Genomic DNA, 52,354 nt, shown 5'->3' on the forward strand with positions numbered 1-52,354 from the left:
AGACTGCCCTTAACGGAAATCTGAATGCCCAACCCTCAGCCGTGGTGTGTAGCTGATATCGGTTCGGGGATCTGACATGACACCCAGTCTCTGACAGGTGTGATGCCATTTAGAATAAATATTTAAAGTCTTATTTTCTGGCTAAAGGGAGGTGTTCCCGTATATTCTGATCGGGTTCCTTCTAGCAGGGCAAATGCGTTCTGAGAAGCCACTGTTTTATTTCGATTTCAGCTGTGTGCAAATGGTTGTCAGGTGAGGAGAGTAAGAGAAGGAAGATGTAAGCTCTTTGTGAGGGGAGAAGGTGATTACCAACTCGGTTGTGCTGTGCTCTCCCAAGTGCTTAGTGTAGGGCAGTGGGTGAGACGCAGCATGGCTAGAGCCTGGGCCTGGGAGTCAGAAGGACCTGGGTTCTAATGCCCCCTCCGCCACTTGTCCGCTGGGTGACCTTGGGCAAGGTGCTTCACTTCTCTGGGCCTCAGTTCCCTCATCTGTAACACGGGGATTAAGACCGCAAACCCTACGTGGGACGGAGACCGTGTCCAACGCGATTATCTTGCATCTACCCCAGTGTCTAGAACAGTACCTGGCACATGGGAAGCGCTAACAGATACCGCAGTTTAGTGCTCCGCACACAGTCAGCACTCGATAAATAATCACTGATTGGTTGCTACCCTCCTGGAGGGGAAGGATTGTGTCTTTTTGCTTTTACTGTATGCTCTCAAGCACTTAGTCCTGCTCAGCTCACAGAAGGTGAACCGTAAATTCCGATGTGGATGATCATGTTGATGATCTGGAAACTTTCTTAGCATCCTGAAGCGGATGTTTGTTAAAGGCAAACAAGGTTTGCTTACCTTTAGCGGACCAAAGGTGTTCCTAACCCATGTAACTAATGAACGTGTAAATAGTTCTAAGCCCTATCTAAATAAGAATAATACTCAAAACGATGGTATCTGTGAAGTGCTTACTATGAGCCAGGCACGGTACTAAGCGCTGGGGTGGATACAAGCAAATCGAGTTGGACACAGTCCCTGTCCCATGTGGGGCTCACGGACTCAATCCCTATCGTACAGATGAGGTAAGTGAGGCACAGAGAAGTGAAGTGATTTACCCAAGGTCACAGCAGACAAGCGGCAGAGATGGGGTTAGAACCCGTGACCTTCTGACTTCCAGGCCCCGTGCTCTCTCCACTACACCATGCTCCTTCTCTGGTGTAACTTTTGACGCCTAGCTAGCTTTCTATCTTGCTTTTGACAGCTCTTCCCCCAAATTCCCATGGGACTGAATTTACCCATTCTTCAAAGAAGGAAAATTGCGTTCACACGGAATAAAGAGTCGCTGAGTTTAGCAGAAAGAGGATGGGACCGAGCGTCAAGGGACCTGGGTTGTGATGCGACCTCTTCCATTGGCTTGCTGTGACCTTGGGCAATTCCCTTTGGGCCTCAGTTTCCTCCTCTGTAAAATCAGAATAAGAGAGTGAGCACCCTGTGGGACAGGAATTGTGCCCAATCTCATAATCTCATTATCTACTTTAACGCTTAGCACAACTTAAGCACTTTATACATGCCACTATTCCCATTTTTTGTTGGCCGGTGGTCCAACGATGGTTTCGTTTCCAGGTAAGCAAACTCTGGTTCTGAGCATCAGAAACCATCAGGAGAATGTTCTGGATTGCAAGGGAGGTGGCGATGGAATTATTCTTACACAAGCAACAGCTCGTGTCTGATGGAGATGCTGAACTTCTGTGCAGCAAATAGTCCAACTGGTTGGGGGAGGAGTTATTTGAGCATCTTCAACTCCAGCCGGGAGCTGGGGAAAGAGCTGGGGAAGAAGGGAAAGGAGAGGGGAGGGGGACATGGGTGTGTGGAAGAAGCATAAAAATGCTGCTCGTGGCAAAACAATAGCCAATCACTGAATCGAAAGGCTTTACTGATCACCTTCCGCACGCAAAGCACTCGACTAAGTGTTTGGAGAAAGTACAGCGGAGGAAAAGACAGATGCCCCGCTCAAATGCAGACACGGCCAGGGAGAGAAAGCTCCCTTCCTCAGGAGAAGCGGCATGGTGTAGTGGATAGAGCACGGGCCTGGGAGACAGAAAGTCACGGGTTCTAACCCCGTCTCTGCCGCTTGTCTGCTGTGTGACCTGGGGCAAGTCACTTCCCTTCTCTGGGCCTCAGTTCCCTCATCTGTAAAACGGGGATTGAGACTGTGTGCCCCTCATGGGCCAGGGATTGGGTCCAACTCCATTTGCTTCTATCCACTGCACTGCTTGAGTACAGTGCCTGGCACAACCTAAGCGCTTAACAAATACTATTATTATTATTACAAATATTCCTGGCAGCCAGCAAACCCTAACATAGTCACGGGAGACTAGCAGTAGGGAATCGAATTCTGCACTCTCACCAAATTTTCCTGAAGGCTAAACGCTAACAGGCAGAATTTACCCTTTGGATAGATAATTGACGTCATACCACCGTCAAAATTTTACCCCCCAAAATGTGGGACAAACAGCATCAATCGTGTTGTGAATAGTAATGGGCGTGAACCCATATATTCATGTACTTTTTTTTCCCCATACATCTGGGTAGTGAACTGCTGGGAGGAAGATCTCTCTCACAGACACGCTTAGTATAGTGCTCTGCACAAGGTAAGCTCTCGATAAATACGATCGAATGAATAAGTGCATCTCTCCCGGAACACCTCACCTCCATCCTCGATCATTTTGGTAGTGTATCCACAGAGTCTCCACCCTCGGCTCCCTCCCGTGCCGCCACTGCCCAGCACGGGTGAGTTTTGACTTGTGGCCGATGGCCTTCCGCTCGCTAGCCACTGGCCAAGCTAGGGATGGAGTGGTTATGCCTCTGCTTGACTCTCCCTCCCGCAGTCGAGACCGGTAGAGGACTGGAAATTCTCCAAGTGCCACCCTGAGAGGGGGTTCTTTGGCGTAGGCTGGTAAATAACTCCGATTTTCTCCAACCATGTTGTTGGGTAGGATTGCGGTGTCACAATCTGCTAAGTGATTACCGATTATCCGCAAAGTCAATCAAAATCATTGCGTGCCTTTTTGTGAACAACCGCATCAGCAGCAGCGGGAGGCAGCTCCTGTGGAGCTGGGAAAATTCCTGGTGGATCATTCGGGATTCATATCTGATTGCATCGTCACGCAAGATCCATCCCTTCTCTAGTAGGGATGCATCCTCTTTCTCTTCTACCTCCTCTTCTCTCACTCAGCCTCCCCAAAACCTAACTCCAGTCCCCCCAGATTATTCCCCGATAGTCTCTCTCAGCAGGGAAAAGCGGTTTTTCTGGAGGTTGGGATATCAGTCATGCAATTCTTCCCTCAACTGCCTCTGTTGAATCGCCATTCATCAAAATGGTTCAGTGCTTGGGGGTAACTGCGGGAATTGGAAACGGCACCCACTACAACCGCTTCGAATCTCAGAACATCGCCTTCTATCTCCTTGCAATTCACACAAACGTAGATCATTCGAAACACTGATCATTACTGAGCCTAAATCCCCGGGTGACTATCGTGTAGCCCAGAAAGTTGAATCTAATTTTCCTCTCCATAGTTGTAATGACACTTTTCCTGGGGATATTATTCATCGCCTAAATAGCTTCGCAGTTAACGACTTTATCAATCTCCAGCCTGAATGCACTGTAATCTTCCCCTTCTCTCTCTCACTCTCATCCCTTTTTTTTTAATGGTATCTCTTAAGCGCTGACTACGCGTCAGGCACTGTACTAAGGGTCGGGGTAAATACAAGAACATCAGGTTGGGGCTCACAGTTTTAATCCCCATTTTATAGACCCTAGGAAGCTATGTGACTTGGCTAAGGTCACGCAGCGGACGAGATTATTTGGGCTGCCGGGATTGTTCATGGTTTCCCCCATCTCCAATCCCCAGCAGCGACTTGAGTTGTTTGGCTGTTTTGCCTTTAGGGTGTGGAGTGGTTATTCTCACCCGAAGAGTATGTCACACCAGAGAGTTCCTTTTGCTTTCCTCCAGAGAAACCCCAGACTCTAAATCAATCTATCAATCAATGGATGGTATTTATCGAGTGCTTACTACACGCAGAACTCGGTACTAAATGCTTGGGAGAGTACAAAACAACTGTACTCGGTCCTGAAGTCATTCTGCATCTGCTGTCTTCCATCAGATGTTGAGGAGGTCTAGCTTGGCCCTTGACTGGATCCCTTTCCGGCTTCAGAGGCTTACTGAAGGTCCATCTCCTCCAAGAGGTCTTCCCAGACTAAGCCCCCATTTTCTTCATCTCCCACTTCCTTCTGCGCCACCCTGACTTGCTCCCTTTCTTCATCGCCCCCCTCTCAGCACCACAGCCCTTATGTACCTCTCTGTCACTTATTTATATGTATCGATGTCTGTCTCCCCCTCTAGACTGTTAGCTCCTGTTGTAGGCAGGGAATGTGCTTGTTTACTATCTTCTACTCTTTCAGGGCTTAATTTGGTGCTTTGCACAGAGTAGGGGCTCAATATATACAACTGGGTGAATGAATGAGTCTAGCTCCTCCTGAGACCCAGGAGGAGTCCTGTTTGGAGGGGGGAGGGCTGTGTCCAACATGTTCTATCTACCCCAAAGCTCAACCCAAAACTGACACCCTCAATCAGGGACCTCAATTACCACCCCGGCCCCACAATTCACATGCAAATCATCTTCTACTCAACTATTCCCCCTACCCGAATCTATTTTAATGCCTCCCCCCCCCCCGTAGACTGTAAGCTCATCGACCGAGCCCGTTGTACTGTACTTTCCCAAGTGCTCAGTACAATGCTTTACACACACTATGAGCTCAATAAATACCACTGCTTGATGGACTGATCATTATTTTTCATGATTACTGCATGAAAAATCCCACAAGAGGACACCGGTCTTGAAAGAAGGAGCTGAATGACCTCACCCAGGGTACTGGATAGGGGTTTGCCGTGCCACGTCCAGAACCCCCCCCAACCTTTACCACAGAGCTCTGGGGAAGAGATCACTATTCCAGAAGCGTTGGAAGAAATCAGAGAAGGGAATCTATCCATGAGACACACATATGTTGTGCTCAAAGAATTTCCTTTGCTTTATTTGTGGCCAATCTTGAGATCACGTGGGGAGACCACAAGCATCAGAAGATTATTTCCTTATGAAAATACTGAGCCTTAGCTGGGCAGTGACATATTCCCTGTTTTTCCCATCCTTGGTTTCTTCTAAATACATGAAATAAACTGGTTTATCAGAAGGTGCGCTCCCGCTGTCGGTTCAATTGAATGAACCTGCGATAACAACAAATTACTTGCTATAGTGATATATGTTAAATTGGTACATGGGGGAGAAAACGTCGCCGACAAGTTTTTTGAACATTTTCACGTAAATCCTGCCCGTTATAAAAATGAAAAATTGGGAGTAAATTTTTATTTCCTGCGCATCTACCAAGATGCAGTCGGCTTTGTCAGGTTTGTAATAGCACATCAATTTTGAACCTACTGAAATACTCTTCGACTTCAACGAAAAGTCCTATCGGTTACTGAGAAATGCTAATCGTACTTGGTACCCGTAAGAGCTGTCATAAAAGTCAGAGCAATCAGTGCTCTAAAATATCAGCTGTGTCCCTTCCAGAGTTTATCCGCCACACTAAGGATCAATCCTTAAATCTCGAAGCCTTGCTTGACTTATCTTCATTATTTTTATGGGAGTGAGGTTTTAGCTAGCCCTTGAAAAGGGGAATGATAAAAGAGGAGGAAATAGCAAAGATAGCTTCAACCTTCATGGCTATTTCCTGCAAATTTAATGACAGTCATCTCATCTAGTTTCCGGATTACAGATCTTTTGCGCCTGATGGACAAAATTATTTTGTTTTTTATAGGCAATCAGGTGCTCATGCCTCTGCAATATGTTCAGGAATACTTTCAGAGGGAGAAAATATTCAGGTCTGAAATCCTTCATGTTTCTCTCTCTGAAGCTCATTTAATTTGAGACATTTTGGAAAACAGTGAGAAGTGAACAGCTAAGCGTTTGGTTACAATTTTTAGTGTGGGTTTTTTTTTGTTTTTTCCCCCATAGACAGCATGGTCAGTGGCCCAGTAGGGTCCTGAGAATGCATTTCAGCGAAGGGAAACTTACATCCAATCCAGCCCTTGAAATCATAACAAAGAAGTTTGGTGCTGCATTCATTCAATTGTACTTATTGGGTGCTTATTCATTCAATAGTATTTATTGAGCGCTTACTATGTGCAGAGCACTGTTCTAAGTGCTTGGAATGTACAAATCGGCAACAGATAGAGACAGTCCCTGCCCTTTGATGGGCTTACAGTCTAATCGGGGGAGACAGACAAGAACAATGGCAATAGAGTCAAGGGGAAGTGTGCAGAGCACTGTACTAAGGGCTTGGAGTATAGAGTCAAATGACCATCAGTCCCCTTTGCATGAAGGAGGGTGCAGGGGGAGGGTTCAACTTCCAGCCTCAAAGGCCTACAGTGGGGGTCCATTAAAGGCCCCACTTTTGGCCAGGGAAGGAGGATGGAAAGAGAAGGAGGAAGAGGAGAGAGACGAGGAGGAGGAATGGTAAGAGGTGGAGGAGAATGAGAAGATAGAGGAGAAAAGAGAGAAAAAGGAAGGAGTGGAGAGCTAAGAGGAGGTGGAGGAGAGGGAAAGAAGGGGAGGGGAGGAACTCCAAGGTCTGTGTCTCCCAGGAATCGTTGTCCCGCTTTAACTCTCACCGACTGAGAAAATCTTAGGGATGAGTTATTAATTTAATCCGTGGGCAGTTCGGAAAAGGCAGAGGCCTTTATTTATATTGATGTCTGTCTCCCCCCTAGTTTGTAAGCTCGCTGTGGGCAGGGAACGTGTCTACCACCTGTTAAATTGTATTAATTCTCCCAAATGCTTAGTACAGTGCTCTGCTCATGGTAAGAACTCAATAAATATGATTTTTTGATGGATTGATTTATCCTCCACTCTGGTTTGGAAATCCTCACGGATCACGTGGGTAAGTGGGGACCAAGGGTGGGGAGGGATTGATGAGAATGCAGGTTAAATCAAGGAACTCTCTCAATAAAGGAAATCTCTCAATAAAGGAAATTTCTAAATATCTAGGCCACAGGTGGGAGTTTTCTCTAAAATATTTTCAGAGAACAAAAACCGCTTTTTTATTAGTTCATTTCAATCAATCTCACTCTCCCAAAAATCTAGTACGATTCATGACACACAATAACTGCTCAGTAAATACCACTGATTGATGGATTGATTTCAAAGGTTTTTCAATCCTTTAACAATTTTAACAGCACCGTCTTTGGATAGATCTGTCCCTTGAAATCATTAGACTAAATGCGCTCACCCTCTCCCGCATTCTTTGATGGAGCACTCGTCAAGGGTAGAGATGAATGACTCCTAAATTGTGGATTGTCAGGGGCAGGAAAACCCTGAGGAAAATTAACCTTTGATCAGTGTAGTGATATCAGACCTAGCCCTATGGTGGCTAAGTGTTTATCTGAATGAAGAGCAGAAAAAAGGCTACACCAAGTCACAGGCCCTAAACATCTTCAAGATTACTGCCTTCTGATCTCTCCTTCATGTCCCAATGCTGGGGATGGGTGGAGGGTAGAGAGGGAGGGCAGGCTCCAGACCTTCAGCTGCCCCAAGAAGGGGAAAAATCTGCACCCACCCCTCTCCATCTGATGTCACACAGAAGTCCGTTAATAATAATGATAGCGATAATAACAACAATAATAATAGGTATGTTTTTAAGCACTTAATAAGCGTCAAACACTATACTAAGCACTGGGGTAGATATGATTCGATCAGTTCAGACATGGTCCCTGACCCACAAGGGGCTCACAGGCATAGCGGGAGAGAGAACAGGTATTGACTCCCCATTTTACAGATGAGGAAACTGAGGCGCAGAGAAGTTAAATGACTTGTTCCAGGTCACAGAGCAGACACAGGGCAGCGGTATTCATTGAGGATACCAAATAAGCCAGGCCTCGGAATTCTAATAACAGTGCAAATAAAGGTACAACGAGTGAATATTTCCCCAGGAACAAATTTCAGTTTGGGGCAATTCTCCCCAAGGCCTTAGCAGAGCGGGGAGGCTTTTGAAGGTGAAAATGTTTAGTGATTGGCCTTTAAATCAATTTGAAAATGTTCTATTAAAAACCCTAAGGACAGACATTATGCCCCTGGTTAATATTGGAATGGGATTTTAAACCTCTTTGGGAGAAAGTTCCTACACAGAGTCCTTGGGGGGTCAATTGAGTTTACGGCATGATGCCAAAGCCCAGAAGCTACCATTTCCAACATATTTTCTTCCCAGATGATCCTTTCTTAGGAGAGTTTTTTTTCTCCTAAACAGAGGTTCCGGCAAACTTAATGTTGATTACTTTTCAATCGATCACTCGTAGTTATTGAGCGCTTCCTGTATGCCGAACACTGTGCTAAGTACTAAGTGGACACGATCTCTTTCCCACCTGGGGCTCACTGTCTACTGAGAAGAAATTTGTATCTTGATCCTGCGAAGCTGCGTCAAAGGATGGCCCAGCCCACCCGAATCTCGGCTTCAGACCATCCATCTTCACTTGCAACAATCAAATCAATTGCCCGGTGAGGGCAGGGATTGTCTCTCTTTATTACTGAATTGTAATTTCCAAGTACTTAGTACAGCACTCTGCACACAGTAAGCGCTCAATAAATACGAGCGAATGAATGAATGCCTCCCACTTTGGCTGTGTGAGTGAGTTTCCTAGGGCGCCCAGCTATTGCTCCCTATTCCAACCACTGAAAAGTGACCCACACAACCTCTTTCCCGTCAAAGTACATCAAGCTCCCAAACCTCATTAACGAGCAGTTTGTGTTATACGCTGTATTATCGATTATTTATTCACATAAACATCAGAGGGTAAACTCGTAGACGAGGAACGTGCCTAATTCCATTGTAGTGCGCTCTCCCAAGTCTTTAGTACAGTGCTCTGAACATAGTGAGCGCTCAATAAATACGATAAATACTTCTCTGCTGAACCATCTGCCATTCTCACAGGCTTTCAACTATTGTTTCCCCAATCTGTCTCCCCTATTTAGTCCCTCTGGAAGGCAGGGATTAGATCTTCTACTTCCGTCGGCCCCACGGGCATCTAGCGGAGAGTGCCTCATTCAGCCAGAGGCCCCGTAGGTCCTGATGGTCATGATGCTACAAAACATCCAGTTTTTGGTCCCGTTCCAGTCTTTTCACTGGAGCTGCCATGTCTGGCTCTGCTCTTCCCGAATCTGACCTCAACTCTGCCCACATGCAAAGGGGATGGGGAAGGGAGGAAGGGAGATGAAGGGAGGATGGAAAAAAAGATGATCCGGGAAGATGGTCCCTTTTTACCTGTCGTTTCCTCTGCCCCCAGCCGCTTTCGTTGAGCCCTCGGGGCCCAACTCCTCCAAGAGGCCTTCCCAGATTAAGTCCTACTTTTCTTCATCTCCAGCTCCCTTCTGCCTCACCCTGTCTTGCTCCCTTTGCTCTTCCCCTCCCTCCCAGCCCCACAGCACTTTTATGTCCTTATCTGTCATTTTATCTATATTGATGTCTGTCTCCCCGCAACTAGACTGTAAGCTCATTATGGGCCGGGAATGTCCCCTTTCCTGGTTGTATTGCACTGTCCCAAGTGCTTAGAACAGTGCTCTGCACACAGTAAAAGCTCAGTACATATGATTGAATCAAAGAATGAATAGGGAGGCTAAACACTTGTGCACACATACACACACACAACCGTACCCCCTTCCTCCAACGTGGCAGCTTGTCCACTTTATTTTTAAAGTCTCTATTCTAACTTTCGATAGTGGGATAAGGAGGAGGGGGACTGGGATGGAGACACCCATTTTCTGGGGATCCAGAGCTTGGCACAAAGTGATTATTATTATTATTATCATGATTATTAGTAGTAGAAGCAATATTGTTGGCATCGATTCTGTTTTCGTGGGGCAGGAGGACCCGATGAGCCTGTCAGGGCAGGAGAGGATGGTGTGGCGGGCCCATGGGGGTCTCTCTTGGGGGTGGCGTCTCCCTCAGGGCCCCCCACCGGAGTAATACGGGGAGACCCGTCCTGTTTATCGTTTGCTGTGGCTTTCTTCTCCCCTCTGGGGAACGGCCCCAAACCGGGCCCGTTCAAAGGGGAACATAATAATAATTAAGCACTTACTATGTGCAGAGCACTGTTCTAAGCGCTGGGGTAGATACAGGGTAATCAGGTTGTCCCACGTGGGGCTCCCAGTCTTCATCAGCTGTGGGACTGTGGGCAAATCACTTAGCTTCTCTGTGCCTCAGTTACCTCATCTGTAAAATGGGGATTAACTGTGAGCCTCACGTGGGACAACCTGATTACCCTCTATCTACCCCAGCGCTTAAAACAGTGTTCTGCATATAGTAAGCGCTTAACAAATAATAATAATGTTGGTATTTGTTAAGCGCTTACTCTGTGCAGAGCACTGTCATTATTATTAATCCCCATTTTACAGGTGAAGATTGGGAGCCCCACATGGAACAACCTGATGACCTTGTATCTACCCCAGTGCTCAGAACAGTGCTTGGCACATACTAAGTGCTTAAATACCAGCATTCTTCTTACCCCAGCGCTTAAAACAGTGCTTGGCACAGAGGAAGGGCTTAACAAATACTAGCATTATTCTTATCCCAGCGCTTAACCAATACCAATATTATTCTGACCCCAGCGCTTAGCACAGAGGAAGCGCTTAACAAATACCAATATCATCCCCACCCCAGCGCTTAGCACAGAGGAAGCGCTTAACGAATACCAGCATCATTCTTACCCCAGCGCTTGGCACAGAGTAAGTGCTTAACGAATACCAGCATTATTCTTACCCCGGCGCTTAGAACAGTAGTCGGCACAGAGGAAGCGCTTAACAGATACCATCATCGTGATAGCGTCCCCTCCCCAGCGTTCAGTACAGTGCCTGAATCCAGTAGGCGTTCACTAAATACCGTGGATATTTATGGGAGTGGGGGGCGGGCACAGCGCCCCCAGGCGGCCGCAGCGTCCCGCGCCTCCCAGCGCAGGCGGGGGGGAGGGGGGAGGAGGAGGAGGGAGGACGACGGCGCCGCCGCCTAACGACCCTCCCTGGCAACAGGCCGAGGCGTTCCCTTCGCGGGGACGACGACGACGGCCCTTAACGACCCTCCCTGGCAACAGCACCGGTTGCTACGCGGGGAGAGAGACGACAACAGCCCTTAACGATCCTCCCTGGGAACAGGACCGGTTGCTACGTAGGGAGCGAGTCGACGACAGTCCTTAACGACCCTCCCTGGCAACAGCACCGGTTGCTACGCGGGGAGAGAGACGACGACAGTCCTTAACGACCCTCCCTGGCAACAAGACCGGTTGCTACGTAGGGAGCGAGACGACGACAGTCCTTAACGACCCTCCCTGGCAACAGCACCGGTTGCTACGCGGGGAGAGAGACGACAGCCCTTAACGACCCTCCCTGGCAACAAGACCGGTTGCTACGTAGGGAGCGAGACGACGGCAGTCCTTAACGACCCTCCCTGGCAACAGCACGGGTGGCTACGCGGGGAGAGAGACGACGACGGTCCTTAACGACCCTCCCTGGCAACAGCACCGGTGGCTACGGGGGGGGGGGGAGAGGGACGGCGCCGCCAGCCCTTAACGACCCTCCCTGGCAACAGGGCCGGTTGCTACGGACGACGACGGTCCTTGAGGCCCTGTGGCGACGGAGGGGGGAGAGGAGGCCGGCCCTTGGGGAGGTCGGGGTGGGGGCGGCTCCCGGCGCCGGATTATGACGCTTTAGCGGGGGCGCCGGCGGGGGTGGGGGGGCGGAGGCGATGGGAGGCGGCGGCGGCGGCGGGGGCTGAAGCGGTGGCGGGTGTCGGGTGTCGGTGCGGTCCCTTGGGGGCGGCGCGGATGGCGGCGGTGCGGGCGGCCCCGCGGCGGGGGCGGGCGGCGGAGGTGGCGCTGCGGGTGCCCTGCCTCTTCATCATCGACGCCATCTTCAACTCCCAGCACGACCCCCTGCAGGGCCGCCTGGACGTCGGCCTCCACGTCCTCCTCCGCCTCCTCGGTAAGATCCCGGGCCCGGACGCACGACATACGACGCGCCCCCGTCCCCCTCAGGGGCCTGCGTGCGGCGCTTCCTAAGTGCACCGCGCCGAGCGCTGGGGGAAGACACAAGGTCATCGGGTGGCCCCCCTCTCCCTCCTCCTCCTCCCCATCATCAGGGTCGTAGGTGTGGAGCGCTTCCGAGGTGCAGAGCACTGTTGTAAGCGCTGGGGGAAGACACAAGGTCATCACGTTGCCCCCCTCTCTCCCCTCGTCCTCCCAATCATCAGGGTCGTAGGTGTGGAGCGCTTCCGAGGTGCAGAGCACTGTTGTAAGCGCTGGGGGAAATCGCAAGGTCATCAGGTTGCCCCCCTCCTCCTCCTCCCGTCATCATTGGGGTCGTAGGTGTGGAGCGCTTCCGAGGCGCAGAGCACTGTGCCGAGCGCTGGGGGAAGACACCAGGTCATCGGGTTGCTCCCCTCTCCCTCCTCCCAATCATAATGGTCGTATCTGTGGAGCGCTTCCGAGGTGCAGAACATTGTTCTAAGCGCTGGGGGGGAAGACACAAGGTCATCACGTGGTCCCACGTGTGGGGCTCCCCGCCTTCATCCCCATTTGACGGATGAGGGAACTGAGGCCCAGGGAAGGGGCTGGCCCGAGGTCACACAGCGCTCGGGTGGCGGGGCCGGGATTGGAACCCACCACCTCTGACCCCCCTCCCCCGAGCCCGGCCTCTTTCCACTGAGCCACGCTGCTCCGACAGCCGCCCTAACCGCCTGCCTGCGGGGTGACCTTGGGCACCTCACTTCACTCCTCTGGACCTCGATTTCCCCCTCTTAAAATGGGGTTGAAATCTCCCCTCCCCTCGAACTGTCAGTCCCAGGTGGGACGGGGACTGGATCCACCCCAGCGCTTAGTACAGGGCTTGGCGCTTAGTGCGAGCCTTAACGAAACCCCTTAGTATTATGCTTCGTCTTGGAAAAGAGACCTGGGGAGAAACTGCGAATCGCAGCTGAGAAGTTTCACCCTTTGGAAGGGGAAAAAAGAGACAGAGAGATTGTGTATCCTGGGACGGACAGTGGCCTGGTCAAGTTCTAATAATGACGTTGGGATTTGTTAAGCGCTTAATATGGGCCAAGCACTGTTCTAAGCGCTGGGGTAGATATCAGGTGATCAGGATGTCCCGTGTAGGGCTGACAGTCACAATCCCCATTTGACAGAGGTTCAAATGACCTTCTCTCTCCCCCCGCCCCAGCTGACCCGCTCCAGTCTACAATCACCCTCTAATAATAACAGTAGTATCTGCTAAGTGCTTACTATGTGCCAGACACTGTTCCAAGCGCCGGGGTAGAAGGAAGATAATCAGGTTGGACGCAGTCCCTGTCCCACGTAGGGCTCTCAGTCTTCACCCCCATTTTAGAGATGAGGGAACTGAGGCCCAGATAAGTGACTTGCCCAACGTCAGGCAGGTGGCGGGGCCAGAATTAGAACCCATGACCTCCTGACTCCCAGGCCCGGGCGCTATCCACTAGGCCGTGCTGCTTCTCTACACCGTGAAGAAGAATAACGCTGGTATTTGTTAAGCGCTTACTATGTGCCGAGCACTGTTCTAAGCGCTGGGGTAGATAGAGGGTAAGCAGGTTGTCCCACGTGAGACTCACAGTCTTAATCCCCATTTTACAGTTGAGGTAGATAAGGCACTGAGAAGTTAAGTGACTTGCCCAAAGTCACACAGCTGACCTCGTGGTGGGCAGGGTTTGTCTCTATTGCTGTAGCGCACTTTCCCCAGCGCTTAGTTACAGTGCTCTGCACACCGTAAGCGCTCCGTAAATACGCAGAGCGGATAAAGTCCGTCTAGGAGCGGACATCCGCTTCCTCCCGGACCAGGCGTGGTGGGTGTTGAGACCGGGGCTCCGTGGGGTCATCGACCATGGCTCTCGGGCAGGATGGATGCCTTCCCGAGTGAAAGCGGCCGAAACGATCGATGGCAGCCCCGTAGCTAGCTGGAAATGCTTCAGAGAACGACTCCCGGCACCTTTAAAGAGGGAGGATGTTTCGTTGAATTTGGAAAGGCTAGGAACCCATCAGAGTATTCCTGGGATGGTTTACTGAAACTCACTGTTCCAAAGAAAGTGTAAAGTAGTAAGGAGAAGGCTTTAAAAACACTTGGTGGTACAAAGTGCTTCGGATGCCAGGGTTCGGCCATTTTAAACAAATCTGAAATGAGGAACTCACCGCTCTAATAATAACGGCATTTGTTCAGCGCTTACTATGTGCAAAGCACTGTTCTAAGTGTCGGGGGCGGGTGGGGGAGTCGATACAAGGTGATCAGGTTGTCCCATGTGGGGCTCACAGTCTTATGCCCCTTTTACTGACGAGGTAACGGACGCCCAGAGAAGTGAAGTGACTTGCCCGGAGTCACACAGCTGACAAGCGGCGGAGCCGGGATTTGAGCCCATGACCTGACTCCCCAGCCTGGGCTCTTTCCACTGACTAAGGAGTGAAGGTTGATAGATGGGGGTTCAGGAATGATCCCTGTTATCAGTTTAATGGGGAACTTGAGCATTTCTCCTTAGAATCGCGTGTCTGGTACTACTTGGAGAAGACTTAAGTTTGAGGGCAGGGTGCCATCGGTGCCTCAACCTCTCCTTTTTTGGAAAGACGGCGTGTTCTTAAACTGTCGGGCAGTTGCCGCATTAAACACCCCACCACAATTGGGCTTTAGGTAGTCCTCAATTCAGACGTTTTCAGCTCTTTAAAACGTACGCCGCTTCACAATCCCTCCGTCAGTGTGGTATTTACCAAGCCCTGACCGTGTCGAGAAACGCTGTCCGAAGCGCTCGGAAGTTGGCAGGCGTGATCCTTGCCCTCAAGAGCTTAGTTTCTGATTTACCATTCGTCTCCTTTATTATGGTACTGGCTGCAGAGGGAAGTGGGGTGGAGTCACGTGGGAGCCCCGGAGAAAACGGGAAACCATTGCAGAAGCCGTGATACAGAGAATTGAGGAAGTTGACAAAAAGGGGGAGGGCGGGCCGGCCCTAGAACCCGAAAGGTTGGCTGTCGGAGCGTGGAACCTTTCTGACGCAACATAAATCCATTCTCGTAGCAGTCTTACTCATCTTCCACTGTACAGCCTGGGTAGTCTTGATTTAAAAAATAGGCTATCTGACCCCCGTTCATAGCAACGCTCCCAGGAGGAAATTGGCTCTGGCGTGCTTACATTTCACCTCGAGACCGTTTTCAGGAACCAACCGTGCCCGTAGGGTGGGAAGACTGCCTATATGACACGTGCCGGGCTTAGGGAAGTACTCTAGTTTTTGACTTCAGAACTGAATTACTGTCGGAAAGCACCTAACAAAGCGGAATCAAGCACCTGCGTTGTGTTCTTCGCAAATGAATTTATTTTTTTTTTTAAAAAAAAGGAAAGGCAGCTGTTGGGGGTCGCCGTGGTGGCCTCCGTCACCCCGGAGGCAAACTGAGCAGAAACCCAGTCGGCCTGGCTGCAGGCTGGCCGGCCCGGTATCGTGAGCGTGGAGCCCACCCACCCACTAAACCCAACTGAGAGGGCCCCATCGTGCTGCCCGCCGGGGCAGTCCAGTTGAGGAAGAAAGCTCTTCCATCTTCCTGATAAAAGCCGCCACTTGGCCCGGGATATCTTGGGCCAGGAAAAGGCCGTCTCTCTATTGAGGCAGGGTTTCGAGGCTGGGCCTCTCTCCCTCATGGTTTCTAGAGGTCAGGAAAGGGGCTGGAGAGAAAATTCCAATTAGAGAATGAGACTCTGAGCCCCTCTAGACTGTAAGCTTGATGTGGGCAGGCGGTGTGTCTGTTATATTGTCGTGTTGTATTCTCCCAAGTGTTTATTATACCGCTCTACACACCGTAAGTGTCCAGTAAATACAACTGATTGATTGAGGGGGCCGAAATGGCCCAGGAGTCTCGGGGAGAGGAACAGCTAGAGGGGCTGGTCAAGGATCCGGAGGGGCACTAAAGAACAGAAGAGGTAGGAGGTTTTTAAAAAAGGTAGGGGGAGAAGAGGGAGACTGGAGCAACAATAGGGGAAAAGGCTGCGGGGTAATGAGGGTCAGAAGATCCAGATTACGGGGAGGATCAGAGTACTACCAAAAAGAGGGAGAGAGTGGCAAAAGAAAGAGTAATGGAGAAATAGAGAAAGGGACAGGAAGGAAGGAAGAAAAAATACGCGGCATTGATTTGACTCAATCCTAGACTGGAGGTTTTCTTTAGTCCTTCAGAGCATCATATCGAAAATGACTGCAGCGAGTGCAGATGCAGGACTGTGACTCCGGTGTGGCCCCCCCCAAACCCCCCAAATCTGAATGAATTCAATTAGAAGGTGAGCTGGGGAGGGGTGAAGAGGGCAGATGTAAAAAGGAGTTTGGTGAGTTCTGGCTTGAGGAAGCGGGAGATGGGGAGCCTTTAGAGGTTTCTGAGGAGCGAAGAGGTGTGTGCCGAGCATCATCACGAGAAGGGAAGGAGGTCCGGCTCCTCCCAAGCTGGCGTTCCACTGGTGGGCAGACTAGGTGCTGCACAGACTAGAGCTGGCCCGCGGGTAGTTGCAAGTCATTTTTGGTGTGTGTCTCCGGTGCCAGGAGCCCCACTGCAAGACGACACTTCTCCCTGTGTCCAGGAGCCAGCTGGCCCCTCCGATCCCCTCCCCCGGCCTCCAGCTCTTTGGAGCCGAGGCCGCACCGGGCAACTTGGTCCCCAATCGCACTCAGGTTCAACTCCGACTTTCTCAGTGAGCCAAGGCGGGCCGGCCCCAGATTGACCCCCGGCAGGCAGCAGGGTCTCCAGCACCCGACTCCCCGGCCTTTTGGGCGCTTCTCGCTCGGTTCTCGGGTTTTGAGCGTGATCTGATTTATGGGTTTCCTGGGCTTCGGGCCAACTGCCACCGCCAGCTGTCTCTTGCAATGTCTTCGCACAAATGACGGGTCCTCGGGCCACGTGACAGGCTCTGAAGCCCTCATCCTCCTTAGTTCGGCCGTCACTGCCCACAACGTGCAGGTTCCTTGTAATTATCTGCTGCGAAAGAGGCAACAGCGAGGCAACAGATCTGAACTAGTCAGGTCAGTTTTAACTCCACCCCCAGGACCGAAAATTCTGCCGGTTACTGCGGTCTGTGCCAAAAGGCCACTTTGCCGATGAGTCGTCCGTGGAGGGGGGATTTGGGATAACGGCGTCAAGTTAACAGAAGGGAAATGAGCGAACAGATTGATGGCCCGAGTTGATCTTCTAAAATCTGGGTACCTCATTTAAGGGGGAGGGGTAACGTTTAGCTGAGGGGGGTTTTTTTTGTGGTCGTGGTGGTTTTTTTAACTCTCCTACGTGCTTAGTACAGTGCTCTGCACAAAGTAAGCGCTCAGTAAATACCATCGATTCGATTGTTGAGGATTCGGCAGCGAATGGGGCCAATGGCTGCCATTCCCCAGCCGTGCAGGAGGCCTGGGTTTGTTCACCTGCGGCTGCCTTCTGGGTAAATTCCTCTGGAAGATGGGAATCCAGAACGACGGTGCTCCAGGGACAGCCCTGTGGATGGAATTCCTCCATTTTCTGCTGACGCTTGAGGCCGCCGGGGAACTTATGGGATGAAATATTTAGAGCCCCTCGTCTCCAGTGGGTGTTCCGGTCATGGGCGCAAAGGCAGGTATTCATAGAAAACGTTCAAAGCTCCAGGTGTATCGGTCTTGAGCTGGTTGGTTTTGAAGCAGGGGGGCGCCTGGGCGTAGGAGTTCATTAAAAATCCCCATCGATTAGGGAAATGACAACACACCGTAAAGAAAGATTTCATTGGGATTTAGTTTGCACGCCGTAGACGGAGCCCCGGACTGGGGGGCCTGCTTTTACGTAAGACAGCCCGTCATATTTCAATCTCTTTCCACCTCGTGTCTTCCAGGCGTATTTGGGTCCAGCGTGGTCCTGACCTTATCGCGGCGATCGCTTTTCAAGTTCTACATGTCCACCTCGGCCTTTCTCCTAGCTGCATCTTCCGTGTTAGTGAATTACTACGCCTCTTTGCACATCGACTTCCACGGTGCCTACAACACTTCGGCGTTTGGGATCGAGCTCCTTCCTCGCAGAGGGCCCTCCCTATGGATGGCCCTGGTGGCTCTCCAGCTGACCTTTGGGATCGGCTACGTCACGCTGCTTCAGATTCAGTCGTTGTACTCGCAGCTGATCATCTTCGACCTCTTGGTGCCCGTGATCGGGCTGGTCACGGAGTTACCGGTCCAGGTCAGGGAAGTCTTGGTTTTCCTGTCAGCCCTCGTGCTGACGCTGTACACCGCCGTCCTGCTGGCTCTGAAGGTCAAGTGGCTGTATTATTCCACCCGCTACGTCTACCTTTTGGTAAGGCACATGTACCGCATTTACGGATTACAACTCTTGATCGAGGACACGTGGAAGAGGATCCGCTTCCCGGACGTGCTCCGCGTCTTCTGGCTAACCAGAGTGGCGGCCCAGGCCGTGGTGCTGATCTACCTGGTCAGGGTGGCGGAGAGCGAGGCCGAAGGCAGGGCCTCCTTCATTTCCTGGGATCACTTCTGGGAGCTGGCCTGCAGCCTGGTCATCAGCGGCTGCGACTCGACGTTGACCGTGCTGGGCATGAGCGCCGTCATCTCCTCCGTCGCCCACTACCTGGGGCTGGGCATCCTGGCCTTCATCGGGTCGACGGAGGAAGACGACCGGCGGCTGGGCTTCGTCGCGCCCGTTCTCTTCTTCATCCTGGCCTTGCAGACCGGACTGAGCGGGCTAAAGCCCGAGGAGAGACTGGTCCGCCTGAGCCGGAACATGTGCCTTCTCTTGACCGCCGTCCTGCATTTCATCCACGGGATGACCGACCCCGTCCTGATGTCCCTCAGTGCCTCGCACGTGTCGTCCTACCGGAGGCACTTCCCCGTGCTCTTTGTCTCCTCCTGCCTCTTCGTCCTCCCGGTCCTGCTCAGCTGCGTCCTCTGGCACCACTACGCCCTCAACACCTGGCTCTTCGCGGTGACGGCGTTCTGCGTGGAGCTCTGCCTGAAGGTCATCATCTCCCTCACGGTCTACACCCTCTTCATGATCGACGGCTACTACAGCGTCCTCTGGGAGAAGCTGGACGACTACGTCTACTACGTCCGCTCGACGGGCAACATCATCGAATTCATATTCGGAGTGGTGATGTTCGGGAACGGGGCTTACACCATGGCGTTCGAGTCCGGGAGTAAAATCCGGGCGTTCATGATGTGCCTCCACGCCTATTTCAACATCTACTTACAGGCCAGGAACGGCTGGAAGACTTTCATAAACCGCAGGACCGCGGTGAAGAAGATAAATTCCCTGCCCGAAATCACAGGGGACCGCCTCGACGACATAGATGACGTCTGCGCCATCTGCTACCACGAGTTCACGGTCTCCGCCCGGATCACGCCCTGCAATCATTACTTCCACGCGCTCTGCCTCCGCAAATGGCTGTACATCCAGGACACTTGCCCCATGTGCCACCAGAAAGTGTACATCGACGACGCCAAGGAGCAGGCCGGCTTCTCCAACAACAACGGGTTCGTCGCACCCGACGAGAACCTCGGCCAGGCGGCCAGGGAGGCGGCCGCCGGCTCCGACAGCGAACTCAACGAAGACGACAGCACCGACGGCGACGACCCCGGAGTCTTCCGGCCCCCGGGCCCGCCGACCCCGGGAGAGTTCTTTAACGATAACGACTGATTAAAAACGGCATTCGGTAATCACTGAGGTATTGGGTCCCCGATTCCCTTCCTCAGAATGGGACTCGTTCGCTTTCGCTTCGGCGCGTGACCGGGCACGAGACGGAATCTCAGAAATGTGGGATCTGGGAATGGGTTCTTTCCCTTGACTGTGATGTGCTACTGTAAATATACCTCTTTGATCACTGCTGGTCTCTTTGGTGACCTATTTAAATTTGTGTACATTATTGTACATAGAATAAAACGTTTTCACATGTTTTTAAGACACATTTGGACAGACAGCTTTTTAATAGTTTGAACAGCGCATCAGGTGTGCCATAGACACTCACACTTCAATAAGCTAAATGCCCCATCCCAGCTTTTCTTCTGCGTGGGGGGGAGCGGGGAGAGGTAAGAAATAACACCGGTAGGAATGAAGTATTTTTCCCTGCTTGCTCCCAAAGGGAAGATGAGGATCAACCAGCACCTACTGGGTAAAGAAAACTCGCTTGGAAAAAGGTACAAACCCGGTACGTTAGATCACGCTTTATAAAATATATATGTACGCGCATCCAGGTCTGCAGAAACCCATGGCTCAACGGGTTGTAGTTATCACTCGGTTCTTTAGAAACAGCTCCTTTAATCAGTGGTATGTAGTGAGCACTTACTGGGTGCAGAGTCCTGTACCAGGCGGCGCTTAGGAGAGTACAAGAGTGGGTAGAGGTGGTTCTTGCCCCCAGGGAGCATCCGGTGTAGCAGGAGGGGGGCTTCCCCCCCAGGGGCGGGTCGTCAGCGCTCCAGGTTTCTGGTGGAAGAACCTCTTAGTGTAGTAGGGTGTCTGGTGAAGTGGACGAGCCCAGCGGGCATCGTGAAAATCAGGGGCTACCGAGGTGATTGAAATATCCCTAAGTGCTGGAGGGCCGGGGTGACCATCAGCTGTTCAAGAGGTAAACTAAACGTGGACGGGCCGGAGCCTCGGCGGTCTTCGGGCGGGAGACTCCGTTAGCGTCCGGGGGTGGGGCGCCGTACCACGAGTTTGAGTATCCGTCAGATTCGTTATTGTTTTAATGGAAATGAAACGCGGTGATCCCATGCACTAAAAATCAACTCCCCAATTGCCGCTTTGGATCTCGGATCAGAGCTCTGCTTGTCCTAGCCATGAATGCCCCAGAGAGACACCAGGGCAGATTGTTACCGTGGGCTCTCAGTTTTGATTTTTTTTGGAACTTTAGCCATGACAGATTTGCTTTTTCTTAGAACCCTACTTCCATCTATTTTATCCTAACGGGCAGGTCCTGCCTTTTACGCACTTATTCGATAGGTTGAAAAGGTGGGCGTCGGTCACGATGAGTGTTGAAGATCTCGAGTGGCCAATACTTGAGAGGAAAGTTCTTAGTTGCTTTTGAAAAGTTCAGGGTGAAAGTCAGCTACTTTACATGTCTGGAAAGAAGAGCTTAATGGTGTTGTTGTACATAGTGTTGGCCAATTCAAGTGGATCCTCTTCTCTTACGGCTGACATGATCTCCAGGACCTGACTAAAAAACAGAATGAAAACTGGCATATCGGTGAAAGATTAAAATTCCTAGCGATGAAATGTAAAACCCACTCTCCTGACGGACAGGGTGGCGGATGTAGAACGCGAGTTTGTTGCCTGAGGAGAAAAGGTCATGCTTCCAATCCCGAAGAACAGCTTTGCAATTTTTTTAATCGGTAACGGCCATGGCTGAGGGGAATGTTCTGCCCTTCTGGTCCTTCACAGCAAAGGTCAATCTTTCATTGAGTTTTATTAGCGATCAGAGTTAATGTACACCTATCAAGTACTACTGAGAAACAACTTGGCGATGAGACAATTTTCCAAATGTTTCTACAGATAAGCTGCAGTTGATGAAAATGTGCAGAGAAGACTTTAGTAAGCTTAAACCCTAAAGCTCTGTAAATCACTCTTAAAGCGTTTGGTGGGTCTAGAGGAGTTAAACGGATGGGTAACTATTTCAAGAATACAAAAGAAACACACATTCTGCCTAGTGGGTTGCACTAGACGTACACTGCCTTATCATTCACAGCAAATATCTCCATTGATCGGTTTACTGGGCACTCTCTGTGAGTATCAAACGTTAACTTCCAGAATTGAACTAACAGGATATTCAAGAGCACACCCAACAGATGCTATCTACCTACTTCAAAATGAGAGCTACTGAGGGTCCAGGTGCAGACTTCAACTGCCCTGTTCCAACAGAAAGCAAGTTGAACACGGCAGAGACTGAATTTTCAAGAAGCAGCATGGCCTAGTGAAAGAGCATGGGCCTGGGAGTCAGAGGACTGGGCTGGTCTCCTCTGTGACTTCTTTGTGCCTCAGTTTCCTCACTTGTAAAATGGGAGGTTCGACATCTGTTCTCCCTCCTACCTTGTGTCTGGCCTGGTTATCTTGTATCCATCCCAGGGCTTAGTATTCTGCTTGGCAATTAGTAAGCACATACCTCAATTATCAATATTTTCATTATTAGAAGGCAAGTCTTTGTTTTTCATAAACTAGGTCTTTGCTATTTGATCTAGAGTGCAAAAAAGAAGGCCAACGTTTAGTTTACTATATACACCCATCTTTTTTGAAAATGGTAAAGCTGGATGGAAATCAAAGAGTAACCTGTTTGTAAAAGTTTTTTCGTGCGCTACGTATTACAGGTGACAAAAGTTCTATGAAATGAATTTTAAATGCCATTCTGAAGCTGAATTCTTAATAATAATAATGCTGTTATTCACATTGCAGAAATGTTAAATATAGATAGTATTTCAGACTGGGTACACTCTCTGTGGGGCCCTAACGCACTGAGATTTTAAAGAGAAAATTATTTCAGAAGTAACAAATTTATACTAATCTGGACGTAGTAATACCAAGTACGTAGATATTAGCTTCAGAGGATTAAACAAAAAGATCAGCCCATTGAAAACTATTAGAAGAAGCCAATCAGTTGGAAATAAAAGTTTTCCCACAATGGCTCTTGCCATTTATTTATATGGAAAACTTTCCCTTTTTGTGTGTGTGTTGGGGGGTGGTAGTTAAGTGCTTATTCTGTGCCAAACACTGTGTACTAAGTGCTGGGATAGATACAAGTTAATCGGGTTAGGCACGGTACCTTTCCCACATGGTGCTCACAGTCTAAAATCCCCATTTTACAGATGAGGAAACTGAGGCACAGAAAAATTAACGACTTAGCGGTCACATACCAGGAAATCAGGAATTAGAAGGCAGGGCCCCTCCCTCCCAGGCCTGTATTCTTTCCACTAGGCCACGCTGCTCTTACAGGTCAGAACTTCAGCCCTATTAAACCACATTAAGATTTGGATTTGCCACATCAACTGTAAAATTAGGGAAACCCCTTAATTGCTTTGAAGGAGGGTGGGCTTTCCTAACCACATGTACATACTAAGGAAATGTGTTTCAGCATCTAAAGAAGTAACTGTTCTATACAAGCTTTCAAACTAGGTCCGTTCATCCAAAAGATAAGCCACATAAATTGCTGAATTGCCACTCTACCAGCTAATTTAGTAATGCTTCGATGTGGAAATAGCTATTTTTAAACAAATCACTCGATAGAATTATTTCCCATTTCAAGGTATAGCAAGTCTCAGAAGACGACTTCTATTAGAAGTTTCCATTTTCCCCTTGCCCTGCAATGTCCTCTGAATCCATTTTTAGCAAATTCAGTTAATACCAGTGACTCATTCTCCGCTATCTTTTCCTGCAGGCTTCCATCCTTTACTGGTAGCCTGGGATCTCTCCAGTCGGATTAGAGCTAGATGAAAGATTCCTTGCACTGGAGTCAGTCTCTCTCTCACTCTCACTAGAGATACATACATATATTTCTCTTCCCCCGCAAACGCTAAACAACTCAGGATCAGAAATGAAGAAGACGGGAAGAGAAAATCCAAGGTGGTGTAATTTTTGGACTCTGGGTTTTAGATGGAAAGCTACTATATTTTTCAGGCTTGATTTTTTTAAGTATAATCAACTGAGGCTAATGTCAATCTCAAATTGGATTTGGTGGTTGGATTCATTCTTAGAGAGTACACAGTATTAATTCAATCAACCCATCACTGGAATAGCATCGATACTGAAATGATATACTCACATTATATTGCAGGATTCATTTCTATCCTTCACGCAATGCCCCTTTTCCCATTTTTTCCCGGTAGGAAAAGTGGTCTTGACAAACTTGAATCCAGCATGGGTGTATTTCACTCTACACCAAGGCCCATCTAGTAAAAATAAAGGAAAAGACTAAATGTTATGTAAAAATAATTGATCCTTCCATGGTTCTATTTTATTACCAATTCTGGCTTTACAGTTAAGAAGAAAACTCGAACTATTTCATTTATTTCAAATGTACTGTTCAATTTGCTAAAATGTAACAGTAATGCAACAGTAAAGACAAATAAACTTATATTCTTCTATTGCATTTGATAACTATGTACTTTTAAGTAAATGGAATAAAGAATCAAAAGGAAGCTCTAGACTGTTGGATGCAGTGAGAAACAGCCTGAGCCTAGACTTTTAACGTATCATTAAAGGGTAGCGATTGAAATCCGAAGATTTAAAGGACAACACACCGTGGGCCAGGAGCTTTGATCAAATACACACATTTCTTCTTGATCCCTTAGTTAAAATTCTTCCTTTTTGCTCTGAGGGCCCACAACCGTACCTAAAGAGAATTTCAGTACAAAAGTAGGGGCTGGTGATTCCTCATCTGGTGACTTGCGGATGAAAAGAGTGACTGTGGATTTGACTCTGCGTGAGGAGGTGTCTGTCTGCCGGCTTGTCTGCCCACCGACCCGACTGGGAAGGGAAAGGGCAATCACTTCTGCCGAATGGCCAGGGCTAACTCTAATAATAATAATAATGTTTGTATTTGTTAAGCACTTACTATGTACAGAGCAAAGAGGCCTTCGTGGGGCTAGACTGAACTGGGCCAGCTGAAATCAGAACATTCCCGCTCAGCCTCAATGTTTGACCTGCCTTTGCTGGCCAGAAGGGATCACCTTCAAGCAAATGACTTGAAGGGGGCCCGGAGTTGAGTCGTGGAACACACCTGGTTTTAGCATTTTTGCGCTAGGGGACCATTCCAATAGTTCTAATTATTGGCTCTTCCACATAAATGTGGATACCCCAAATCAGGAGTGCAACCTTAAACTCGTAAAGGTATTTAGAGCACTCATTCCTCCTGGCCATTTAAAAAAAACCCAAAGTTTTGAGTAGTACAAGATTTCGGGTCAGTCAATCAATCGTTGCTATTTGTTGAGCGGTTACTGTGTGCACAGCACTGTACTAAGGGTTTGGGAAAGTTAAATTCAAAGAGTTGGTAGACCGGTGCCCTACTCGCAAGGAGCTAAGAGTCTAGAGGAGGATTGCATTGAAGTATCAGGTTGAGAGCACCCTTACATGACTCCAGAGAGGTATGTAGCTGTCGATATTAGAAAATCCTGAAACGGTGCTGAAGACAATTTCATGCAAACTAAATGCCACAGGAATCAAAACTCCACACGTAACGAGACTTACCGGTCTCTATCATTAATCTTTCACTAGGGATCGACTTTAACACGTCTAAGTTGGCTTCAGTTTTCAGTGAACTGAAAGGGGTACAAAAAAAAAAACCCCAAAACAAAGGTCAGTTGTGTCTAACACTAGTGAATTGCGGCTGCTGCTCCTGCTTTTCCCTCCCCAACTTGGTGATGGTCACATCTTCTTAACATTGGGGTTCATGCGGAGAAGTCCCCAGAGACCCGGACTGGAATTGGGCCTCAGGTTTACTAAGAGACACGTCGTTCTTCGAACGTCCGACTGGGAATATGGCCAACTCCTGGCACGGGCATGAACTAGGGTTTCAAAGGTTTCCTTTTCACAAGTGAATGAAGGTTTTTTTGGTGAAAGTAAAAATACCAACCCCTTGAAGTACTCCATTTCCCACTGACTTGGACCAAGGGGCCGGCCAGGGGAACCACAGATAGGAATGAATCCAGGAACGGACCCGGTGGCCCTGGTCACTTGGAAGAACAAAATGGTAAACAGTAAGCCTACTTAGAGTTCAAGTAGGTCAGCTCCCGTTTTCCCATTCGTCGAACTGTTTGCTGGCCAGAGTCCACGACTCCACCTCCGGCTGGAAAAATGGGATCGTTATTCCCTTTCCCTCCGGGCTGGCGCCGGGCTGGCAACAGCCTCCCCGGTCTCAGAATGGGGGATCCTCTGGGTCCTGGGGCAGGCTCGGGAGAACCACTCCTGTGTTCCACCTAAGATCCGAAAACTTCTTTCGTTCTTTAGCCTAAACCTCGGCCTTGCTGGACCATGGTGGAGGGTCGGGCCCCTTTACATTGTGTAAGAATTCAGAATCGCATATCTCCTATCCCACAGCAACCTGGAAATTACATTTCAAGTTCTGACTTCTGGCAGAAAGTGATTAGGAGATGCCAAAAGCATCGGCTTCTTCATTCGGTAAAGAGTGTGAATGATCTTTGAAAACAGAACTTCAAGGCAGTGAGACTATTTCCCTTTCATGTGATCAAATCCGATTAGCATACCCATGGACTTATTTAAAATCTGAGAACTTACCACCCGTTAATTCCGATGTAAAGATTCATGTCAATTATTGCAGCTGCTTCTTCCTTTGTACCGTCGAATGAATGCACCTAGAATCGAGATGTATATACCTCAGCATGTTATCGTAGGTTTGCAGTGAGAATGTGTTTATGCTTTTCGGGTTCGAAAGGTCAGGGGGCCATCTGTTTTCCGGCAATGGGGGAATATTGCTCCTGCAGACTGCTGCCACGGACTGATTACCTTTCCTGCCTGGAGCTTCTAGACTGACTAGAAAAGAAAAACTCGAAGATGTCTAAATCTCACTGGGTCAACATCCACAAAAGGTCCCAGCTCTCCTCCTTCCTTTCCACCCTTATAGCCCCCAACGCCTGAGGGCAGGGAAGGCAAGGTTTCTCTTGCTCATCTATAGTCTCTCAAGCCCTTAGTACAGCGTTCGGCACAAAGCAGGTGGCTCAAGAAATACTACTGATTGATGGCAGATCTCTCAGGGGAACTATGCATCAGCCCCTTTATTGCTTGTCCAGCCTCCAGTCTCTCTCCTCTTCGGTCTCTCCAACGCTCTGCTCTCAGGCTCATAAATAATAATAAGGGTGACAATCATGGTATTCGTTAAGAGCTTACTCTCTGCCAAGCACTGGGGCAGAGAGAAGATAATCAGGCGGGGACAGTCCCTGGTCCTGCATGGGGCTCACAGTCTTGGAGGGAATAGGATTTAATCCTCATCTTACAGATGAGGAATTGGGGCACGGAGAAGTGAAGTAACTCACCTAAGGTCACCCAGCAGACAAGTGGTGGAGCCGGCTTAGAAACCAGGCCCTCCAATTCCCAGCCCCGTGCTCTGCCGACTGGGCCACGGCTCTTCTACCTAAAATATCGTTCTGGATGCCTCACTTCCCTCCTCAAAAACCTCCCATGGCTACTCATTTTTCGGCACCCAACAGACTCCTGCTTCTGGTCCTACCAGCCATCTCCTCCTTCCCTTTTGGTTCCCTTTCCCCACTGCACACCAGCTGAAAACTTTCTGCTCCTCCCAAGCTAACCTTCTAACTCTTCCAACTCTCCCAACCCCGAATCATCGCCTGAGCCCTTCCCCCGGTGTGGCCCCCTCCCTCCCTGACCCAGTCAGCTAAACCACCCTTCCTGCTCAATCCTCTCCCGATTAGCCATCCTTGGTATTCACAAGCATACTGGTTTCTGATTCCCTTCTTTCGCTGTGTGCGGATTTTTGTTACCTCTTTTATCAAGGTTTTCCCTTTCATTCCTATTTTAGGTTTACTATTTGTGTCTGCCTGTCGGCCCCTTTGAAGTTCCTCAAGCACAGGAACCACCGACTTCTACCTCTTACGGTATGTTTCCTGAGGCCTAATCCAGTGCTCTGCATAAAACAAGCCGACAATAAATACCTGATGAGGATGAAGGAGGGAGACAAGCGGTCCTCAAATTTTTTAGCTTCAGCTGGGCACGAGACCCCCCACCACACACTACCTTGAGGGGCATCGGTGGTGTTCCAGAGTCTTGCCAGTTTTCAACTCGCAATGACTTTCTAAAGGCATCAGCTTTAGCCCAGGAGCACACTGCAGGGGTCTGGTTTTAAAACTAGCACCTGAAATGCCCAAGAAAGGGACTGAGAATCAATTAATCAACAACACTTGGCAAACCCCTACTGGGTGCAGAGCCCTGTGCTATGTGGGGAAGCAGTGTGGCCTAGTGGAAAGAGCAGAGGCCTTGGAGACAGAGCACGGACCTGAGGGTCAGAGGGTCTGGGTTCTAATCCCGGCCTGGGAATGAAAGAGAATACTCTTCTCCCTGTGGTGACAGCATTTTGGAGTGCAGACCTCACTTGGTGAACACACAGAACTAAAGTCAACAATAATAATAATAATAATATCTAGGCCATTTATCCCATCCACCCCAGGGGTTTGAAAACTTTCTACAGCACATATATATAATAATAATAATAATGTTGGTATTTTTTAAGCGCTATGTGCCAAGCACTGTTCTAAGCACTGGGGTAGATACAAGGAAATCAGGTTGTCCCATGTAGAGCTCAGTCTTCATCCCCATTTGACAGATGAGGTAACTGAAGCACAGAGATGTTAAGTGACTTGCCCAGGGTGACACAGCTGACAAAAAGCCCTCATAGGTCTACTATCTACTCACTCCGTTATCTAACAAATACTTACCTTACGCTGTCAGTTAGTATAAAAACAATGAAAGAAGTAGCAGTCTGCTGAGATGCCACAAAGAATCTGGACAAAAAAAGGAACCTAGGAGTCACACATCGAGCAAACTGGAAATCTGGCCACCGGTCCCAGAGGAACTGGGGTTTAATTATTTACTAAACCTACAAGAAAGGGAGGGAAATCGCCAAATAGGTTTTCTCCTCTGTTTCAGGCCCAAGGTCTTCTCTCATGCAGACAAAGACCAGCAGGGTTTATTTACCCTTCCTAATCTTCGGCAGAGGAGGGTAAAAGTCATATTAGCCCATCTTTCTGATTCAAAATGACTCAGGGGAAGAATTTAGGTTGAAACAGTGCCTTCACTTTAACCACTATTCCAGGTGATCTTGGGATAAGAGTCAATTTTCACTTTTTTATGGCATGCCATTGTAATATGTAAAAGTGCCTATTTGGATTATAATAACTAGTTGACTCTCACGATGAATCCTAGTTTGGATGAACACCACAATCTATGAAAAAATTGTTCAAGCAGAATGAACGGCATAGAGCAGGACTAGAAAAGAAAGGGTGAAAGCCAACACAGTGGAAGAGAAAATTCCCTGGGTTTTCAAAAGAGTTTGATTCCCTGTATTTTGAAGGGGTAAATTCTGCTCTGTAGAATTCACCGAAAGGGATGCCCACAGTTTACTTTCTACGTCACCTTTTCCCCCACGTAACACCGTGAGCCTGAATTTAAGCATCTTTTAAAATGTAAAAAAGGCAAACAAAATTATCAAATGAATTAAGGATTAATTTGACTTTATTTTACACTTACCACTCCTCCAACGCACCTATCTCTATTTCTCTTCATTATGTCTGTGAATAAAAAAGCAAAACCATTTTTAAAAAGGAACTTGGATATCTACCCTATTCTTTTATCTTAAATGAGTCTCCGCAATCAAACACAAACTCACCCAAAAAGTCAGCATGTGAGTTTCGACAGTGAAGAAACATTGGTAATTTGGTCTGCTCTGATAGATCGAATTGCTTTTCAAAATACCTGTAGAATGCAAAAACAAAACGCCACATTCAACTTCTGAATTAGCACAATGACACCTGTTAGGGCATGAAATAATGGCACAACTACTGCTCTAACCCTAGCTTAGTGGTCCTCACACTTTGAGCACCCCCGGCCCCCGAAAAGAGCTCACGTCTCCTTCTTTGCTTCTTAGCAAATCTTAAGTGTTGAGGATTGCAGAGGGTTGGCATGGAATGGATTTGGCGTTCATTCAAACAAGCAATAGTATGGCCTGATCATTTAGCGTGTGCAGAGCACTGAACTAAATGCTTATGAAAATATAATACAACAGCATTGGTAGGAATGATCTCCGCCCACAAGGACTTTACGGTCTGATGGGGAAACAGATGTTGCATTTTTTGGGCACCTACTAGGTACAAAACACCATACACTCCGTTCTGCCTTATATTTCTAGCTAAGAATTTCAGCGGGGACGTGACTGCAGAATTAAGAGAAGCTTCTTCCAATAATGAGGGCCTGGCTAGATACTGGCTAGGAGTGGGGTTCGGGAAGAACGGTTATGCACCCGTCTGACAAGCCTGAGTTTTCCTCAATGTGGGTCGGGCGGGAACACCACACCTACTTTAAGAAACCTGGGCGTTCAAGGTGCTTGGGATCCTATAATAAACACAACCGACATAGTCCCTGGCCTCAAGGACCTCACAATCTATGGATGGGGTGAAGATGGTTAGCTCTGCCGGCTCAAAAAGCGACTGCTTGTCTCCATCACAGTCCTCTGATGTTCTGGGGTGGAATCTCTGGTTCCCAATCCCCTTCCTCTCCAACTGGGACTCCAACCCTCAGTTTGAAACTATTACTTTTTGCCCCACCACTGAACGCTGAATTGAAGAATCACAGTATCTCCCTTTAATGCAGTTGTTTGGGTTCTTTTAATGGTCTCGTTAAGTCCTTACTATGTGCCCGGCACTGTACTAAAGGCTGGGGTAGAAACAAATTAATCAGGTTGGACACGATCTCTGTCCCAGATGGAGACTGCAGTCTTACTCCCCATTTTACAGATGAGGTAACTGAGGCCCAGAGAAGTGAAGTGACTTGCCCAAAGTCACAGAGCAGACAAGTGGGGGAGCCGGGATTAGAACCCAGGTCCTTCTGGCTCCCAGGTCCATGTTCTATCCACTGGGCCGCGCTGCTTCTCCCAACTCTATTTCCACACCATTTCCCTCTCACGTCTCCACCTTTCTGCCCACACATCTGACCAAGCTACATATTTAAACTGAATGTTCTCCTGAAATAAAGAAGAACAAATGAAAAGTCACGACCGACTGAGGCAACGACCCATTTAACTCAGAATTTCGTCTCCCGACAGTGTCGACGTGATGAAGAGGCCACCCTCCGAAGGTGGAAGGCGGTAGGTTCCAAACCAACCTAAGGAGCTAACTTTTCGTGTGCAGAGTGGTGACGGTAACAGTATCCACTGTTTTCTTTGCCCTCTTTGATGAGGCCCACCATTTGGTGCCACAATTTGGGGTGATCGAAAAGATCAGCCAACATCGGCTCCAAGATCTCTTTCCCACCTTGGGTCTGACGGCTCCTCTCCCCTCACAGCTCCATCGCAGGGATTAATTCTCCCTGAATACATTATTTAGGCCTTGCTCACACTGAAATTTGCTGACCATCTTTCAGTCCCCCCCTCTCAGCTCTCTGAGGACTGCCTGGAGCTTAGTCCCACCTACCTGGCTTTTCACCACCCGGAGTGCTGATTTTCTGCCCCACGTTAGTTTTAAGAAGGGGAGCTGACAACGCTACGCTTCCCTGGTTGCGGTTTGGTCATAATGAGCCACGTTTGGACGTACTCCCATCCTAGGACCTGTGCTAACACTGCTTGGAGACTAAACAAAGCATTAAAATCTGCCGTGTTCCTGAAGCCTCTAAACTGAACATTTAGGAATCTCCACTCCCCCTGGCCTAGTCAGTTTAGCACTGGGAAGGCTCTGAAGCACCCAGTCCAGGAACAGACACTTAGATTCTTAGGACAAATGAATCTCACTTAGTGCTCTGAGCAAAGAACTGCCTTCAAAATGAGGGGGCTGTGAGTGACCCCAGGATCCATCTGGAAGAGGGGGAAGTTCTGATTCCATGATGGTTCTGTGGACTGCTCTTGCCCGCCCTATGGGGAATTTGGTTGTTACCCCTTCGGTACGTTGCCAACCCTCACTAGAATGATTCTCTCTTTCTAATTTAAAGGAGACATGCTACGATGCAAAGAGACGAGCATTGGGCTCGGAGTGAACTTAGCAACATTTATTGCAAAACAGAAGCTTTTCTCCACTCACTTATCAACGCAACAGATAAAAGTTACCTACTCGATAGAATTGCACTGTGTCATGCTTTAATGAATCTTGGCATTAAGGTTTTCTAACGGGGAATGATAATCTGCACGGTTAACAAATTTTCCTTACTTGAGTTGCGTTTCTTTGGGACACAGTTGTAATCTATCGAAATCTGCAGAAAAAAGGGAGCAACATTAGTGCCAGGCTTATAGACAAAATAGACTCTCCATGGTTTTTCTCTCTCTGGCTGAGTCGTAGGGAAGCGGTCCACACCCACCCAGCCTGGGGTGAGGTGAACAGCCTCCCTTGGCTTCCACCCCGACTCGTGGAGGCATCCAAGCTCTAACCCATCCGCCCGGGGAGAATTAGTCCTCTGAATGATCACCAAGGGTGTTTACTGAGCGCTTACTGTGTGCATAACGCTGCTTCTCAGTCCCTGCGAGACAACCAAGCTGATAGACCCATTCCTTGCCCACAGTGAGCTTCCGGCCATGGTCCTGACTTGCCCGGTATGAAAATCGGGGTAGAAAAGCCAGGTCCTGGTGGCGGGGTTGGGACAGGGCACTTATTGATCCGGGGAGAGCTGTGGTAGAATGATCCTGGCTCTACTCTTCCTGGCTCTACTCTTCCTGGCTCTTCCATTTCCTTCCCCAGTGGGACAAGTTGGACTTAGAAAGGGAGGCGGCAGGGAGCGGGAAGAGAGAACAGGTTGGGGAACGGCAGAGAGAGCGCTTTCCTCCCCAGCTTTCCTCTCCTCACCACGGGGCTTGGAACCGTGTCCCCTGATTCAAAAATGAATCAACAGTCGGGGGCAAAATTCTGCCCTGTTCAAATGGTACTTACCCAGGCCACACTCTCCCACAGCCACAACTTTCCCTTTATTTCCTTCAGCAAGATCTTGCAATTCAGTTAAATAAAGGTCAGGGTCATTCTCCTCTTCAAATTCTACACAGCGTGTGGGATGGCAACCGACTGTGCTGTAAAACATTTCTAATGAGAGACAATACCTTGGAGTTATTTTTTGGAATGCTGCAGTATTTTTTCCCCATTCGTATCCGATATTGTTCCGGTCTTTACTTGGGTAAAATCCACCAAATCAATTTCTTAAACTAGGTCCATTTTCAGTTACTCAAATTATTCAAACTGCATATATCGGGGCAAAATGTATTTATTTAGCTCTCACATATCTTGAGAAATTGAACTTACTCTACACTGGATATCAATCGATCATATTTATTGAGTGCTGTGTGTAGAGCACAGTACTGAGCACTTGGGAGAGTACAGTATGACTGAGTGGGTAGACACGTTCCTTGCCCACAACGAGCTCACAGTCTAGAAGGGAAGACAGGCATTAATATAAATTACAGATATGTACATAAGTGCGGTGGGGCTGAGGGAGGGGCAAATAAAGGGAGCAAATCCAAGCAAAGGGTGACGCAGAAGGGAGTGGGAGAAGAGGAAATAAGGGCAATGACTAGGAGCTTGAGAGAACATCATAAATCAGAGTTAGTAAGACATATTCCCTGCCCACAAGGAGCTTACAGTCTAGAGGGGAATATGGCTTGTGAACACTGTGCAGATTTACATTTTTCAATAAAACCAGTACAGACAGCATTGAAACATTTCTGAAGTGTTTCACTGTCAAAATGCAGCTCTGAAAAATAGTTGATCCATCCTGAAAAACTAGTTATCTCTTTTATTTTCTTTATACCTTGAAGCATTTCCATAATAGTTAAACTGCTGCTATTCCAAGTACTTATGTGGAAGCCTGCCCAAGGACTGTGATTAATATAGGACCTAAGTGAAATGACTGTTTTGAGCATAAAAAAAGTACAAAGAGATGGGGCAGAAGACGCATTGGGGTTATTTACGCTTCTTTGTGGATAGAGCCAAACTTTGAACAAAAATGAATTAACTCCAATCTTGAAGATTTAGAACTTGGACAATACTTTGTTAGTGCACTGATCCAGTGTGTGAGATCACAAGAGGAAGCAGTCACATTTGCTTTGGCTACTCTGAGCAGCAGATGAGGGAAAAAAGATGGAAAGAGATAGGTGATTTTGTCATATTAGCAGCAACATTAAAAACCCACTAGGATATGAACCTTGCACATTTTCTTCTGCGCCTTCTGAGTTTTTGGAACCTCAGAGGGGAATTTCACTCCATCCTTGCCGTGACCTAATAAAATGCAGCCCATTTTCTGCCTCAAGTGTATTTTCACAATGGCAATCCTTTCTAGGGTAGTTGTGTCAAATCTCTGAGAGTGTCTCCCTGTGAACCTGTTCCATTTGCTGGCTATGTTTAAAAGTAAAATGCCAAGATACCATTTGTCTGGGCCAATTGTAATGCATTTTTACTGTCTTGCAGGCTCCCGCCGGTAATCATGAACTGAAAAAAAAGGAAAAAAAAAACCTGTTAGTCCAGCTATTTAAAAAAATCCCTTGTAGTTCAGGGAGATGCTGGAGGAGACCTCCGAGAAGTGTCGAGTGGGTTGGTTGATGTCTTAACCGGGGTCTTAGGTTCTTAAAGAACTGTGCACCTGAAGAACACATATGGTGCAGAACACCCGCCTGTGCACATAACATAATGGGGAACATAACGGGGAAGCAGCGTGGCTCAGTGGAAAGAGCCCGGACTTGGGAGTCAGAGGTTGTGGGTTCTAATTCCGACTCGGCCACTTGTCAGCTGTGTGACCGTGGGCAAGTCACTTTACTTCTCTGTGCCTCAGTTACCTCATCTGTAAAATGGGGATTAACTGTGAGCCTCACGTGGGATATCCTGATGACCCTATATCTCCTCCAGCGCTTAGAACAGTGCTCTGCATATAGTAAGCACTTAACAAATACCAAAACTATTATAACATTTTTTATGATATCCGTTGAGCCTTTACTATCTAACAAGCACTGCCTGATTATTTTAGTGCCTGACATAATAGTAGGCCCTTAACAAATGCCATAATTATTACCCTAGCACTTAGTACAGAGCTAAGCATAGAGTAGGCATTTAACAAATACCACAATTATTACTAGTCTAAGCGCTGGGGAAGATACAAATTAATTAGGTCAGACACAGTCCCCATCCCACAGGGGCTCAGATTTCTAAATAGGAGGGAGAGCAAATAGTGAACTCCCATTTTACAGCAGGGAAGTGGCAGAGCCAGGATTAGAGCCCAGGTCCTCTGATTCTCAAATCCATGCTCTTCCCACCAGGCCATATTGCTTCCCAACTGGTTTTCCCACCGCGGTATTGCACGAGCCAAGTGCCCTGTCCGGAGAGCGTCCCCTAATTCTCCCACTGAGTTCTGTCCACCACACCTAGTGAAATCACGTTCTCGTGGGGAGCTGGCGGGACTTCGATATGTTCCATTTATCTTATCGCTGTCAATGCCTCAGCAAAAAGCCAGACTCATGATGGATTTCCCATGGGCCAGCTTGCCTGTTCCCACAAGAACATCTGGTGTTGTTCAGTTTAAAAGCGCAAGGCTGAGTGGAATGCCATTTTAGTTTGGTGAGGTCAGCTTCTCTCGGCCCATGGTGAACATCTGCCTGAAGTGCTCTTTCTAATCTCTACGGCATCAAACTTTGAAAAATGCTAGTTTGGAGGAGAGTAGTTTTGTTTTGAATCCCTACCGCAGGAGTGTCGTTAGGTACAATGCAGAGCTTGTTTTACATCAGAGGAGGAAATGTCACATAATAAAATTGAGACCAGGAAATAAGAAAAGGAAGAGATTATTTTCAAGAGATATCAACTTTTAACAAATGAGCCTTAGGACTAATTTTCGGTAGAAATAATAGAAGACATGCCAGGAAAGTTAAAGTACTCATCCAAATAAATGGAAATATTTTCCAAAGGTCAATCTAAAACTCTTTGAGGAGTAGAAGTATAACACCTTTCAAGACATGCAAAACAAAAACAAGGCAAAGAAAAACAAAAAGAAACGCACACAAAACATTTCTAATGGTTTCTATGAGACACATGTCCAGGCTAAATGTAATCACTCCCTTGGGCTTGAATAAAGAAATCAAATTATATGCTCTCCTATTTGCATTCTGCAAATAACGGCTAAAAGTTTTTTTTATTTACTCAGTCTCCTCTTTAGTAATGTACAGAAAAATGCTCATTTGTATTTATATTGAAACAGAAATAGTATTTATAACATAGTTCCTGAACGTTCTGAAGGAAAGGGGTTAAAATGCAGTGGGAAAGGACCGAGTATATCGACCATTTCCTTCTTGAATTTCTGAGTCCACATTAGTTTTTCTCACAACCAGTCGCTCTTCCACTTGACCTTATGGATTACAATTACGTCTACTGAAGAGAGCAGAATGCTCCTATTAATTACTTCACTGCAGGTGTACCCCAAGAAAGGGGAAGCGCTATGAATCATATTTACTGAGGACTTACAATATGTGGAACACTGTCGGGAGAGTACCACATATTAAAAGCTAATTGACTCACTAACTGTAACACTGTTGGGACAGGTTCAAGTCCACGATCAAACGGCAAGGGGAATCGAGCTGAATCTCACCACTCCAAAGTAATGATTTACAAGCAACAGGAGCCACACTGTGGCGACTGTGAAGATTGTGACCTTTTCCCCAAAGGAACTGTTTCTAACTACAATACTATTTAAAACAAACAAAACAAAAAAACCAAAACAAAAACAAACCCGCACGCATTAGCAGAATACACTAATATTTCAGGGAATTTTAGTACATTTCAAACAAGAGAAAAAAAAACAAGCAAAGTTACCTTTCTAACGCCAATTTGGACTGCTCTCTCTACCACATCCAACAAGTCATCTGTAAAAATTTACCCCCCAAATAGAAACAAATAAATAAAAATCCAGTTTAACAGATTTTATGACCGTTTTTACCAATCACAAATAGTCCTCCCTCCTTGAACCTAAAAATGACTTTGTCCTCACTGGAAGGGCATCACTAAATGAATCGATCGCATGGGCTAAATAAGCTTCGGCTAGAGATAAGTATACAATAGACTACTTATTATCCTTTATGTTATGTTTTGTTTAATGAAATGTTGACAGTTGGCAGAAATCAATGCGGTATGAGTTCGTAACACTAAAGAACCCCAGAGACGTTGACCTTATCTAATTAGTACACCTTGAACATGACACTGGCTACGGTAAACTCAGTTAACCGGTCACAAGTCAAGGAGAGTGTATTTTTTACCTTCCTGAAAGCCTATCGGTAGCTTATGGTGACATCTCTTGGAAGAATCTCAATGAATGTTAAATTCTTATTTAATTAATCCTGAAGACGGAGAAATCATTTTCCTCTGTCTGGAATCTGCCGAGTAGCCAGTCATATCAGCGAATCCTTCCCTGTCAAAAGTCTGACGGTTAACTACGTGAAATATTAGGGGAAGGAGAACAGGTAATCTCCAATTTACAGATAACTTCTCTTTGGCTCAGTGACTTGCCCAGGGTCACACAGCAGCAAAGCGGGGGAGCTGGGATTAGAACTCACATCCCGACTCCCTGGTCCCTGCTCTTTCTGTAAGGTAGTTGGTTCCTACTCCAGGCTCGGTTGGGCAGCTGCCTCCATCCCCTGCCCCGAATCCAGCCCCGACTACAATCCCTGTGCCCTGAGCGGGGGACTGAGCTTCGAGCGATCCTGGGGCTCGGGAGTTTAATATGCCTTGGTCGAGGAAATGGAAAAGGCTCACGGCACCGGAGGAATTTACCTTCATGCTTCCGGATCCCTCTGTAAACTCCTCTGAACATCGAGTCGGTCAAATTGATGCCAATATCTGGAGGGAGCAAACGCACATGTGGAAGTTACAGGTTCGCTTCAGAGCACCTGCTGTATTTCAGAGCTTCAACAAAATACACTCTTGGTTTCTAGAGTATAATAATAATTTTGGTATTTGTTAAGCGCTTACTATGGGCCGAGCAGTATTCTAAGCGCTAGGGTAGATACAGGGTAATCCGGTTGTCCTACTTGAGGCTCGCAGTCTTAATCCCCATTTTACAGATGAGGTAACTGAGGCACCGAGAAGTCAAGTGACTTGTCCCAATTCACACAGCTGACAGGTGGTGGGGCCGGGATTAAAACCCACAACCTCTGACTCCCAAGCCCAGGCTCTTTCCACTGAGCCACGCTGCTTCCCAGCTTGCAAATGACTTCTACAATTGAAAGGATCCTGCTCTGCCTCAAGGGGAGGGATGTGCCCACTCCCTTCTAGACTGCAAGCTCCTTGTGGACAGGGAACATGTCTACTAACTCTGTGGTACTCTCCAAAGACTGTGAGCCCCATGTGGGACAAACCGATCACCTTATATCCTCCCCAGCACTTAGAACAGTGCTTTGCACATAGTAAGCGCTTGACAACTGCCATCATTATCATTATTTCCCCCACGCTCTGCTCCTCCCCCTTCCCCTCCCCTCAGCACTGTGCTCATTTGTATATATTATTGATTATCCTATTTATTAGGTTAATAATGTGAGAAGCAGCATGGCTCAGTGGAAAGAGTCCGGGCCTGGGAGTCAGAGGTCATGGGTTCGAATTCTGGATCCACCACTTGTCAGCTGTGTGACGGTGGGCAAGTCACTTCATTTCTCTGGGCCTCAGTGACCTCACCTGGAAAATGGGGATTAAGACTGTGAGCCCAACGAGGGACAACCTTATGACCCTGTATTTCCCCCAGCGCTTAGAACAGTGCTCTGCACAAAGTGAGCACTTATCAAATACCAAAATTATTATTATTATTACATCCCCTTGATTCTACTTATCTTGATGATGCTGTCTTGTTTTGGTTTTGTTCTGCTTTGCTTTGCTGTCTCCCCGGCTTAGACTGTGAGCCCATCACTGGGCAGGGACGGTCTCTGTTGCTGAATTGTACATTCCAAACGCTTAGTGCAGTGCTCCGCACATAGTAAGCGCTCAATAAATACTACTGAATAAATGAATGAGAGGCAGGTTGGAGGTGGGAATCCCAGCCGGCCCACCGGCTCGTCGTCCTCTCCCTATCCCGTGGCCGCAGCTCTCCAGACTGCCGCCGACCGGCAGGCGCACAGTCCTGCGCGGCTGCCCGGTTTGACCCCACTCTGGGGCTGGACTTTTGCCGGCTGCACGTCGCCGTGGTCCGGGGGCCACGTGAAAAGTCAAAGAGCCGAACGGTGAATTTCACTTCTTTGTGCCTCCGTTACCTCATCTGTAAAATGGGGATTCGGATTGTGAGTCCCATGTGGGCCGGGGGGGGGGGGGTGTCTGTGTCCAAACTGATTAGTCTTAAGGCATCTACCCCAATGCTTAGAACAGTATTTGACACATAGCAAGTACCTAACAAATGTCATTATATATATATATAATGTAATTATATAGTTATAATGTAATAATATAATTATAATATATAGTATAATGTATTGTTATATATAATGTAATTATAATGTATTTATGTATTTATACATACAGTGACTTGTCTTGCAAGAAAGTAGAAAAGATTCCCTGACCCCATCTCTATGAATGTTGTCTCAATAATGACCACCTGATAGTATTTGTATATATTTTTATTTTTGTATATGTTTTTATTACCCTATTTATTTTGTTAATGAGGTGTCCATCCCCTTGATTCTATTTATCGTGATTATGTTGTTTTTGTCCGTCCGTCTCCCCCGATGAGACTGGGAACCCGTCATTGGGCAGGGATGGTCTCTATCTGTTGCCGAATTGTCCATTGAAAGTGCTTAGTACAGTGCTCTGCACAAAGTAAGCGCTCAATTAATACTATTGAATGAATGAATAATATTCAGCTGACAACATCCAGGTGCCTCAGGCCAGAAGACAGCTTGCTTTCAGATCGCAAACTGGCACCGTAGTTTGTCCTCAAAGACTTGGGGGGGGAATTAGAGGGCTCCTCCCTCCAGAAACTGCTTCACATCTTTGTTTTACCCTCTGCTCTTGGATTGTTGATTTTGTAATTTGCTGTCCTTTGGCATGTCACTTTTATTATTCAATGGGTCTGTATTTCCCCTCTTATCTGCATATCTTGTAATTCGACTCTCATCCCTATAACCCACCATTACTACTAATAAGGAAATATTTATTGGCAAGGCGGTATCCCCTGTTGTTGGAAGTATCAGAGAGAATTCTCTCTCTTACTGATCACTCGGTGGTATTTACTGAGCACTTACTGTGTGCAGAACACTGTACAAAACTCAGTAGATTTGGAACTGGAATTCACACACACAGACTCTGTTAAAGCCTCACACCTGTAGTCTGGATTTCATTTAACTTTCTTCCATGCACCGCTCAGGTATATAATAACAATAATAATAATGTTGGCATTTGTTAAGCGCTTACTCTGTGCAGAGACCGTTCTAAGCGCTGGGGGAGATACAGGGTAATCAGGTCGTCCCACGTGAGGCTCACAGTTAATCCCCATTTTACAGATGAGGGAACCGAGGCCCAGAGAAGTGAAGTGACTTGCCCACAGTCACACAGCTGACAAGTGGCAGAGCCGGGAGTCGAACTCATGACCTCTGACTCCGAAGCCCAGGCTCTTTCCACTGAGCCATGCTGCTTCAACTAATAATAACGTAAATAATTTTCTGAATTTCTCTAATTTTCCCTCCAGGACTGGAAGCAGCATGACCAATCAACCGTATGTACCTAAGTGCTTACTCTAGGCAGAATGCTCAATCGTATTTCCTAAGCGCTCACTCTGTGCAGAGCACCGTACTGAGCGCTTGAGCGCTTACTATGTGGGAAGCACTGTTCTAAGTGCTGCGGGGTGGGGGGAATAATGTTGGTATTTGTTAAGCGCTTACTATGTGCAGAGTACTGTTCTAAGCGCTGGGGTAGACAGGGGAATCAGGTTGTCCCACGTGGGGCTCACAGTCTTCATCCTCATTTTACAGATGAGGTCACTGAGGCACAGAGAAGTTAAGTGACTTGCCCACAGTCACACAGCTGACAGGTGGCAGAGCTGGGATTCGAACTCATGAGCTCTGACTCCAAAGCCCAGGCTCCTTCCACAGAATCATGCTGCTTCTCCTAATGATGCGAGGTGATCGGGTTGTCCCATGTGGGGCTCCCAGTCTTCACCCCTATTTGACAGATGAGGGAAATGAGGCCCAGAGAAGTGAAGCGACTTGCCCAGGGTCACACAGCTGACAAGTGGCGGAGCCGGGATTAGAACCCAGGACCTCTGACTCCCAAACCCGGGCTCTTTCCACTGAGCCGCGCTGCTTCTCCGCACAGCCATGCTGGGTCTAACCTGATTAATTTGAGATTAATTAGAGATTAACTTGAGAAGGGGCATGGCCCGGTGGAGAGAACACAGGGCTGGGAATCCGAAGGGCAAGGGTTCTGACTCCGGCTCCGCCACTCGTCTACCGTGTGACCTTGGGTGAGTCACCTCGCTGGGCCTCAGTTCCCTCAGCTGTCTGTAAAATGGGGATGAAGCCTGGGACCCCCAATTCCCACATGAGACAACCTGATGACCTCATATCTACCCCAGCGCTTAGCCCACAGTAAGCGCTTAACTAAGAGCCCGTTGTTGGGCAGGGATTGTTTCTATCTGTTGCCAAACTGTCCTTTCCAAGCGCTTAGCCCAGTGCTCCGCACACAGTCATCTGTCAGATGGGGACGAGGACTGTGAGCCCCATGTGGGACAACCCCATCACCCTGTATGCCCCCAGCGCTTTGCACATAGTGAGCACTTAACCAACACCAACATTATTATGAAGTACGGTTGAATGAATGACCGAAGGAATAAATACAGTCGTTATTAGTATTGTTACTCCAACGCCTGACACTTAGAGAAGAGCTTAACATAGACCGTGTGGCTTAATGGAATGAGCCCGAGCTTGGGAGTCAGAGGTCCTGGGTTCTAATCCCGACTCTGCCACTTGTCTGCTGTGTGACTTTGGGCGAGCCACTTCACTTCTCTGGGCCTCAGTTCCCTCGGCTGTCAAATGGAGATGAAGACTGTGAACCCCACGAGGGACAACCTGATTCCCCTGTATCTCCCCCAGTGCTTAGAACAGTGCTCGGCACATAGTAAGTGCTTAAACAGTGCTTGGCACATAGTAAGCGCTTAACAAATACCAACAAGGTGATGAGGGTGTCCCCCGTGGGGTCCCCAGTCTTCAACCCCATTTGACAGAGGAGATCACTAAGGCCCACAGAAGGGAAGTGACCGGCCCAAGGTCACCCGGCTGACACGTGGGGGAGGCAGGATTAGAACCCATGACCTCTTACTCCCACGCCTGGGCTCTTGTGGCTCAATGGAAAGAGGCCGGGCTTGGGAGTCAGAGGTCGTGGGTTCTAATTCCGACGCCCCGCCTGTCTGCCGTGTGTCCCTGGGCGAGCCCCTTGCCTCCTCTGGGCCTCAGTGACCTCATCTGTCAAATGGGGATGAAGACTGTGAGCCCCACGTGGGACAACCCGATGACCCTGTCTCTCCCCCAGCGCTTAGGACAGTGCTCGGCACATAGTAAGCGCTTCACAAATACCAACATTACCATTACAAGGTGAGCAGGTTGTCCCCCATGGGGAATCACAGTCTTCATCCCCATTTGACAGATGAGGCCACTGAGGCCCACAGAAGGGAAGTGACCGGCCCAAGGTCACCCGGCTGACACGTGGGGGAGGCAGGATTAGAACCCACGACCTCTCCCACGCCCAGACTCTTGTGGCTTGACGGGAAGAGGCCGGGCTTGGGGAGTGAGAGGTCGTGGGTTCTAATCCCGACGCCCCTGCCTGTCCGCCGTGTGTCCTGGGGGGGAGCCCCTTGCCTCCTCTGGGCCTCGGTGGCCTCATCCGTCAGAGGGGGAGGAAGAGGGGGAGGAAGGGGGGGATGAAGAGGGGGAGGAAGGGGGAGGATGAAGGGGGGATGAGGGGGGGGTTGAAGAGGGGGTTGAAGGGGGGTTTGAAGGGGGGGATGAAGGGGGGGATGAAGGGGGGGATGAAGGGGGGGGTGAGGGGGGGATGAAGGGGGGATGAAGAGGAGGGATGAAGGGGGGGGTGGAGAGGGGGGTGAAGGGGGGTGAAGGGGGGTGGAGGAGGGGGTGAAGAGGGAGTGGAGAGAGGGGTGAAGGGGGAGGTGAAGGGGGAGGTGAAGGGGGGGTGAAGAGGGGGATGAAGGGGAGGATGAAGGGGGGGATGGAGGGAGAGGTGAAGGGGGGGATGAAGGGGGGGATGGAGGGAGAGGTGAAGGGGGGGATGAAGGGGGGGATGGAGGGAGAGGTGAAGGGGGGATGAAGGGGGGGATGAAGGGGGGTTGAAGGGGAGGGTGAAGGGGAGGGTGAAGGGGGAGTGAAGGGGGGGATGAAGGGGGGATGAAGGGGGGGATGAAGAGGGGGATGAAGAGGGGGATGGAGGGAGAGGTGAAGGGGGGGATGGAGGGGGGGGATGAAGGGGGGGGATGAAGGGGGGTTGAAGGGGAGGGTGAAGGGGGGGTGAAGGGGGGGTGGAGAGGGGGGTGGAGAGGGGGGTGGAGGGGGGGTGAAGGGGGGGTGGAGAGGGGGGGTGAAGAGGGGGTGGAGAGAGGGGTGAAGGGGGAGGTGAAGGGGGGTGAAGAGGGGGATGAAGGGGAGGATGAAGGGGGGGGATGAAGGAGGGGATGAAGGGGGGGATGAAGAGGAGCCCCCCGCCCCCGAGGCCCGTGTGTCTCCCCCGGCGGTAAGGAGAGCGCGCGGCCCGTGCGGGCCTCACAGCACAGCACACAACACCCTTACGAACTACGGCGACCGCGGGAGGAGAGGAGGGGAAGGAAGGGGGGCGGAGGCGGCCCTTACCGACGAACTGGAAGCGGCTCATGATGGCGGCGAGGGCGGCGGCCTCTCGCTCCTCCGCGGCGGAAGCGGAAACCCCGCCCTGCGGGCTCCCGGCGGCCCCCGCGCCGCGCAGGCGCACTGGTGGCCCCCGCGCCGCGCAGGCGCACTGGCGGCCCCCGCCGAGGGGGGCAGGGGCAGGGGAAGGGGAGGCCGTCCAAGATGGCGCAGGCGGCGGCCGGGGCCTACCTCACGCACCGCCAGAAGGTGCTGCGCCTCTACAAGCGGGCGCTGCGCCACCTCGAGTCCTGGTGCATCTACAGGTGAGGAGGGAAAACCCCGACCCACCCGGACCGGAGCGGAGCGAGGGGGCCGAGCTCACCCACCCACCCACCGACCGACCCCCCTGACTGACCTTGTCGTCGTCAGCCCCGGGGCGTCCCGGCAGCCTGGCGCGCCATCGCCCAACACCGTCCTTCTGTGGAAGAACCCCGGGTTTAGGAGGCCGAGGCCCCGGCTTCTAATCCCGCCCCCGCCTGCTCTGTCACCTTGGACTAGTCACTGCCCCGGGCCTCGCTCACAACGATAATCATCATGTTGGTATTTGTGAAGCGCTTACTATGCGCCGAGCCCTGTTCTAAGCGCTGGGGGAGATCCAGGGTCATCAGGTCGTCCCACGTGAGGCTCCCAGTCTTCATCCCCATTTGACAGAGGAGGGAACTGAGGCACACAGAATAATAATAATGATGTTGGTGTTTGTTAAGCGCTTACTCTGGGCAGAGCCCTGTTCTAAGCGCTGGGGGAGATTCAGGGGAATCCAGTTGTCCCACGTGAGGCTCCCAGTCTTCATCCCCATTTGACAGGTGAGGGAACTGAGGCCCAGAGAAGTGAAGTGACTTGCCCACAGTCGCACAGCAGACAAGTGGCAGAGCCAGGAGTCGAACTCATGACCTCTGACTCCCAAGCCCAGGCTTTTTCCACTAAGCCCCGCGGCATCATCCTGTTGGTATTTGTTGAGCGCTTACTCTGTGCAGAGCACTGTTCATCGCAGCAGTCTTCATCCCCATTTTATTGTAATCCTCATGTTGGTATTTGTGAAGCGCTTACTCTGTGCAGAGCACTGTTCTAAGTGCTGGGGGAGATACGGGGTCATCAGGTTGTCCCACGTGAGGCTCCCAGTCTTCATCCCCATTTGACAGATGAGGGAACTGAGGCACACAGAATAATAATAATCTTGGTATTTGTTAAGCACTTACTCTGTGCAGAGCACTGTTCGTCACGCAGTCTTCATCCTCATTCTAATGTAATCATCATGTTGATATTTGTTAAGCGCTTAACTATGTGCAGAGCACTGTTCTAAGCACTGGGGTGGATACAGGGTCATCAGGTTGTCCCACGTGAGGCTCACAGTCTTCATCCCCATTTGACAGATGAGGGAACTTCATCCCCATTTTAATGTAATAATGATGTTGGTATTTGTTAAGCGCTTACTCTGTGCAGGCCACTGTTCTAAGCGCTGGGGGAGATCCAGGGTCATCAGGTTGTCCCACGTGAGGCTCCCAGTCTTCATCCCCATTTGACAGATGAGGCACACAGAATAATAATAATAATAATGATGGTATTTGTTAAGCACTTACTATGTGCAAAGCACTTTTCTAAGCACTCGGGGAGGTACGGGGTCATCAGGTCGTCCCATGTGGGGCTCACAGTTTTCATTCCCACTTTACAGATGAGGGAACTGAGGCACACAGAATAATAATATAATAATGTTGGTATTTGTTAAGCACTTACTCTGTGCAGAGCACTGTTCATCACAGCAGTCTTCATCCTCATTTTAATGTAATAATGATGTTGGTATTTGTTAAGCACTTACTATGTGCAGAGCACTGTTCTAAGCGCTGGGGGAGATACAGGCTCATCAGGTTCGATTAGACTGTAAGCCCGTCAAACGGCAGGGACTGTCTCTATCTGTTGCCGACTTGTTCATCCCAAGCGCTTAGTACAGTGCTCTGCACATAGTAAGCGCTCAATAAATACTATTGAATGAAAGGTTGTTCCACGTGAGGCTCACAGTCTTCATCCCCATTTGACAGATGAGGGAACTGAGGCACACAGAATAATAATAATAATAATAATAATAATAATGATAATGTTGGTATTTGTTAAGCACTGGGGGAGATATAGGGTCATCAGGTTGTCCCACATGAGGCTCACAGTCTTCATCCCCATTTTCCAGATGAGGGAACTGAGGCCCAGAGAAGTGAAGTGACTGGCCCAAAGTCACACAGCCGGCAAGCGGCAGAGCTTGGATCAGTAGCAGGATGATGATGAAGGGGGTGATGATGAGGATCTCTACTGAAAGCTCACCTCCTCCAGGAGGCCTTCCCAGATTGTCCCCCTGTTCCTCTGCTCCCGCTCCCCATCGCCCTGACTCGCTCCCTTTGCTCTACCCCCCTCCGCCCCACAGCACTTGTGTATATATGTAATAATAATGTTGGTATTTGTTAAGCGCTTACCATGTGCAGAGCACTGTTCTAAACGCTGGGGTAGATACAGGGTAATGAGGTTGTCCCACGTGAGGCTCACAGTCTTCATCCCCATTTTACAGATGAGGGAACTGAGGCACAGAGAAGTTAAGTGACTTGCTCACAGTCACACAGCTGATGAGTGGCAGAGCCGGGATTCGAACCCATGAACTCTGACTCCCAAGCCCGGGCTCTTTCCACTGAGCCACGCTGCTTCTCATATGTGCATATTTGTAATTATAATTCTATTCATTTTTATTAATGATGTATATAGATCTATAATTCTGTTTATTTATAATGATGCTACTGATGCCCGTTTCCTTGTTTTGATATCTTTCTCCCCCCCTTCTAGACTGTGACCCCGTCGTGGGCAGGGATTTGTTGCTGAATTGTACTCGACCGAGCGCTTAATACAGTGCCCTGCACACAAAAAGCGCTCGGTAAATACAATTGAATGAGTGAATGATCGGTCTTGGCCTGGCAGAGGGGCCCAGGCCGCCAGCTGGACGTAAGGCAGAGTGGAGAGAGCCCGGGCCTGGGAGTCAGAAGGTCACGGGTTCTAATCCTCACCAAGTCATTTCGCTTCTTGGGGCTTGCCTGCTGGGTGACCTTGGGCAAGTCACTTTGCTTCTCTGGGCCTCAGTCACCTCATCTGTAAAATGGGGGTGCAAGCTGTGAGCCCCAAGGGGACTCGTCCATCTCAATTAACTCGTTCTAGCACAGTGCCTGGCCCATAGTAAGCATTAAAACAAAAAAACACCACTGTTTATCACCTGCTGGAAGGTGTCTGCCTACCACGGGTCCCACGGTGACCGGCAGGGAATGGTAAATATAATCTGTCAAAGTGCCCGGAATCCAAATTGAAATAGCGGGAGAAGTGAAATATTTATGAGGCCACTGACCCTGGATCGATGGCGCAAATGCCAAGTTGGCCTTAGAGACACTGGTTTATCGACATTCTTACCCCTCGATGAGGGTGATCACGGTTTTCTCAGTTGCTGAACCGCTTACAAAATTTACGGCCTTCGGGGCAATCGTCATGAAAGGTCATAGGGAAGAGTGACAGACGAGAAGGATTCAAGTAACTTCACCAAGGTCACCCCAAGACTACACGAAGAGGCCGTGTCATTGTAGTTAGGGCTTGGGCCTCAAAATTAGGATTAAACAAGGGCCCCCCCCCCCCAAGGAAACATTTAAAAAACTAAAATTTTCATTGTCTAATCAATCACTGGAATTTAATCGAGTGCTTATGGTATGCAGAACACTCTACTAAGAACTTGGGAGAGTATTGTTATACTACAGAACAGAGTTAGTAGATCTATTCCCTTCCCCAAGGAAGCTTAGTCTGTGATCATAAGAAAACCTTTAGATGATTTATAAATCCTGACCTCATTAACTTCTAGAATTACTAGATAGGAGTCAAGAAGAGAGTGGTTGTAGTCCCAGCTGGGTCACTAGCCAAAGGTAACCCTTTTTTGAAGGAAGTCGCTTACCGTCTCTGTGCCTGTTTCCTCATCTGTAAACTTGGGGAAAATAGATCCTAAGCCCTGTTTGGGACAGGGACTCTGTCCAAACTGATAACCTTGCATCTACCCCAGCACTTAGCACATTGCAAGTGCTTAATACATGCCATTGTTATTATTAATAATAAAAATCCCCACGCCCATCTGCTCTCTAGGGACAAGTACCGTTACTTTGCGTGCTTGATGAGAGCCCGATTTGAAGAACACAAGAATGAGAAGGATATGATAAAGGCAACGAAGATACTCAAGGCTGCCGAGGAAGAGTTTTGGCAGAGACAACACCCTCAGCCCTACATCTTCCCGGATTCTCCCGGAGGCACCTCCTACGAGAGATATGAGTGTTACAAGGTAGGAACTCCTGTTCAGCTGCGTCCTAAAGAGGAAGCACGTCTTCTGGGAGCTGATCGGATAGTGTCTGGCCTCAGGTCTGATTTAGGCCTGGGGTGAGCAGCAAGGTCCCAGGACGAGAGCGGAGCCTCGTGGCTAGAGCACGGACCTGGGTGTCGGAAAGAACAGTGTTCCGATCCTGCCTCCGCCACTTGTCTGCTGTGTGACCTTGGGCAAGTCACTTTTCTGTGCCTCAGTTCCCTCCCCTGTAAAATGGGGATTAAGATTTGGAGCCCCATGTGGGACCATGAACCGCATCCAACCTGCTTAGCTTGTATGCAACCCAGGGTGTCCTGGGCGGTGTGACAGACTCTCTCTTCCCGGCAGATTCCTGAATGGTGCCTAGAGTACTGGCATCCCTCGGAGAAGGCCATGTACCCTGATTACTTCTCCAAGAGGGAACAGTGGAAGAAACTGCGTATGGAGAGTTGGGAAAAAGAGGTGAGTCCCACAAGCCTTTCAGTGACCAACACAGCACCCTTATCGCAGACTTCTCCACGTACAAAAATACCGTCCTCGGGGTTTACTTAGGTCTGCTGCTGTTTTATACTCAAGACGCTTGGTCGGTAAGTTCAGTTTTATAAAATGTCTGTTGACTTGTGACACCAGCTTCTCCAGTCAGCCGGAAAACCTCTTAGTCGTGGATTTCCTGCAAACCATCTTATCTTCTGTTTTTACAACTGCCCTGCCCTGTCTTCCAAAGCTCTTCTCATCAGACTGCCAAAGTCAAATTGACATTATTTGAAAAGCAAAGGCAGAGAAAGGCTCGCTGAGAGGGGAAAAAGAAGGGTACTTAGTCGCACCATTAGCATCTGATGGAAACCGATCTGCAGTTACTTAGCTTCAGATTCAGGCTTGGAAGAAACCGACAGACCGTTCAAGCTCAAGTCCTATTGACCGTGGCTGTGTGAGTCGGTGGTCCGGGAGGGCGGTCACTCAGCAAAACCCTGGATAGCTGAGCCGTTCCCCCCGCTTTGGGAAAGGGGACTTGCAAAAGCATCTTAAAAATTGTCTGCTGCCCCCAAATGTAGCTCCTTAATAAACCGACCATTGAGCTGTGCCAAAACAGAATAAAGTACTCAGAGGTGAACTGCACCGAGGGTGAAAATGAAGTACAACTGTGTCTAAGGTGTAAAGCAAATTTTGTGTTTAAAAAAACAAAACAAAACTGGCAGTTTCAGGTCTTCCCACTATCTGGGAACCTAGGAGGATGTCATTTTTCAGCTTTCTGATGGTGTGCCCGGAGGAGGTTTAGGGCTGCCCCAACAAAATGTTTTGTGGGGAAAACGGGGAAGGAAACTAAGCTTATCATGTCTACACTGGCGAGTGCCAAGTGACCACAGAAGGGTATTTGAGTGCTTACTGTGTGCAGAGCACTGTTCTAAGGGCTTGGAAGAGTACAATCCAATAGAATTGGTAGACATGATCCCTGCCGAAAAAGAGCTTACCGTCCAGAGATGGAGACGGGACATTTAAATAAATTACAGTTTGGGCAAGTGGGAGACTAGATGGATATGTAAAGGAGAGCTGTGGGCCAAATGTCAAGTGCTTAATAATAATAATAATAATAATAATAATGTTGGTATTTGTTAAGCGCTTACTATGTGCCGAGCACTGTTCTAAGCGCTGGGGTAGACATAGGGGAATCAGGTTGTCCCACGTGGGGCTCACAGTCTTAATCCCCATTTTACAGATGAGGGAACTGAGGCACAGAGAAGTGAAGTGACTTGCCCACAGTCACACAGCCGACAAGTGGCAGAGCTGGGATTCGAACTCATGAGCCCTGACTCCAAAGCCCGTGCTCTTTCCACTGAGCCACGCTGCATCTCCAAGGGAAGGGAAATGAGGTCCTAGATGGGCTTTTTAGGAGGGCTTTGGAGTTGGGGAGGGTGATCGTCTGTTGGATGTGAAGGGGGAGAGAGTTCCAGGCTAAAGGGAGGACTTGGGCAAGGGGTCTGGTGGTGAGACAGACGAGGTCGAGACAGAGGAGCGAAGCGTGTGGGTTGGATTGGGTTGTAGTAGGCAATGGGTGAGGTGAGATAGGAAGAAGGGGGTGAACTGACTGGGTGCTTTAAAGCGGAAGGAGAGGAGTCGGTTTACCACAGAGCGGAGGTGTGGGGAGACATGGACTGAACCGTTTTAGCCAGGTTTCCCTGGCAGAACTTGGGCCCGCAGCGGCCGCACCCTGGTGGTCCTGGGGCCACCTGGAGGCAGCGAGCCATCGGGGGCCCTCAAATCCGAGCCACCCTCATGTCAGCAGTGTGTCTCCGACGGCGGGGATAATTCTGGCTTTTCCACCCTCCTCTTTATGTCTCTTCCTGGTCCCTCCACCCCCGGTTGATAACGAACAAAAGCAACTGAAGTTCCGGTTGCCCAGGGAGCAGACGGTCAGCTCCCGAGCGACCGTTCCCAACCGTTCCTCTTCCTCTCGTTCTAGGTGAAGCAGCTCGAGGAGGAAACTCCGCCCGACGGTCCCAAGACCGAAGCCCTGCCCCCGGCTCGCAAAGAGGGGGATCTGCCTCCGCTGTGGTGGCACATTGTGACCAGGCCTCGCGAGCGCCCCGTGTAGCCCCCCATCCCCCCGGCGGGGCACCCTAACCACGCAAGACCACAGTCGCTTGCCATAATAAAATCAACGTTAACTGTCGTCGTGTCGTTCGGTGCCCTTAGCTTTACCTAACAGGAATCTTAACGGCCGCTCCGCTGAATCGATTCCACCCTCCTTCCCCCACGCGCCTCTGACGGGGGTTGGCGGCGGGAAGCTCGCCACATTCAACATCAAGCCAGGTCTCTGATTCGAGAGCGGATAATCTAGCGGGCTACAGCCGTCACCCCGCACCCCCTTTTTTTAATGGTATCCGTTTAGCGCTTACTACGCACCGGGTGCTAAACGTTAGGGTAGATACAAGCCGATCACGTTGGGCGCAGACCTTATCCCACCCGGGGCTCAAACAATCCTCATTTTACAGAGGAGGTAACTGAGGCACAGAGAAGCCTGAGGTCTCTCAGCAGAGAAGTGGCGGGGATTAGAACCCAGGGCCTTCCGACGCCCCAGGCCCGTGCTCTGACGGCGCAGCCTCGCCTCTTCCGAGACGACGGGGCGTAGCCAAACAGGCTCGCGTCGTAGCCAAGGATGAGGAGGAGAAACCCCACTACGGCAGAGCCTGGTGTGGGTCTGCTCCGAAAGGGCTGGACCAAGCGTGGATTATTGGTGAAACTCAAGCTCCCGACCTTGCCGGACCACCCACGGCACCCCTTTGCGCTCAACACACACGAGGATTTCGGGAAGGATGGAGAGACAGGACTTATCCAGCTATTCTTTATTTAGAGTGTAGGCTGAAGCAATCGTTACAATGTAGAAGGGAGACACGATTACAGCGATTATACCAGTTGAGAACAAAAAAACCCGCACAGGGAGAGGTCAACTCTCAGTACAAACTAGCAACTAAACCACAATAATTTACGATTAGAAACATTATTTTTTTTTAATTCTTTTTAGCCGTGACACTGCTTTTACAATATGCAAAAACACAAACAATAGAACTATCCAGAGTGTTTTGTCACATTCTTTCTACATTGAGTTTGGCAACGTTTTATATTAAATTTACTGAGATCATACTAACGTTTAAAGAACTAAACAAGTGAAAAGCTGTACTCCCGTACAGTTTACAGCCATTTATTTCAAAGGTTTAAAATACCACTCTAACTACTGCAGTCATCTTGCGACGGCTTTCGCTGGAGCAAAAGCCATCTCAAGCGTCAGATGCACGGTGCGCCAGCTACTTTTTGTCATCGAGATAGGTGGGCTAAACCACAGGCACTACTGTTGATTATATTCTGAAAGGAGCTTGTTTTTCAAAGAAAGGAAGGTTTAAATAGTTTCTAAGAATCATGCCTTTGCGTTAAAGCCATAACATAAAATGGCGGAAGCGATCACAGCAGTGTAAATGTCCTATAGAACAGTGACTGTACAGATACACGAAGTCTCACACCCAAGGCGATAATGTAGTAAAGCATAAGGTTATGTAGTCAGAGACTCGAGCCGACAGAAATCTGCAGAGGTTTTGGTGGAGACCGGCCCGGGGTTGGTTGGTTTCGTTTTGTTTTTAAGATTCGATGACCCGAGTCAAGTCACGGACACCTGACTCTCGGGGGGCCGGGATCGCCGCGGCCCCTCAACCCCTTCCGGCCATTCCCCGACGCCCTCCTCCCGGGCGTCCCACCGTCTGCATATTTTTGTCGGCTTCAGGAGGCGCGCAGCGCGCCGGATTCTACTGCGGAAACACAACTCGTCTAAATCCTTTCCGTCGATAACGTTTCCAAA

The 52,354-nt window shown here is 49.0% G+C and overlaps 3 protein-coding genes and 1 long non-coding RNA gene across 7 annotated transcripts; 3 read left to right on the top strand and 1 right to left on the bottom strand.

The window, feature by feature from the left end:
- Positions 1 to 11,337: 11,337 nt before the first annotated feature.
- On the top strand, positions 11,338 to 20,024 carry RNF139 (ring finger protein 139). Of its 2 annotated transcripts, XM_029063197.2 has the most exons (3): positions 11,338 to 11,611; positions 12,011 to 12,068; positions 17,958 to 20,024. In XM_029063197.2, exon 3 carries the CDS (start codon positions 18,017 to 18,019, stop codon positions 19,760 to 19,762), a length of 1,746 nt encoding a protein of 581 aa, XP_028919030.1. In that variant the 5' UTR covers positions 11,338 to 11,611; positions 12,011 to 12,068; positions 17,958 to 18,016; the 3' UTR covers positions 19,763 to 20,024. The 2 variants fall into 2 exon arrangements, with proteins under 2 accessions (XP_028919030.1, XP_028919029.1); XM_029063196.2 differs by lacking the exon at positions 11,338 to 11,611 and having other exon boundaries at positions 11,886 to 12,068.
- A 6-nt stretch (positions 20,025 to 20,030) lies between these two features.
- Positions 20,031 to 43,717, bottom strand: TATDN1 (TatD DNase domain containing 1). Of its 3 annotated transcripts, none has more exons than XM_029063199.2 (12): positions 43,620 to 43,717; positions 37,561 to 37,626; positions 36,607 to 36,656; positions 34,179 to 34,242; positions 32,698 to 32,844; positions 31,984 to 32,026; positions 29,460 to 29,545; positions 29,321 to 29,361; positions 26,339 to 26,415; positions 25,292 to 25,362; positions 23,868 to 23,994; positions 20,031 to 21,275 (listed from the first exon to the last, which is right to left on the bottom strand). In XM_029063199.2, exons 1-12 carry the CDS (start codon positions 43,639 to 43,641, stop codon positions 21,173 to 21,175), a joined length of 897 nt encoding a protein of 298 aa, XP_028919032.1. In that variant the 5' UTR covers positions 43,642 to 43,717; the 3' UTR covers positions 20,031 to 21,172. The 3 variants fall into 3 exon arrangements, with proteins under 3 accessions (XP_028919032.1, XP_028919033.1, XP_028919034.1); XM_029063200.2 differs by lacking the exon at positions 43,620 to 43,717 and adding an exon at positions 37,047 to 37,198; XM_029063201.2 differs by lacking the exons at positions 31,984 to 32,026; positions 32,698 to 32,844; positions 34,179 to 34,242; ... (1 more) ...; positions 37,561 to 37,626; positions 43,620 to 43,717 and adding an exon at positions 31,888 to 31,974.
- LOC114811212 lies at positions 27,564 to 31,891 on the top strand. Its single transcript, XR_003758884.1, has 3 exons — positions 27,564 to 27,672; positions 30,891 to 30,932; positions 31,769 to 31,891. It is a non-coding gene; the product is annotated as an uncharacterized LOC114811212 (long non-coding RNA).
- A 60-nt stretch (positions 43,718 to 43,777) lies between the features above and the next one.
- NDUFB9 (NADH:ubiquinone oxidoreductase subunit B9) lies at positions 43,778 to 50,675 on the top strand. Its single transcript, XM_029061971.2, has 4 exons — positions 43,778 to 43,918; positions 47,799 to 47,991; positions 48,358 to 48,471; positions 50,468 to 50,675. The coding sequence occupies exons 1-4, from the start codon at positions 43,818 to 43,820 to the stop codon at positions 50,597 to 50,599; spliced, it is 540 nt and encodes a 179-aa protein (XP_028917804.1). The 5' UTR covers positions 43,778 to 43,817; the 3' UTR covers positions 50,600 to 50,675.
- Positions 50,676 to 52,354: the final 1,679 nt, after the last annotated feature.

The sequence above is a fragment of the Ornithorhynchus anatinus genome, chromosome 4 (genome assembly GCF_004115215.2).
Source record: "Ornithorhynchus anatinus isolate Pmale09 chromosome 4, mOrnAna1.pri.v4, whole genome shotgun sequence".
Lineage (NCBI taxonomy): Eukaryota > Metazoa > Chordata > Mammalia > Monotremata > Ornithorhynchidae > Ornithorhynchus > Ornithorhynchus anatinus.

Coding starts and splice junctions, on each gene's coding strand:
- RNF139 (XM_029063196.2), top strand. CDS start 11,912: ATGGCGGCGGTGCGGGCGGCCCCGCGGCGGGGGCGGGCGGCGGAGGTG. Junction 12,069..17,957: donor CGTCCTCCTCCGCCTCCTCG/GTAAGATCCCGG, acceptor CGTGTCTTCCAG/GCGTATTTGGGTCCAGCGTG.
- TATDN1 (XM_029063199.2), bottom strand. CDS start 43,641: ATGAGCCGCTTCCAGTTCGTCG. Junction 32,027..32,697: donor TGTGGGAGAGTGTGGCCTGG/GTAAGTACCATT, acceptor TTTTTTCTGCAG/ATTTCGATAGATTACAACTG. Junction 29,362..29,459: donor CTCACATGCTGACTTTTTGG/GTGAGTTTGTGT, acceptor TTTTATTCACAG/ACATAATGAAGAGAAATAGA.
- NDUFB9 (XM_029061971.2), top strand. CDS start 43,818: ATGGCGCAGGCGGCGGCCGGGGCCTACCTCACGCACCGCCAGAAGGTG. Junction 43,919..47,798: donor GAGTCCTGGTGCATCTACAG/GTGAGGAGGGAA, acceptor TCTGCTCTCTAG/GGACAAGTACCGTTACTTTG. Junction 48,472..50,467: donor TGGAGAGTTGGGAAAAAGAG/GTGAGTCCCACA, acceptor CTCTCGTTCTAG/GTGAAGCAGCTCGAGGAGGA.